At 48.7% G+C, this 63,875-nt stretch overlaps 2 protein-coding genes across 14 annotated transcripts; one reads left to right on the top strand and one right to left on the bottom strand.

The window, feature by feature from the left end:
* Positions 1 to 23,677: 23,677 nt before the first annotated feature.
* On the bottom strand, positions 23,678 to 34,889 carry Ndufv3 (NADH:ubiquinone oxidoreductase core subunit V3). 2 transcript variants are annotated; one of them, NM_030087.2, is made up of 4 exons: positions 34,743 to 34,889; positions 33,312 to 33,435; positions 26,603 to 27,694; positions 23,678 to 23,894 (listed from the first exon to the last, which is right to left on the bottom strand). In NM_030087.2, exons 1-4 carry the CDS (start codon positions 34,788 to 34,790, stop codon positions 23,752 to 23,754), a joined length of 1,407 nt encoding a protein of 468 aa, NP_084363.2. In that variant the 5' UTR covers positions 34,791 to 34,889; the 3' UTR covers positions 23,678 to 23,751. The 2 variants fall into 2 exon arrangements, with proteins under 2 accessions (NP_084363.2, NP_001077360.1); NM_001083891.1 differs by lacking the exon at positions 26,603 to 27,694.
* A 129-nt stretch (positions 34,890 to 35,018) lies between these two features.
* Wdr4 (WD repeat domain 4) lies at positions 35,019 to 60,682 on the top strand. Of its 12 annotated transcripts, none has more exons than XM_006524716.4 (13): positions 35,019 to 35,155; positions 36,007 to 36,186; positions 42,517 to 42,837; positions 44,358 to 44,426; positions 45,092 to 45,235; positions 51,338 to 51,494; positions 52,121 to 52,233; positions 53,729 to 53,789; positions 54,292 to 54,390; positions 55,131 to 55,195; positions 55,832 to 56,015; positions 56,437 to 56,506; positions 58,076 to 60,682. In XM_006524716.4, the coding sequence occupies exons 3-13, from the start codon at positions 42,620 to 42,622 to the stop codon at positions 58,264 to 58,266; spliced, it is 1,371 nt and encodes a 456-aa protein (XP_006524779.1). In that variant the 5' UTR covers positions 35,019 to 35,155; positions 36,007 to 36,186; positions 42,517 to 42,619; the 3' UTR covers positions 58,267 to 60,682. The 12 variants fall into 12 exon arrangements, with proteins under 12 accessions (XP_006524779.1, XP_006524778.1, XP_006524783.1 ...); XM_006524715.4 differs by having other exon boundaries at positions 35,935 to 36,186; XM_006524720.4 differs by having other exon boundaries at positions 35,020 to 35,155; positions 36,165 to 36,186; positions 51,277 to 51,494.
* Positions 60,683 to 63,875: the final 3,193 nt, after the last annotated feature.

Genomic DNA, 63,875 nt, shown 5'->3' with positions numbered 1-63,875 from the left:
TAAGGCAACTCTTTGGTTTTTTCGAGACAGGGTTTCTCTGTATAGCCTTGGCTGTCCTGGAACTCACTTTGTAGACCAGGCTGGGCTCGAACTCAGAAATCCGCCTGCCTCTGCCTCCCAAGTGCTGGGATTAAAGGTGTGTGCCACCACGCTCGGCCTCAGGCAACTCTTATAAGGACAACATTTAATTGGGACTGGCTTACAGGTTCAGAGGTTCAGTTCATTATCATCATAGCAGGAAGCATGGCAGCATCCAGGCAGGCATAGAGCTGTAGAAGGAGGTGGGAGTTCTACATCTTCATCTGAAGGCTGCTAGTGGAAGACTGGCTTCCAGGCAGCTAGATTGAGGGTCTGAAAGTCCACACCCACAATGACACACCTGCTCTAACAAGGTCAGACTTTCTAATAGTGCAACTCTCTGGGCTGAACATATAAAAACTGTAACAATGTCCCTGAATGCCTTGTAAGAGTCAGCACCAGAAAGTGGTCAAGTTCATTTGACAAATATAAACTCTCCAAGATTTTCTCTTTTGCTTGAAATTTTAGACTTCATTCCCCACAACCGAAGGGTTTGGTATATTATCCATGGTTGAAGTCTGACCTTGTACTTCTGGGCTCAAGTAGTCCTTACTGTATCAGCCTCCAGAGTAGCTGAGACTCCAAGTCTATACATACAGTGGGCCTGGTATTTTGCTTATTTGAAAAAAAAAAAATCGTCTGCCCTGGGATCTAGGCAGCAAGCGTTTGTAGCACAAGGACCTGAGCTCGGATCCCCAGCAAGAGTGTTCAAAACCAGATGTGGTGGCAAGTGCCTGAGACCCTAACACTGGACAGCGGGCAATGGGAGAGAGAGGTGACTGGTGGGTCCTGGGGTCTGGCTGGCCAGCCAGCCTGGCCAAAATGGGAATTCCAGGTTAAATGAGAAAATCTTACACGCATTCACGACCGGCCAGGAAAGACGCAGCAAACCAGAATCTTCTGCGGCAAAACTTTATTGCTTACATCTTCAGGAGCAAGCGTGCAAAATCCCCCATTGCTTACATCTTTAGGAGCCAGAGCGCCAGAGCGCCAGAGCGCCAGAGCGCAGAGCAAGAGCTCTATTGTTTACCTCTTTACGAGCAAGAGAGCAAGCCCCCAAAGCCCCAAGCCCCAAAAACGAAAGCGAAACCCCCTCCCTCTTAAGGAGAGTTATCCTTCGCCTAGGACGTATCACTCCCTGATTGGCTGCAGCCCATGGCCGAGTTGTGGTCACGGGGAAGGCAGAGTACATGGGGTGGAGAACTACTCTTGGCACATGCACAGATTATTTCCTGATCTACAACTCCAGGGTGGACAATAAGACCTTGTAGGCTGCAAGAGCCTGCCTCTGTCATACTGGCCACAAAATCTGAGAAGGACTCCTAAGGTCCCTGGACGATCTTTGTTAGTTGTCTAGTGGCTTCACCTGCTCGGGAGAGCGCCTTTTAGGCCCTAATAGCCTTTTCATCTGATTCAGAACTACTAAGAACTGGCTCCTTGAGCTCACCTAGTGATGAGTATAGGCTCCTTCTCTTAGAGACCTCCGCTAATTGATCTTTTTTCTTTTCTTTTTCCTTCTCCTTCCTTCTAATCTCTCCCCAGGTATTCTTACCTGACCTTAACTTTTCCTCGGGTTCAAGACCCGTGGAAAGGCCTGTATACTTATTTTGTGTACCATATTTCCTCTTTGTTCCTACTCTCTCTCCCCGCTTTACTTCTGATAGATTGCCCTGAATTTCATCCAGAATTTTCAGCCCTGCCTTAACCACTTGATAACATGTGAAAAGGAACAAAAGGGCTCCTAACACTAGAAAAAGTTCAAGGCCAAACATACCTTGTAAAGCTATTTCCCACTTTACTTCTGATAGACTGTCTTGAATTTCGTTAGAAAGTTCAAGGCCAGGCGTACCTTGTAAAGCTATTTCCCACTTTACTTCTGATAGACTGTCTTGAATTTCGTTAGAAAGTTCAAGACCAGACTTACCTTGTAAAGCTATACTTACGGGTACCCTGTTCCCCAGCTGAAGAGTTCTGAATTTACGCAGTTGAATCCTTCTCAACAGTCTGTGATGCGGGAACACTTTATTACCACCGTTCCCCAGCTGAAGAGTTTTGAATTCACGCAGTTGAATCCTTCTCAACAGTCTGTTTTACGGGAACACTAACTCTTACCCGCAGTTCTGGTTCCGGAATGAAGAATCTTCCTTGCGCCGGTGATGGTTAACTCTCGTCTCGAGTTTTTTTGTCCCGGGTTTTTTTTTGTCCCGGGTTCTTTTTTCCCGGATTTTCTCGTCCCGGATTTCGGCACCAACTCTTACACGCATTCTCGCGACCGGCCAGGAAAGACGCAGCAAACCAGAATCTTCTGTGGCAAAACTTTATTGCTTACATCTTCAGGAGCAAGAGTGCAAGCCCCAAACCCCCAGCCCCCTGCTTACATCTTTAGGAGCCAGAGCGCCAGAGCGCCAGAGCGCCAGAGCGCCAGAACGCAGATTATTTGTTTACCACTTAGAACACAGCTGTCAGCGCCATCTTGTAACGGCGAATGTGGGGGCGGCTTCCCACAAGAAAACACTGTTTCAGCAAAGAAGCAAAACCAAAATGATGATTAAAAGAGAAAAATACCAAAGGCCCAACCTCTGGCCGTTCCAGCCACCTGCATGAGTGAGTGCATCTGGACAGACAGACTGACCAGCACACATGCACGTAGACGCTCGATATTCAAGTCTTTTTTTTTTTTTTCTGCCTTGTGTGTCTGGGTTGTGGACATTGTGTTGAAATATTGAGGACATTGAAGTCAATGCCACGTGTCTTCTACTGATCTCCTCCTTAGATTTTGGGACAAGGTCTCTCACTGATCCTGTGTTGCAGGATTTTCCCTGTCCAATTAGATTAGGGCAGTGGGAAGCCTGTGATTGGACAGGGAAAAAGGAGGCAGAGCTAGAAGTTGCAGCGACAAGGAGTGTCTCCAGATAGCAGGGAGAAAGGAAGATGGCAGGGGACGTGAATCAGTGTGGCTGTGACCAGCCACAGGTTGTTATAATATCACAAAGGTTGGAATATTGGGATAATTTGTCTAATCTAGGTGGGTTATTTATTTATTTATTTAGAGACTGGGTTTCTCTGTATAGCCCTGGCTGTCCTGGAACTCACTCTGTAGACCAGGCTGGCCTCAAACTCAGAAATCCACCTACTTCTGCCTCCCAAGTGTTGGGATTAAAGGTGTGTACCACCACTGCCCAGCAGTGGGCAGCTTTTATCACTATCAATTGTTTCTAAAATTATTGTATTGGCATCTTGTAAACTGTGATTTTATTGACACATAAATCTGATTGGAAAAAAAAAGAGCTTTAATTCTATTAGCTAATTGGGTGTTTTGATGGCTGACTGTGGGGTCCGAGGGGCCTTGCATGATAGCGAGAGGAGGTGGGGGTGGGGCGCTGGAGAGTTGGTGGGCAGAGAGACCATCAAGTTGAGTTCACCTGGTAGGAGCCCTGTGGCCAGAGGGGTCAGAGAGTTGGCGGGCTGAAAGAAGCAGGAGCATGGAGAGTTAGCAGGATCATTTTTAAATATTTCCCACAACAACCTGGGCTGGACTGTCTGGCCAGCAAGCTCTCGGATCTATCTGTGTCCACTTCACCAGCACTGGCGAGACAGATGTGGTGTGTGTGTGACCACCCCTGGCTTGCACGTGGGTTCTAGGGATCCAGACTCAGACCCACGTGCTTGCCCAACAAGCACTTTAACTACTGAGTCTTCTTCCTAGTCCCCAGTTCTCAAGCCTTGAATAACTGAAGTGTGCCAGTCAGGCGGTCGTTCTTTCAAATACAAAGAGTATTCCGTAAAAAGAAATCCAGTAAGTCTGGGCATGTGGCTTGGCACCTGGTGTGCACAGAAGTCCTGGGTTCTGATTCTAGCACTGAAAAAGGGAGAAAGGAAAAAGATGAGAGAGGGGGGGTGGAAATAAGGAAGGAGAGAAGAATGGGGGAAAGAACAGGAGGGAGAGAAGAAAGGAGGGAGAAGAAATAAGATGGGGGAATGGAGAAAAAGATGGAAAAAAAACTGAGCAGTAAAACAGAAAAATAAGGAGCTGGCAATAATTTGACTCTTCTGTCTCAGCCTCTTATTTGCAATCACAGCAAACGTGTGCTGTTGACAGACAATGCCACTGGCAGAGGGCTTTGCCCATTGACAAGCTGTCAGAAAGGATGTGAGCTGTTTGTGCGGCATTGTGTTCAGGTGATGCCCACATTATCAGACTTGGGTAAAGCAGCCAACGCTCTGTGATGTGGCTGGGTCGCAGTCAGTTGGCTTCAGGCATTAAACGAATCGACAGGGCACAGGATGGAAGGAATTATGCCTCCCGGTGGCCTTGGTCAAGAGGTAGCCTAAACTCAACCTGGCAGCTGCTTGCCCTGGGTGTTTGTTGTTGCAAAACAATCTCCCAAACTGGGCTTGGCTTGTAGAGCACAGGTAGAAGCCACCGGGGATGACTGGCTTCTGACCTAGGGCTTGGCCCCAGGGTTGAACAGGGCTCTCTCTGAAGTCTCTCAGAAGTTCTTCCAAGAACTGCACAGTTAGACTTCCCCTGAACCCCACTAACAGGGAAGATGAACTCAGTGCCAAGAAGGTAAGAGCCTGGAACCAAGTTCCAGAAGTAGGGGTTGTGTTCTCTGATGCTTCGGGATGGTAAGCCTTCACTTCGGCACGGTTAGGACTGTGGAGAGCTTTTGGGGCCACCTTTAGGAATTTGGCAAGAGTTTGACATTGGGCTAGAACTAGGAAATAGGCTTAGGATGAATAAGGCTGAGGAATGTGTATCTTGACGGGTCTTGTTAAGACCCCGAATGCAATACTTGTGGGACCTTTGTCTGTGCTTTGTTTGTTCCTTAACTAGTTTGTTTATGCCTTAGGACTGACTTTATTCGTTGCAGGGGCTTAGGATGGTGTAAAAGCAAACTGGAGAAAAATAAAGCTGCTTCAGCCTCAGCCCTGGCAGGAGTCCTGTTACAGTGTTGTCTAACTGTCTTTTTCTTTTCAATCCTCGATCCCTCCCTTGAGACCCAGTTGACTGACTGAGCTGTCTTGGTCATAGGACAGCCAGGCATGAGGGGCAGCAAGGGAGAGACTTGATCATGCACTTACACAGTGCAGGACTTCACATTGCAAGGAAGCCTTTGTTCTGGCATACCTGTCACCTGCTCATCATAGCTTGTCACCACCTCCCCCGGAGCCCAGAGACCTTTGTGCCAAGCCTCTGTGAGTCCTTCAGGCCAATTCATCTCTGTACAAATCCCTGGGCCTGCCCTCCCACTTTGTGCGATCTCCCCTAGGCCCTTTTTTCCTTGCCCTTGTAAGGAAGTTTCAGCCATCTGACCCGCCTCTGACCTTTGTAATGTGTATGGCTCCTGTGCACGTTAATAAATAATGTCTACCCTTCTCTCGCTGTTCTGTCTGCTGTCAGTTTCAGCACGATTGACTTGCAAACCACAGAGGGAAAGCCTGAGCTTCGCTCTACCAGCAGACCTCACACAGCAGCCCCAAGCTCCTTAAAATAAACCTGTCTTCGAGCTGGAGAGATGGCTCAGCAGTTAAGAGCACTGACCGCTCTTCCAGAGGTCCTGAGTTCAATTTCTAGCAACTACATGGTGGTTCACAACCATCTGTAATGGGATCTGATGCGTGTCTGAAGATAGCTCATACATATAGATATATAGATACATAATTTTAAAAAATCAGCCTGTCTTCATGTAAGGACAGGAGGGTGGGTGAATGGATGGATGATATTTGGTTGGGTGGATTGATGTGTGTGTGTGTGGTTGGATGGTGTCTTAAGGTACTGCTTAGTTAGTTACTGCTGTGAACAGACACCATGACCAAAGCAAATCTTATTAAAAAAAAAAAAAAACCCAACATTTAATTGGGGCTGGCTTACAGGTTCAGAGGTTCAGTCTATCATCATCAAGGTGGGAGCACAGTAACATCCAGGCATGTATGATAGGGAAGGAGCTGAGAGTGCTACAATTCATTTCAAAGGCAAACAGAAGACTGACTTCCAGGTAGCTAGAATGAGGGTTTTAAGCCCATGCCCACAGTGACACACCTTCTCCAACAACGCCAGATCTCCTAACAGTGCCACTCCCTGGGCCAAGATGGGTAGATGGATGAATGGATGTATTAATAATAAGATGGATATGAAGATGGATAAACAGTGATGTGTGTGTGTGTATGTATGTCTGTGTGTATATGTGTGTGTATGTTTGTATATTAGTATTATGTGTGTAATATGTATGTATGTTTGTGTATGTGTGTATACATATAATTGTGGATAGATAGATAGATAGATAGATAGATAGATAGATAGATAGACGTCTCCAACCCGCAAAGTATGCCACTCTAAGCCCTTCCTCACCTCTGTTTGGATGCTCATACGCTTCACTGACGTATCACACTATGTACACTGTCAACAATGTGACAGTATCAAGGACAATTCTGAATGGCTGTGGTCCCAGCTGGCCACTCACAGCTTGCTCTTCCTGGAGGGAAGGTGTAGGAAGGGCCAGCCACAAGAAAGGTGCTTCCTATCTCAGACAGCAATGTCACCAAAGCACTTGCCCTTATGCTCATATGACAGCAGAAGTCAGACACTGATCCTAGGAAGGGATCTGACCTTCTCAGCCTGGTAGAGGGTTGAAGAGCTTGCAAGGAGAGGAAAGGGGGGGGGGGGACACAGAGGCCAACTGGCTGTGGCTGGTCTCCTTGCCCACCAGCTGGTCACAAAGGCCTTTGCAGTAACTCAAGTGGCTGCCTTTGGCACAGCTGGAGAGGCTTAATATGAATGGCTGGCGTGGGAAGAGGGAGACAGAGCCTACACCCTGTCTTCCCTGGACATGCAGAGTTAATCCACCAAAAGAAGTGTGGAGCTAAAAGAAAATCCTTCCTTTGTCGCCCACCCGATTGCTCCTAGCTGGGCTTCTCAGGAAGCCAGAGTGAAGGCTTGCCTTCTGATGCCCCGGAGCCATTCTAGTACAAGGTTTCTGCTTCCAAGCACAGAGCCAGTGAAGACAAAGAAGGTGGCTTTGGGTGTGGAGCCCCTCGAGGCCCACAGTGCTGCTTCTCTGGCTTCCTGTCTAGGAGATGCCTAGGAGGGTGGGCTACCCTCATCCTTGGCCCCCTTCCTGTATTATCTATATACACATTGAGGCTTCTGTGTGTGTGTGTTTGTGTGCATGTGTGCAGCCAGCACGGGTGGCTACTTAATGACTGGAGCTAACACCTCCCAGAGTGTACTTGGAAGTCTGAAGCAGAAGCCTCCAGGTAGAGGACAAGTTCAAGGCCCACTCCCAGGTGCCCCCATCCCCACAAGTACTCTTCATGATCAACCCTGCAGGAAGGGAAAATGAGTCTCTCCCCGCTTCCTTTTCAAGTGTTTGCTTTGGACCCTGTTTAAAAAAAAAAAAGCAAATTAATAACAGGGAAGCTTGCAGAAGGGTAATAGTGTGTGAAGAGGGAATTCAGGAATGAGGGAGACCAGCAGTGGCTTAAATGGGTTCTCTAAAGCCAATGGAAGGCAGACAGTGGCCAGCTTTTAAGAGTTGTGCAGATTTAAGTCTGTAGAGGGTGAGACAGGGAGAGGGAGACTTCCTGGACAAAATGACTCTACACTCCCATCCCTCCCCCTAGAGTGTCTCTGGTATCTACTAGTTTCAAAATGGTCAGCTTGTACTCATGAGGTATGTTTGGAGTGATGTATGATGGTGTCCTATAAAGGACTGTGTTCTCACACCGTTCCCTATGACGAAGGACCACAAAGTCCTTTCTGTTGGTGGGTTTGTTTTCGAGACAGGGTCTAACTATGTAGTCTACCAGCTGTCCTGGAACTCGATTATAAACCAGGCTGGTCCCAAACTCAGAGATCTGCCTCCTGAGGGTTGGGATTAAAGGGATGAGCCACTGCGTCTGGCTTTAGGACCAAGACTAAGTCTTATGCAATAAAGATCTTTAAAAGACTTAACAGCTGGATGGAAATAATGCATAATTAGCTTAGCACCTGTTAAGCATGTGTAGGTTTCCAAAGCCCTTCAAGTAGCATTTGTTACTTAGTTAAAAGTTCTCCGGAAGCTTCTGCTTGGGTCAGTTAACAGGACAAGTTCGAATTCTTCATCTGAATTACTGGCGATGAGGGCAGGCCAAAGAGTCCTGTGTAATCAGTTTCCATGGTTTCCATGGCTTGCTTGCTTATTTTTGTGTAGAGGAGGTATTTTATCATTTTCTTTTTCATTGGAAAGCTGGCCGTAGTGTTGCACACTTGGAACCCTAGCTTTTTGGAGCCAGAAGGCAGGAGGATTGAGAGTTGGAGGCCAGCCTGGGCTACAGAGTGAGCGTTTGCCTGGAAACAAAACCAAAACTAAATAAAAACAGGGCTGTGTGCCTGCAGCACTTAGGGCAGTGGTTTGTTCTCAACTTTCCTAATGCTGTGCCTTAGGGTTTTACTGCTGTGAACAGACACCATGACCAAGACAACTCTTTTTTTTTTTCTTAAGGATTTTATTTATTTATTATATGTAAGTACACTGTAATTGTTTTTCATTTGACACACCAGAAGAGGGCATCTGATCTCATTACAGATGGTTGTGAGCCACTATGTGGTTGCTGGGATTTGAACTCAGGACCTCTGGAAGAGCAGTCAGTGCTCTTAACCACTGAGCCATCTCTTCTGCCCCAAGGCAACTCTTTTTTTTTTTTTTTTGTTTTGTTTTGTTTTCGAGACAGGGTTTCTCTGTGTAGCCCTGGCTGTCCTGGAACTCACTCTGTAGACCAGGCTGGCCTCGAACTCAGAAATCCACCAGCCTCTGCCTCCCAAGTGCTGGGATTAAAGGGTGCACCACCACCGCCAGGCTCCAAGGCAACTCTTATAAGGACAACATTTGATTGGGACTGGCTTACAGGTTCAGAGGTTCAGTCCATTATCTCCAAGGTGGGAACATGGCAGCATCCAGGCAGGCCCAGTGCAGGAGGAGCTGAGAGTTCTACATGTTCATATTGAAGGCTGCTAGCAGAATACTGACTTCCAGGCAGCTAGGATGAGTGTCTTATAGCCCACACCCACAGTGACACAACTACTCCAACAGAGCCACAACTTCTAATAGTGCCACTCCCTGGACTGATCATATGCAAACCATCACATGCTGCAAACCTTTAATACAGTTCCTCATGTTGTGGTGGACCCCCCCACCATAAAATTATTTCCTTGCTACTCCCGAAGTGTAATTTTGCTACTGTTATGAATTGTAATGTAAATATCATTATTTTCTGATAGTCTTAGGTGACCCCTGTAAAAGGATGTTTGACCCCAAATGAGTCTAGACTCACAGGTTGAGAACCACTGCTGCCCCTTTAAAAGGCTATAACGTGAGCTGGAGAGATGCCTCAGAGGTTAAGAGCACTGACTGCTCTTGCAGAGGTCCCCGAGTTCAATTCCAAGCCATCACATGGTGGCTCACCACCATTTGTAATGGGATCTGACGTCCCCTTCTGGTGTGTCTGAAGACAGCTACAGTGTACTCACACTTGATGTTAGCCAAAAGGCCGAGAAGCGATTGTATTCACATATATAAAATTAAAGAAATAAAAATAAAATAAAATTTAAAAGGCTGTAATGGGGAAGAACCTGTAGGAACTAAGCTCTACCTCCGGGTTCATCTTTTTGGACATCCCCTTATGATGTGGGACTGCACAGGAGTATGCCCCTCTGCAAGTGTAGGTGAGTCTCCCCTACACAAATCCCGAAAGCTCCCTTCTTCCTCTCGTCCGTGCTCCGACCTGTCTCCACTCCTCTTCTTCTGTGCTCATGGCTGACTCCCCTTCCCCCAGGGGAGCCCATCAGCCAGGGTCCCAGAACTGCAGGATACTTGGCACGCTTTCTTTTTCTCAGTTTCAGAAGTATGTCTTCCTCTCTCTTCCTGGTCATTGGGTCGTGGCACAGATCTGTGGTTCCTCATGGTAGAGCATTGGACTTGGTGCCTCTATTCTCTAGAAGATTCCCCGTGTCTGCAGGGGCAGAAGGCTGGTGGGATCACGAGGTCTTTTCCTCTCTCGGGCCATATCATAGATTCAAGGCATGCTTACAGTACGATAGAAAGCACAGGGGTTTCAAAGACACCGAGGATAACATTCACTATTATACACCCCTCCAAAGTACAGGCAAGGGGTTGTTGCTAACCATCTTTACATTTATTTATTTGTTTGTTTGTTCCTTTGTTTGTTTAGTTAGTTTGTTTGTTTGTTAGGGTTCATGTTGCGTGTGTGGAAATCAAAGAACAACCCCAGCACTTGGGAGGCAGAGGCAGGCGGATTTCTGAGTTCGAGGCCAGCCTGGTCTACAAAGTGAGTTCCAGGACAGCCAGGGCTATACAGAGAGACCTTGTCTCAAAAAACCAAAAAAAATTTTTTAAGATTTTTTTTAGATGTTTTGCCTACATGTATGTATACGTGCCACATGTGTTCCTGATGCCCTTTGAGGTCAGGGGCTGGATCCCCTAGAACTGGAATTACAAATGGTTGGGAACCTTCATATGGGTTCTGGGAACTGAACCCAGGTCCTCCGTAAGAGCAGGAAGTGCTTGTAACTGCTGAGCCATCTTTCCAGTGCCAGTTCATGATTTTGAAACTATGGAGACACGTAATTTCAAAGTGCACAACCAGTCTCTCACGGTCCAGGCCACTCACCACACGTGTCACAAGGTGTGTGTTTTGACAGTCAGTGTCCCATGAGTCTGGATCCTCTCACTGGTGTGTGAATCCCCGCACCCAGCAAGTCTGTCTCGGTGTTCAAGGTGGTAGGACTTAGCCAGCTTCCTCAGGAGCCTCTTTTTATTCAGTGTCTGTACCTGCCTGGGAGCCGTTGGTTTATACATTTTAAAAAAAAAAGGTATTCTTTATCATTTGTTGGGCTAGAAATGTAATACACATAGATCTCCAGAAATAAATCATCAGCTAGGAGGCAACATATCCTTGATGTATTTTGAGTTTACAGCCTTGAGCAGCAATGGGCCCAGATGGGGTTCCCATTCCTCATGTCAAAAGCAAATCCCCTGCATAGCAGCCCCAGCTTGAAAGCTTTAGTCTCCTTCTTCACAGTCGTTTGCTCCCGAGGGTTCTAATCTATTTTCTGTCTCCTTGTCAACATTGCCTCCAGCGAACGAGCGATGTGTGATGCAATCCTTTTAGGCTCACGGAAGAAGAATGCAAGGTCTTATTTATACTGCAGCCTTCTCTGAGGACTGGAACTCACCCTGAGAGGGCTGTGAAGTGAGTGTGTTTTTTACTTAATATGTTAGGTGGGGCCAGGTGTGGTTAAAGTTAGTTTTTCCTTAGGATTTTGGATATTTCTGCAGGCATGAACCTAGAGAGAAGGATATGATAATCCTATGTGATGAGCATGTGACTGCAAAATTAAGGTCTGGGGGACCCAGCTTAACTGTAGGACACGTACTTAACATTTAAGAGGGCCTCCATTCAATCCTAATCACATATGTATGTCCCTTAATTCACACTCTGTCCCCATCACAACCCATATTCTTCCCTCCCTCGTAGAAAAGGGAAATGTGTCCCTGAGGCATGCAGGATTGTCCCATGATTGGCAGCATGGACTCAGAAGTACCAATAGGGTATCAGGCACCCTGGGCAGTGTCTGCGTCATCCTGTTGCCCCGGAGACTGTCTCAAAGTGTAGTGCTGACATACCTCCCTCTGGGTCTCTGAATGACTGCCATAGTAGAGACCACTGACACTGACAATAATAGTGTGTTCCTGTGGTTTCAGAAAACAGGGGATGACCCCAACTTTCATATATATATATATATATATATATATATATATATATGGTTTGGGGGAGTGGCAGTATCGGAGGTGTGGCCTTGTTGGAATAGGTATGTCACTGTGGGTGTGGTCTTTAAGACCCTAGACCTAGCTGCTTGGGAGTCAGTATCCTGCTAGCAGCCTTCAGATGAACATGTAGAACTCTCAGCTCGCCTGGATACTGCTCCCACCTTAATGATAATGGACTGAACCTCTGAATCTGTAAGCCAGCCTCAATTAAATGCTGTCCTTTATAAGACTTGCCTTGGTCATGGTGTCTGTTCACAGCAATAAAACCCTAACTAAGATATATATATATATATATATATATATATATATATATATATATATACACACACACATATATATATCCCCATATATATACATATATATGTACATGTGCTCATGTACAGGCATGTATATATATGTGTGTGTGTGTGTGTATATACATACATATATACATATATATGGGTGATCCATGTATATATATACACACATATACATATATATGTATTATGTGAGCCTGTGTGTGTGCATGGATCATCCATGTGCACCTGTGATAAAGTCAGACCCAGACCTCCCACTTGATGCTCTTCCTCTCATGGACACTGAGTATGGCACTGTCCCCTGTCAACAGAGGGGGGACGTGCCTGGAGTTCCATCCAAATAAGAGGCTGAAACAGGAGATCACATGAACCCTAGAGTTTAAGACCCTGAAACCAAACCAAAACGAATGAAAAGAATTGTCTGTCCCCTTGAAGCCGGTGAGACCTAGAGAAAACTGTTTCTGTTTAGCTGACAGACCCAGGCTCTGACTATAAGACAATCATGACTGTAAAGTGCCCTTTGTCCAGTTCCTCTACCAAATCCAGGGCCAGGCCCATGAGAGAGGCCTCTAAGCTGCTCTAAGGCTTGTGGAACCCTACCCTGTTGCTAAACTACTGGTAATCGAGGGTCTCTATAGCAGTTGCAGTTCCTACGTTGGGCAGCTCACAATCACCTGTAACTCCAGCTGCAGGGGGCTGACATGATACCCTGTTTTGGCCTCCACAATATATATAATTACAAACCGAAACAATATCCTTGGCTAGCGTGATGATGCACATCTCTAATCCCAGCATTCAGGAGGCAGAGGCAGTTGGATCTCTTTTAGTTCAAGGCCAGCCTACACTATATAGTGACTTCCATATCAGCCTGGGCCATGTAGAGAGACCTTGTCTCAAACATACCCCTCCCAAACATAAGGAAGAAAGGAAAAGCCTTTATCAGCAAAACAGCCTGGATTGCCTCAGCGTGAGGATCCTGCAGCTCGGGATCCTCTTTAGAAAGCAGAGCGACAGAGCCTTCCTGGCCGGCTGGCCAGCCTTTAGTAGTTTGTCATTGTTGTCTCTGCTGACAGTGAATGATTCTCTCAATGGGAATATCACAAGAACCTCTGTCGCTGCCAGACTCCTTTGGTACAAAAGTCCTCTGACTGGAAGCCAGCACCATTAGCTGGGGAGGAACAGCTGCGAGGGCCACACATCTGTGAGTCATTTGAACATTTTATGACTAACGAAAAGTATCCATTACCCAGACTTATGCATTATATATGAGCCCAGTGCCTCCACTGTTCATAATGCCAACAGGCCCTTTTGTTTTAGGCTCCCTTTTTCTCCCCTAATGACATACTAACTCCAGCAATAAATCCAAAAAATCAAAAACTTTAAGTCTCTGGCAACACTACACAAAATTCCCTATTCTGCTGTGGAATTCTAAACAACCACAATAGCAACATTAATAAAGACAGTATTCAATGCAAACATGCAGGGAGACCCCTGGAAGGCCAAAAGTTTATGTGTTTTACGGAAAATAACTGAAAGATTAATGCAATAGAGTGTCACAGGATGCCAAAAAAACAAGCCTTAAGTACATGAGGGCGGGGGGGGGGGGTCCTCCCTAAGATGCCTTCTGCATGTAGATGACCTTGGTTTGCAAGAGGGTTTCTGGCTAAACAATGAGGATCTTTTAAAGGGCTCAGTACCACAGTTAAAAGGGAGGAAAGCTGGAATCTGAGCTGGGAGAAGCCGGCCACCTGAAGAGTCTGCAGCTGAGCAGGGGCTTGCCCCACAGTACAGGGTACCCTGTGTAGTGAGGTACACAGGACAGCCCCTCCCTATCCCCGGGTATCTCAGATAACCTCAGATCCCTGGGAGCAGCTTCTCCTCTCCCTTCCTCCCTTTCCTTCATTTCTTCCTTCCTCCCTTCCCATGAACTCTTTCCCCCCCCCTCCCCCCAGGCAGGGTTTCTCTGTATAGCTATGGCTGTCCTGGAACTCACTTTGTAGACCAGGCTGGCCTCGAACTCAGAAATCCACCTGCCTCTGCCTCCTGAGTGCTGGGATTAAAGGCGAGCACCACCACGCCCGGCCCCATGAACTCTTTAAATACTCTCCTCCTGGAAATAGCTTTGATGGCACGAAGCCTTGTTCCTGGTGTGGGGATGAACTTCTGATGGCAGTAGCAGAGGTGGCAGAGACACTTGGTGACTTTTAGGGAAGACAGTGCTTTCTCCTGGCTGGCTCATTTCTGAGGAGAGGTATGGAAAACTCTGGCATTTTGAAATAATGCCCAGGCTATGGGAAGCCCCATGGCAGAGTGGCAGAGTGCTGGGGTAATGTGCCCAGCCTTGGCACACACACTTGCACTTGGGTGCTGGAATACACACACACATACACACACACACACACACACACACACACACACACACACACACACACATACCTCTAAAACAAACAAAACAATGAGTCTGACGACAGACTCCTGCAATCCTAGCACTTGGGGAAGTCAGCTGGATTGAAGGCTGGAGAGCGAGCTCACAACCTAGGCTACATTTAAACTAAAAGGAAAGAAAGCACAGCCCCTGGTCCAGGGCTCTGGGGAATAGAGAGCCTCAGACATTGCCTGCTCCTCCCGCTGGGCTTCCAGTCTGTTGCTGTTCCTGATTTCAAAGCCAGGGTTTGAGCCTAGAAAGATAGCAAATGCTTACAAAGATGGTGGGATGTGTGTCTCAGAGCGTTGGACCCACTAGCTGCGACCAGACTGTCATCATATGGAGGCTGCTCTGAAGCTCTGGGAGGTCACTGCTTAGGTCACCTTATTCTAGTCTTGACCAACCGGCAGAGCACTAAGCTAAGAGAACCCCAGCTCCAGAGAATGGCTTTCCATGTTGCTCATTTGTATATTGTCCAAGACATATACTTTGGATGCACAGGTTGCTGAAGGGGGATGCTGGGACATGATTCAGTAGTCCGTGTTTGTTCACACTTAGGAAATCTGAACCTGATTTTTTGTTTGTTTGTCTGTTTGTTTGTTTTCCAGACAGGGTTTCTCTGTGTAGCCCTGGCTGTCCTGGAACTCACTTTGTAGACCAGGCTGGCCTCGAATACAGAAATTCGCCTGCCTCTGCCTCCCGAGTGCTGGGATTACAGGCGTGCACCACCACCACCCGGCTCTCTGAGACATAGTTAAACACAGCATATTTTGGTGAAAAGTATTCTTGCGATGATTAACTCAACCACGAACGCCCAACAAAGCATACATCAATCTCCTTGAGTAACAGAGCAAGCTAAATATAAATCAGACATGACTACATTGAAACTCAAATCCACAGAGATGGGTTCTATAGATTCAAACAAACAAACAAACAAATTTATGATAGAGTTCCAGAGGAGGATCTGGGCCGGGAAGTCTCCAGCCACACAGATACTGCAAAGGTCACCAGGCTAGGAAATACATCTGCTTCATCCTTCTGAGCAGGAAACTGGTTTTGCATTCCTTCTCTTGAAGGGAGAACCCTGTTTGCTTAGCCTTCCAGGTGTCCCTAGAGTATGTCTGTGAGCACAAAGATCTCTGAACATCCTGTGTCATGGGAGGAACAAAGGCTGGCTCCCTTGGTTTGTCTTGCCTGTCCCAGTCATTGCTAGGTTCAGGATTCAGGACTAGAAACAAGATAATTCCAACCACTTTTGATACAAAGGTTTCATTTGTTTGTTAAGCAAACAAAATAAAACAAACAAATAAACTAGCATCTCACTATGTATCTTTGGCTGACTGGGAAGGAACTCCTTATGAAACCAGGCCGGCCTTGAACTCACAGCAGATCCGGCCTTGAACTCACAGCAGATCCGCCTGCCTCTGCCTCCCAAGTGCTGGGATTAAAGGTGTAGGCCACCCCACCTGGACTGAACAGAGTTTTTGTATTGTTTTGTTCTTTTTTGTTTGTTTGTTTTTTGTTTTGTTTTGGTTTTTTTTGAGGCAGGGTCTTGCTGTGAAGCCCAGGTTTGCCTGGAACTCAGAACCCTTCCTCCCCAGCCTCCTGAGCCCGGGAGTCAAGGTCTGCATCGCTATGCCTGGCTTGGAAACATTATTGGAAACTGGCACTCCAGAGATCCTCTTTCCAGGGCATCCGTGTCTATGCCCTCTACAAACAAAGAGCAACTGGGAACAACACTCACTTTCTCCTTTGTGTCCCAGAATCAGAGTATTAGGTTGTGCCGGAGGTAGGTATCCTGCGTTCTTGTTTTGAGAATTTTCTTTCTCAATGACAAATCTAAGTTTCATTCCACCAAAGTTGAGCCTTGGGAACCAGTGAGTTTATTAGGCTTATTTAGCATTGATGGGGAGTATGGGTAAAAGTATGGGTGACCTTAAAGTAGCCACACTGGAAGGTCTGTACCCAGCGTGGATGGTAACACTCCCAAGGCTGTGTGGATAGAAACCCTTCCCCTCATTCTTCCAAATCTATGTGCTCTAGCCCCTCCATGAAACCCTGGAGACCACACTCGATCAGGACAGAATCACATACAGCTGGTTGCAGGGAATGGCTGGACACTCAGGTGAGGGTCCCATGACTCTCCCTGCTCCCTCCTCCTATGAGGGAATGTCACCAGTCAACATGCCTAGCTGTGATGATCTTTTGCAAGCAAACACAGCTGAACTCATGAAGGTGGGATCTGTCTGGCTCAGAAGATAATCCTGTGCAACAGAGCTCTCTAGAACAGCAGTCCCTGAAAGGCAAAGCCACTGCTGCCCACTGGACAAAACACCAAGACTGGATATATATATGTATATATATATGTGTGTGTGTGTGTGTGTGTGTATGTAAAATACATATGCACATGCACATACATATACACATACACACATACACACATATGCATATACATGCACATGCACATATGTGTGTGTATGTAAAATACATATGCACATGCACATACATATACACATACACACATACACACATATGCATATACATACACACGCAAATATGTGTGTGTGTGTGTGTATGTGTGTATGTGTGTATGTGTGTGTGTGTGTGTGTGTGTGTGTCCTAGCCACTGCCTTGTCACAAGCTCCCTAGCTTACCTGGCACTCCCTAGAACACACAGCAAGGATATGCATGGCTCAAGCACAATGAAGCCTTTCACCAAGCCACAGTGAATATTTGTGGCCATGTTTTCCTGGCCTTACATACATGTTTAAGAACAACTGTTGTAACTGACTGTGGTATCCCACATGGCCAGTGTTGGGGTGTCATGTGTTCAGGAATGCGTGCTGTAAAGGAGTAGAGATTGAGATAGATGGCCAATCTATGTGTGCCTCGCCCACCTCCCATTGAGTCGGGAAGAGGACACAGGTCACTTGCCTCCGGCCTCGGCAGAGCCCAGACAGCTCATAGACACACACTAGTGTAGATCTGGAATCACCAACACTAGCGTGCTAAGGGGACAATGGTGGAGCTGCAGGAGCTTGTTTACGGCTGTCATATGGGGTCTGCATCATTTTAAGGAGACAGGGACAGATGTGCCCCTACCTCCTGCTCATCCGTGTGGTACCTTTAAGTAAAAAGCAGATGTTAGGGGCTGAACAGTGGTGCCACAGACCTTGAATCCCAAATTCTAGGACGGCCAGGACCACACGGAGAAACTCTGTCTTGAAACAAACAGCAAAGGAGCAGATGTTAGTGATAGTGCTTTATGGCTTTCCAACTCTCAGGGAAAACTTATTTTTTGTTGTTGTTGATAATGATTTATGCTAAAGATAAAGGAGCACTGCAGCCGGGCGTGGTGGCGCACGCCTTTAATCCCAGCACTCAGGAGGCAGAGGCAGGTGGATTTCTGAGTTCGAGGCCAGCCTGGTCTACAGAGTGAGTTCCAGGACAGCCAGGGCTACACAGAGAAACCCTGTCTCAAAAAAAAAAAAAAAAAAAAAAAAAAAAAAAAGAAAAAGAAAAAGCAAAAGAAAAAGAGAAGAAAAGGGAGCACTGCAAGCCCACATTTCTCATTTTATTTTATTATTTTATCATCTTATTTCATTATACTGGATTGCGTGAGGCCATTTTCAAACAACTAAAGAGAACTGTATTGAATGAATCAAGGTGGTCTCAGAAAGACAAAAATCCTATGTTTTCTCTCATTTGTGGATCCTAGATATTGTACAGATTTATAAGAGCATGTATGTACAGATGACATGAAAACTGAATCAAAACATTCTAGGGAACAAAAGAGACTAATGGGAGGGGGAGAAGGGAGGGGAGGGAGAGGGAAGGGGAGGAGAGGAGGGGGAAGGGGCAGGGAAGAAGGGGGAAGGGGAGGAGAAAGGAGGAGGGGATGGAGGAAGAGGAGGAGCAGGGGAGGGGGAGGAGAGGAGGGGAGGGGAGGGGGAAAAGAAGACAGGGGAGGGGGAGAAGAAAGGAGAGGGGAAGGGGGGAAGGGAAGGGGAAGGGAGGGGAAGAGAAGAGAGAGGAGGAGGGAAGGGAAGAGTAGGAGGGGTGAGGGGAAGGGAGAGGAGGGGACAGGAGAGGAGGGAGGAGAACGGGGGATAATAGGCTAGAGGAACATGCTTTTTCCACACAGATTTTCCTCAGCCAGGTCCTTCAACGTTCCACATGCACAGGCTGAATATAAAGAGGACGCACTGAGGCTTTCCTGAGAGCAATGCACTTGCCATTGCTCTTGGACCAGCCAGAGGAGGACTTCTGAGAAGCCGGTGGGGGAGGTGCGGGGCCCAGTCAGGAAATTCACAGAGCCAAGCTGTCCAATGTTCAGAAGACATTGCCAGCACACACAATGGGAGCGATCTTTCTACTCTGACTCTGTCATGTTCCCCTAGGCTGTGTGGGAGCAGCCGCTGGCTGGGAACCTGCCAAGGGAAGGGAGCTCTCTTTGTTAGCCCATATGGGCTGCTGCAACAAAATGCCGTTAGTGGTGGGGCTCATGGAAACACAGACTTATTCCTTGCCATTCTAGAGTTAGGGAGTCCAAGACCAGGGAGCAGGCAGATTTAGTATGGCAAGGGCCATTTTCCTGGTCGTTCTGTAAAGTTAAGACAGGAAGATGATGCAGGCCTGAGTTTGTGGATCACATGACTGACCAAGCACAGAGAAGGTGACTTTTTGTTCACAGTGCCTAACAAGGGGTGAGGGAAGGGAGAAACCTTGACTTTGGACATGGCTGGTAGCTCTGCCTCGTCAAGCCTGAAGGATGTCAAACCTGACTAAAGTCACGAGGCTCTCTGGGATGGGTGTGACCAGAGCATCGGAATGGGTGTGGAAAGATCCTGGTAGACATGGAATGCTCCCACTGGGCATGTGAGTGCTCGCACTGGGCATGTGAGGGTGTTCCTACTGGGTGAATGTGTGCTCACACAGGGCACAGGAGTACTCCCACTGTGTTGAGTACTCCCACTGAGTGTGTGAATGCTCCCACTGGGTGTGTGAGTTCTCCAAACAGGTACATGGGCAGTGCAGCTTATGAAAAAGAGGCTTTGGAGATTAGCTTAGAGGTCAGCTCCTGTCCCTGCTGAGCTCTGAGCGTCAGTCAAGCTCTTGGTTGTTGTCAAGCTGAGGTATCGGATCCAGTAGTTGAGACAGGTGTTTGGTGAAGTACGATGTGGTCCTCTCAGGGAAGGTGGATTTTCCTCCAAATTCATGTCCCAGTGAAGCATAGACCACTCTGGTGTAGCCTCCCCCAACCTGAAGTGGGCTGGTACAAATCTTGTCGCCACTGAGGTGCAGCTTTCTGACTCGGCTGGCTCCTTTTTGAAGTGACAACTGCCCTGCTCTTCTGCTACCTGCCGAGAGGCTGAACCTGTCTTCCTGAGAGATTGCTGAATAAGCAACCAGCCTGGCGACAGAGTGCTGACAGAATGGCTCTGATAGAACCTAGTGGGGAAACCCCCCCTCCATTCCCGATTCGGCGTGCACTCAAAAAAATCACGAAGGACCATCTTGATGTAATTACATGAGGTCGTTTAATTACGGAGCTCCGGACCGACATGCATCCCACACAGGAGATAACGGGTGTCGGCCACGAGGCTCGAAAGCTAGGGGTTTTTATGGGGTAAGGGGCTTAGGGGTATGGAATTCAGCACAGCAACACACTATTGGCTTATTCAAACATCAGCAGAAAAATTACATGTACGTGCAGGGTGTCAGAGTTCTGTGAGTTGTTGATTCAGTTCAGATAGCCCTGTTATGTCTTCACATTCCCCTTTATCTTATGGTCAAGATGTTCCCAGGAATGTTTTAACTATGGGGCATACCCAGGTTTGTTTTTCTTTTTTCTCAGCCCCAGGCAGCCTCTAGGCTCACAAACAACCAGCAATTTCTGAGTACGTTACATGACTTACAGGTCTTGAAATTTTATCTTTCTTTCAGCTCCAGGCACCAAGAGTGGACTGGTTGGGGGGGGGGGTGGGCCTTCCCCCTTATAAGCACAATCTCTAAGTAAACTCGTGGGCCTTCTTGGCCTCGTTCTTTTCTCGCCGTCTAAGTTTCTTTCAGCCCCAGCCTGCCCCCCAGGTGTACCCGGTTCATGTAGGCCGCAGGCCGGCATACAACACTCAGGTAGCCAATGGTGTTTGGAGTCATTTCAAAGTGATCTAGTACTTGATTGAATGGTGCTTGCTAACTGCATCTTCACACAGTGGCAAGGAAGAGAACTCTCTGGGGCTTCCCTTATAGGAATTGTCATGGTCTGAGCCTCCCAAAGGCTCGGCCTTTTGTGCCACCTTCCTCTGGGTTTTGTTGGTGATGTTTATGGTGTTTGTATTTTGTGGTGTGTGTGTGTGTGTGTGTGTGTGTGTGTGTGTGTTATACGTACTTGTTAGTATAGGTATTTACACGTGTGTGTGTAAGCCCAATGATGCTTATTTAATATGTACGCGCATATAATGTATATGTATGTATGTGGATATGCACATGCCATGGCCATGAATTGAAGTAAGAGGGTAACATGTGCGAATCAGTTCTATCCTATGTGGTGGGCCCTGGGGCTTGAATTCAAGTAATCAGGCTTAGCCGCAAGTGCCTCTCTGTTCACTGGGGCTCTCCCATGTCAGCATGAGCATGAGGTTGGAGAGACCATGGCCTGGACTGGCTTTCAAGATGGTGGTTGAACTATGGCTGTCTTGGGCTTCAACTTCACCACCCACTTCTTGAGCATGGCAGTATCCTGATCATTGCTGGTGCCGGCTTCATCCTTCTTCCATATCCCATTCGGCACCAAGACTAGCAGGAGCTTTAAGTGTCTTTTACTGTGTAAGTCTTCACCCAGAGGGGGGACAGAATCTCAAACCTTCACATGCTCACATGCCCTTTTTTTTTTTTTTTCCGAGACAGGGTCTCTCTGTATAGCCCTGGCTGTCCTGGAACTCACTTTGTAGACCAGGCTGGCCTCGAACTCAGAAATCCGCCTGCCTCTGCCTCCCGTGTGCCACCACCGCCTGGCTTCGTTCACATGCCCTTTCTAGACCCTTTCCACCTCTGCCACACTGCTGCCTACCACCATAGTTGGGGGAAGGGGAGTGAGAATATCAATCAAATTATAGAGTGTTTTTTTTTTTCCACTTTCAACAAAATACAGGAGTGAGTTAAGTTCTCCCAGAGGCCAGAGGTTTGGACTAGCCTCAAATTGTGTCCACAGCTTCTGACAGTCCAAATGCTAGCTAGCTCAGCACCTGGGCACATGCTAAGGCCTTGAGGACCCCTTTCTAGGATTCCCATTATCAATCTCGTGGTGGTCTGTCTTTGCCTCTTTCCCACAGACTGCTTCTTTAATCTGCCCTCTACCATCCTGCGGGTCCCTGCAAGGGTTCCCCATAGACTGTCCCCCTACCCTGCATCCGTCCCACCTCCCTACGTACCCATGAACTCCAGGAAGGTGCAGTGTCCTTATTTGGATGATGCAAGGCCACAGTACTAACAGCCAATTAGGCATTTAAACTAAGGCTCCTGCCACGTCTCTGAGGCGACAATCACTTTCCCTAGCTATTGGGAACCCTTACTCTCCACCCACACACAGCAACATTCTTTTTTTTTTGTTTTTAAAGATTTATTTATTTATTATATGTAAGTACACTGTAGCTGTCTTCAGACACACCAGAAGAGGGAGTCAGATCTTGTTACGGATGGTTGTGAGCCACCATGTGGTTGCTGGAATTTGAACTCTGGACCTTCGGAAGAGCAGTCGGGTGCTCTTACCCACTGAGCCATCTCACCAGCCCAGGAACATTCTTGAGTAAAAGATTTTCCAAATGTACTGACTGATAGTCACCTGACCCTCTGCAAAGTCCCAGGTAGAGTTCAAATGTGTGTCATGTTTGCTAGCCAATAGATTTAAAGGTCAATATGCTTACCCAATAAGCTTGAACTGTAACCTTGCTGATGTAACCTGTGCCCCTAAAAAGTATAAAAACTGTTTGTAATAGCCATTCAGGGTCACCTTCTTGTCACTCGCCTTGAGGGACTGATTGAGGTTGACCCCATGCGCCGGAAAATAAACCTCTTGCTTTTGCATAGATCTGCGTCTTGGTGTCTCATTTGGGGGCATCTCGAAGTGAAGTACCACCGACCGAGGGTGGGGGTCTTACGAGTGTACCTCCTATCCCCAGTTTCTCTCCACACACATTTTTTTTTAAACAAAAACGTGTTTAAACGTCTCAATCATTCGATTTTACCAATTAAGACTCAGGAGCCAGACGCTTAGGTAGCTAGCTCAGAGAGGCAGAGAAAGCACCCAGCTGACCATCTTCCTCTGTCCCAGAAGGCATGTCCCTTTCCCACACCAACTCAAAAAGCCTTTCAAACTGAACGACTTCCTGTGAGTTTCTCTATCTGTCCTCCTGACTTCCTTAGTCTCTATGGTACTTTTCTTACTAATCCTATGCTCACTTCCTGTCAGCTGCTTGTTTGCTCCGCCTCTTGGCCTATGGTTGACTTTATTTATTCCTGCTCCCAGTATTCAAGCAGAAAGCTCTTGGATTAAAGGTGTGTGTTAAGGCTGAGCCACAGCACAACTAAAAGCAGGTTTTCCCAGTAAATCTCAGGGTCCACAGTGTGATCAAATATCCTGCAATTTTTGTGTCATGTTTAAATCAGTGTAACGCCTTCCCCGGCTCACTGGGGCTGTGGCTCAGACCTGGCAGAAACTGCTGCCGACCAGTATGAGGCTGAGTGAGCCCGACTTTGCTTTGTTTCTCTTTTTACGGATCCCTCTGGCTGGCTGTAGACTGGCAAGTTAAGAGGGGTGTGGTACACAGCCGTCCCTAAGTGTGCTCTGAAATAGAACGTTCCCTCTGGCCTTGTTAGGGATGATGAGGTTAAACATCTCCCGGAGCTACGGACTCTAACCTGGAAGAATCTGTGACCACTTCACTGTGGCCACTGGGGGATGCCACAGAACCACGTAGACTATACGAGTAATCAGGGTGTCGCTAAGTCATTCTCTGGGAGGTGCGAGGGGAAATAACCACATAGTGAGCTTTGTGACTCTGCCTTTTATTCTCACAGGCAAGGATTCATGGGAACCAACATCGGGGTCTACCCTGAGCTGAGCTCAGTGCCGAGGTGACTCTCGTCCTGAAGACGGCTGTGGCAGCCTGAATTTGGAGAGGTCCAGGTTCAGGTCCAGGAAGGTGTATGTGTTGTAGTCATGGTGCTGCAGGTTCTTGTAGGTGGTGGTGTCAGTCGGCTCGGGCTCTGTGGAGAAAGGTGACAAGACAGCTGTCAGACACACAAATCTGTCTGGGGCGCTTAGGAAGCAGAAGTCTCCACACTACCAGTTTATAGTGTGTGAGCTTTCTAACTAGCAGACAGGAGACCTTGAGAGCCCTGCATCTTCAAGGGCAATGTAAAAGAGTCACCTGAAGTGCATGCCGAACCTTATGGCTGAGCAGAATCACAAAGCACACGGAGGCAGTGCCATTGTAAAAACGCTAACCTTTCCCGAGATTGTGGCACAGGCCTGCCAGGAGACTCTCTGCTTTTTGTTGTTGTTGTTAATAAGATGGCAGAGTCTAACCTCTCAGATAGGGGACAGGACAAGGCTGCTTCGTTTCTTATACAGGATCGGAGCACCTTGCCCGTCCTTTTTGTATTTTTAAGCCCTGGGTTCACACTGTGCATTTGGAAGGATCTGGAATTACAGATGGACACAGGAGAGAAATCACATTCTTTTGGATGTCTGTCTGTGATAGAAATAAGCATGTGCAGATATGAGAAAAACCTGAGTGTTACAATATTGGTGAAAATGGGCACACAAACCCAGAAAGAGCTGTAGCTTTGCCATTTTAACTTTTTGAAAATTGTTACCTTCCAAACCATAGGAAAAAAAATAGTAATTTCTCCTTTTATCTTAAATGAGAAAAAATTAAATCTATGTACCTAAGTAATTGAAAATCTTAAAACTCAAAGCATGGGACTAAAGCAAAAGGACGGGCTCTTCTGCAACTCAAATGCAACAAGGCAGGAGACAAGCAATGCAGCGTAGCCGCAAGGCAAGTCTGTGCGGATATCTTCCTGGATCCCTGGGAATCGTGAGGCTTCCTGCCTCAGTTCTACTCACACTGCACGACACAGAAACAAACACCCCACCAACTTAAATACATGGTTCGCTATTCCAAATCCAAAAGCTGTTTCTCTTCATTTAATTTCAAGAAAGGAAGGAAGGAAGGAAGGAAGGAAGGAAGGCAGGCAAGCAAGCAGGAAGGACAAAAGGATGGCATCTTCTCTTCCTCGGTGAGCTGACAATCTTCAGTGTGTGGAAGGTATACCTTCAAAGCCACGGAGTACACAGTTATGGCAGGGCCGGTGAAAACTGATGGGAGCTGGGTGGGTTATAAACTCTATCAATAAGAGCCCACCTGTAAGCAAGGAGCTTTGGGCATGGACACTTTGTGAGCCTCAGCTGCCAGCAAAGAGGGCTAGGGATGGAGGGGAGGCAAGTTTTTGTTTCTGCAGTGTTGGAAACTGAGCCCAGGACCTTACTCACTGGTTAAGCCCCATATTAAGCTACATCGGCAGCCCTGTGAGTTAACCTAGAAATCCCCATGCCTGTGCTTCCGTGCTAGGTTTAAGATCTCTAGTTGAGATCAGGTCTGAAAACTGGAACGGGGTCGGAAAGGCAGGTCCCGAGGTCTTAGAAGTCAGGCGTGCACTGGTACATGGTTAACTAGTGAAGGAGGAGAAATGTTAAAGGAAGAAAACATAAATGCTGTAAACATCCCGGAAGAGCGATAGTTAGCACACCATGGTGATGCAAATTAGGTGAGGAGGGGGCGTGGCTGGGAATGACTCGCAGGTGCAGGAAGGCCTCGTTAGCGGCGATGCTGCCATCTTAAGGAGGACTCGGGAACTTCGGATTTTAAATCAAAGAATTCCTGCTTTCTTTTTCTTTTCTTTTTTCTTTTTCTTTTTCTTTTTTGAGACAGGGTTTCTCTATATAGCCCTGGCTGTCCTGGAACTCGCTCTGTAGATCAGGCTAGTCTCGAACTCAGAAATCCACCTGCCTCTGCCTCCCAAGTGCTGGGATTAAAGGTGTGCGCCACCACCGCCCGGCGAGAATTGCTGTTCTTTAGGGAGCTGCTCAGAGAGGTGTCACACATGTGCAAAACCACTTAGTACGATAGGAGTATAGTACCCCTTGAAAAGCCCCTCATTGGAAACTCACAGTAGACGATTATACAGCCCATTGTGCTGGGAAAAGCCCGCAGATGCTGTCCATGGTTACCTGTCTGGTTTGTTATTGTTGTTTTTAAAAAAGATTTATGTATATGAGTACACCATTGCTCTCTTCAGACACACCAGAAGAAGGTATCAGACCCCATTGCAGATGGTTGTGAACTACCATGTGGTTGCTGGGAATTGAACTCTGGAAGATCAGTCAGTGCTTTTAACCACTGAGCCATCTCTCCAGCCTGGTTGCCTGCCTGTTAACACTCCTTCAGTTCACTAAGGTACGGGTCTAGTTCAGTCCACCCGAGGGCTATCACTGCCGTGTGACTGCTGCTCCTGACTTTTGAGAGCACCACAAGATTTGTGCTGCTTTCCACTCAGCTGAGTATTGGGCAAGTTCATGAGCTACATGCGTGGATATCCTCCAAGGTTATGCGTGGTGATTCTAGACTGTCAGTTTTCATAAATTATGCCATCTAAGAAATAGTTAAATGAGGCCAAGTGGTACATGAGAGATGCCAGCACCTGGGAGTCGGAGGCAGGGGGATCAGGATCACAACGCCAGTGTTAGCTACATAGCGAGTTTGAAAACAGCCTGCGCTACCAGAGACACTGTCCAAAAAAAGAAAAAGAAAAAAAAAATACTCCTTTCTAAATACACAGAAACTCAAGAGGGTCTTTAGGATCTATACACCCTAAAGGACAAGGAGAGTCTGAACCAAGGCAAGGTGTACCCTGTGTGTCGGCCGGGGCTTCCTGGGGTAGGACTGCATCAGTGGGTGGGGCTTCGACTGCCACCTGGAACCTCCCCTCCAGATGTGGTCTGGCACTCTCTTCAACAGTATCTTTCTCCTGAACAGGAAGTGTCTTCGAATAGCTCACTGGTTTCTGATCTTCCAAGACCTCCTGGACCTGGGAGCCTCCTTCTGGCACCTGCTTCTCTGCGCTTTCTTTTCTGAGCAGGGGAGAAGAGGTCTTCCATCCGGGCTCTGGCACTTTTGGTTCCGGATATCTAGCTCCCTTCCTGGGGGCAACGGCTGGCGGATGTTCTGCACTGGCCTCTTGTATTTGCGTTGTGGGCACTGGCCCACTAGTGGGCTGTGTGGGTACTCTGACTTTCCCGTGGCTGGGTAAGATTCCTTCAGCTTCACATGGCTTTGCGCTTTCCTTTCCTGTCTTGTCTGGTCTCGGTTTCCCCCGTTGGTGTTCTTCCTTCACGTTTTGCTCCAACATCTCACTGGACTGTGGCCTGGATGTCACGGGCTTGGACCTGGCTTCTTTGCTGTCTTCTACAGGCTTGGTCCATTTCTTCTTAGGCTGCAGGGTCTTCTCTGGGTAGGTGACATCTGTGGGTGGCTTTTGGACCTTGGCCTTCTCTTTTGCAGAAACTGTGATTTTAGGGGCTCCAGTCGTCAAGGGCCGGGAGGCCTCCGGTTTGGAAGACCCTGCCTTGCCTTTGCTTGCCACTCGGGGAGCACGGTCTGAGTCATGTTCCTCCCCATCAGAATCTGAATCTGAGGAGCTGGATGAGGAAGATGAAGATGAATCGTTTGTCACTTTCTGCACGTGCCCCTGAGCCTTTGAGTCAGAACCCCGTGCTTGGGGTGGAGGCATAACTTTCTGAGGAAACGCTACCAAAGTCTTTCTTGACAAATGCTTCGGAAGCCCTTCATCTGTGGGCAGCAGGCTGCCGCCAGGGTGCGGGCCTGCCACAGCCCCACCTGTGTTCTCCACTGATGGGTAAGAACTGGGTGGAGGTGAGTTTTTGGACAGTGCCGCTGCTGTGTGCGCGGTTAGGAGCTTGCCCCTCTCCTCTGCTCCCACATCTGGGAAACGGCATAAAGAGGAACATTTGTTATTTAAAGAACAACTCAAAGCCACAGACATTTCATTGCGTACCAGCATGTTGTGTTATAACGCTGTCAAGGTAACACAGGTTCCGGGAACCTCCCCGTGCGCCGGGACAGCATTAGGAGTGAGCAGACTTGCCTCTGAGTGCAACCTTCAAGGAGGGACTTTCTCACCAACAAGAGCCGTAACTGACTCCATTTCTCACACGCATTGCTTCCCAGAGGACATCTTAAATGACCCCACTCAGATTTACATCAGGCCAACTCTAATGCAGACGGCAGATGCTTTCCCTTGGCTACGCAGGTTTTACAGGTGTATGGTGTCTTGAAGCGCTAACACCACTGGAATATTAACAAGTTCAGGGTTTGCCCTTCCTGAGCAAAGCATCAGAAGTCTAGACAAGAGTGCCTGGTGCATCCGGTGAGACGTGAGACAAGTCAGTAGGACGGAGGGAGTGGCAATAGCTTTTCTTGTAAAGCTGCCCTAAAAAGGAAGAAAAGCCCTCAAAAATCACAGGTCACGTGGGGACTTCTTCAGCCAAGAAAACAAGTTTTACAAAACCCAAAAGTCTAAAATAATTTAATACCACATATATCACTGGAGACAGATGTTAAACTGCAGAAACAACAACAGCAGAAAGCCCAACAGAATAAATTCTAACCAAAAAAAACCCTTACATTTCATAGTCATTTATGAAAGAGCGAAATAAAAAAAAAAAATCACGGTAGAGCTAATTTCGTTGAGTCTTCTCAGTTGTCAATCTTTCTTTATTTCTTTTTTTTTTTTTTTTTCGAGACAGGGTTTCTCTGTGCAGCCCTGGCTCTCCTGGAACTCACTCTGTAGACCAGGCTGGCCTCGAACTCAGAAATCCGCCTGCCTCTGCCTCCCGAGTGCTGGGATTAAAGGCGTGCGCCACCACGCCCGGCTCGTTGTCAATCTTTCTAACCATACAGATCAGAAGGAAAACACAGGACGAGTTGTAAATGGTTAATTACCATCTGAGCCGAAGTGGGACCAAACATTCTCCAGATGAGCAGATGTACAATCCTTAAGACAGGGGTACGTGCCGGGCAGTGGTGGCGCGCGTGGTTGCTTGGAATTGAACTCATGATCTCTGGAAGATCAGTCAGTGCTCTTAACCACTGAGCCATCTCTCCAGCCTCCCCCCCCCCCCCCCCCACTGTCTACACCACCACTGGTATTTCTCTGAGCTGGACTCTTGCAAATAGGAGATAGCCTGAGGGTTGGGGTGTGGTTACCCTGGCCAGGTGCTAGCTCAGTACACACAAGGCCCTCAGCTCCAACCCAGCCCTGCATTAAAGCTGGTGTGGTGGCCCATGACTGTGATCCTGGCATTCTAGAGGGGGTAGAGGCAGGAAGGAGGCTCTTAAGTTCAAGGTCACCCTTAGCCACACAGCAAGTCTAAAGCTAGCCTGGGCTACATAAGGCTCTATCTCAAAATTAAAATGAATAAATAAAGCTCTCAGGGGCTGGCAAGATGGCTCAGTGGGTAAGAGCACTGACTGCTCTTCCAAAGGTCCGGAGTTCAAATTCCAGCAACCACATGGTGGCTCACAACCACCCGTAATGAGAGCTTACGCCCTCTTCTGGTGTGTCTGGAGACAGCTACAGTGTACTTATGTATAACAATAAATAAATCTAAAAAAAGAAAAAAAAAAACAAAAACTCTCAGATGGCTACTTTGAATATCAAAATGATGGACTGGCTCTTCCAAGATATGCTGGATCCAGGGCTTTGGGCATACCAGGCAAGCCACCACTGAGCACTACCGTAGTGCTTGGGAACTTAGAAGGTTGTAATGAGTTGCAAAGCTGTTATCAGGACTGAGTTATAGCTTAGTGATATAGTGTGTGCTGGGCATATGCAAGGTCCTTGGTTCAACAGCCTTCCCCCAACACACACACACACGCAATAAAAACTTACATTGTAGATTATTTACGTACTAAAACAGAAAGAACATTCCAGACAGGCAGACTAGTCTTTCAAGGAGACTTCACAGTATTTTGAAATGAGAAGGCCTGACAGTTCATCTTCTCATTGATTACTGGAAGAATTCCAGGAAAAGGCTAACAGAGAAGGAGCGGGTTTTGCTTTTGATGGAGGGGGGTCAGTTTCTGTCCTGCCCTCATCTTCAAGTCTCAGTTGCTACCACTAACCGGCATCCACAGTAAGTCTGAATTCACCCCCCCCCCCACCATGGTGTAGGTCATAAAAGGTAACTGTGGCCTCCAGGAAGCACTTGGTGTGTGGACACAGGATGTTGCATCTGCTCACAGCCTGGCTTTCTTTAACAAACAGCCTACCCCAGACTCCTGCAGCCTCCTCTCAGAGCACAGAAAGGGACCATGGCAGCCTACACACAACCAAGTCTACGAATACTATCTAACAGCGCTAACCGGTTCTCCCTGTGGCAGTGCCATCTCCTCTCAAGACACAACTCAAATTCCTGATTCTCTGGCTGAAAATGGAGAACACAGTCTTCAAGCTTTTGGTCAAAGAAACAAAGGCTACCGTGCAGTGGTTGGACAGGAAAGACAGCTCGGTGTGTAAGAACAGGTATTGCTCTTGCAGAGGACCTCAGTTCAGTTCCCTGCACCCACGCTGGGTGGCTCACAGTAGATTCAATGCCCGCTTCTGCCCTTTATGGGCACTGTACTCATGTATGCATAGCCACACAATGACATAGACACATACCCAAATAAATAAATAAATAAATAAAGTGTAGAAATGATAAAACAAATTGGCAACCCAATGGTTTATGAAACTAACCCAGGAAACAAAGCTCTCTCACAAAGGTACTTTAAACATGCTGGAGAAGTGATATTGCTCAGATTGATTTCTTTCTTTCTTTCTTTCTTTTTGGTTTTTCGAGACAGGGTTTCTCTGTAGCCCTGGCTGTCCTGGAACTCACTTTGTAGACCAGGCTGGCCTGGAACTCAGAAATCTGCCTGCCTCTGCCTCCCGAGTGCTGGGATTAAAGGCGTGCGCCACCACGCCCGGCTAGATCACTCAGATTTCATAGGCTTGGGATTATACATTTGTAAAAAAATAACTAAAAAATTCAGAAGAATCCAGATTCCCCCCCACACTCCCCCCCAGAAGTAAGACAGTAATACTACATGGGCCAGAATGCCAAAGTTGAAGGCAAACCTCTCTGGCATGACGTGACACTTCAGCTCCTCAATACTAAGAGGTGTGCAGGGTAATGTGTAAGACATGTTCACACCATGCTCCTTACACACACACACACACACACACACACACACACACACACCGTGGCTCTGGTTAATATGTCTAACTTCTACTTCCGGCAAAACTACACACTTTTAAACCTGGGCTGGAACCTAAATGGAGAACCAACTTTGGCTTTATAGTCTTTATAAGAGCTACCCCAAAGCAAGGTGTGATGGCCCATACTTGTAGCCCCCCTCGCCCCACCCCACAGCACGCCAGAGGATTGGAGTTCAAGCCCAACCTATACTACATGACAGAATCTGGGGAAGAAGCAAAACAAAACAAAACAAAACAAAACAAACTGACAGAAAGCAACGTGCAAACTGCTCAGCCAGTATCTTATAGACCTGTACAATGTGCTCTGGTGACAGGATTCAACAAACAGCAAGGAAACCCAGGCATGTCTCCATGAAGGGCCTGTGGGAGCATCCTGGTACCAACATGGAGTGGCAGCTTTCCTGGGGAAGGAAGCTTGTGCTAAGATATTGGAGCCTCCAGAGTAGGACAGAAAATATTGCCCCGGAGGGTGGGTCCTAACCCACTCCCAGTGGCTGGGGATTAAGAGCAGATGTAGAGAGACCCAGGGGCTCCCAAAGCCACTCTAATTGAGATGGTTTCTAATCCTTGGCACTTCAAGGGAAAACACAGGCCCATATGTGGCTAAATTTAGGAGTGTGAGCTCGTACAGAAAGTATTTTACATTAGAATATACAAGTGTAATATGCACAGAACAACTTATTATTTCTGAAGACCATATTCTACCCTGAAGTAAAATGCCATTCACAAAGTGGATGAGCATGCACTTGGAGTGTGCGTGCACACACCACAGCTTCTACAGCCCCGTAGCACCCAGGGAGGTGGCAAAGCTGCAGGCTCAGATGGCTGCAGAGGGCCAGGAGCTTCCTGGGAATCCAAGGCTAACTCCCGGGCCAGGTCACCCTTCGAAAACCTTCCCAGGATGACAGCACTTCTATCCACACAGACCCCTGTTCTTATATAGTAGGCTCTTGGGTCCTAAAACCCATGTAGTCTACAATCATGTGTCTAGAAGATAAGATTTGGGCTGGAGAGATGGCTCAGCGGTTGAGAGCACTGACTGCTCTTCCAAAGGTCCTGAGTTTGATTCCCAGCAACCTCATGGTAGCTCACAACCATCTGTAATGGGAATCCAATGCCCTCTTTGGGTGTGTCTGAAAACAGCTACAGTGTACGCATATACATAAAATAAATCTTAAAAAAAAAAAAAAAGCACCGGGTGTGGTGGCGCACGCCTTTAATCCCAGCACTCGGGAGGCAGACGCAGGTGGATTTCTGAGTTCGAGGCCAGCCTGATCTACAGAGTGAGTTCCAGGACAGCCAGGGCTACACAGAGAAACCCTGTCTCAAGAAAAAAAAAGAAAAAGAAAAACCAAAATAAATAAATAAATAAAATAAAGTCTATGCCATATATGGTACACAACTTAGTTACATTCGTAAAAATGAAGGCCTCTTTCCTTGCTTCCTTCTTCTTCTTCTTTTTTTAAAAGATTTAATTTATTTTATGTATATGATGAGTACACTGTTGCTGTCTTCAGACACACCAGAAGAGGGCATCAGATCCCACTACTGATGATTGTGAGCCATTATGTGATTGCTGGGATTTGAAGACAACTGCAATGTACTCATATACATAAAATGAATAAATAAATCTTAAAAAAAAAAAAAAACTTAAATTCAATGGACCCAATACACAAACCATAAAAAACAAGCAAGGCATAGGAAATAAAATTATCCTCAGAGGAGAAGCATTAAAAATGCACTGCATTTCATCTTGCCTGGCATGAGGCCATCCTACGCTGGCATTCAGAGAGAGGAACAAGTGACAGAAATCAAAATGATTTTGAAGAGAGCTGGACACCAGCTGGGTCCTAGCTGCGTGCAGCACAGGAGAAGTGCTCGTTCCTAATTCCCTCCCCGAGGTCATGATGGCCCCCAAATGGTGAGGGGGCACACCAGGAAAACTTCACCAGAGTCTTGGGGAGTCAGGAAAAACCAAAAACCAGGGACGGGAAGGTAGGGTGGGGTCTCCCTATTTCACGATAAATAGCGTGTGTTCCTGAGGGCCTTGGAAATGCCAGCGCCCTTCTGTTCTCCCTGCTGGGTTGGCCATTTAGGAAGCACTACTCCATATCTAGAGCTAACATAGAGTCAAAGCCTTTGTATTACCAGTGAGGTCCAATCTTCCATCTCACTGTGAGCTGAAGTCTTAGGTTATGCGTCTGGCCCACCTCACTTCATGCTACTGACTTTTCGTTCTTTGCCTCCCCCACACCCCCGAGATCATATTTAACATCTCACCTTTGAGCACACTTTGTGTCTTGGGATGTAGCTCTTTCTCCTTTGCACTCTTCTCTGACTCTGTAGACAGCCTCACTACAGAAACCAGTTCTCCCGGGAACACCCTTGCCTCCAGGAGCACAGCCTGGGGAGAGCAGACAAGCAAAGATACTCACTTCGATAACAGCCATTACAATGTATTATATATTCATATTCACATGGCACACTTATTACAATGGTCATAACATATGGGAATTATGAATGCTCTGACAAATACCCCAAAAGCTGCAAGAAAAATATACCCCAAGTTCCAGGAAAATCACTATTAGCATCTGGGTAAATGAAAACAACTTTATTTCCCTAATCTTTGCAGAAATTTCCCAAAATAGGCACTTGGAAAGTTTTTATTAAAAATAAAGACTTTGCCAGCTTCGTTATACAAAGCTTCAGGATATCTTGGAGAAGAGCCTGGTTCTATGTTCTGCAGAAACCTGGGGCTCAGGGGTTGGGAGGATGGGAGACAGATGCTTCTGAGAAAAGCTCTTGCTGTCACGTGTCCTGCAAAGCCTCAGTTAGACAGACCTGTGTTGGGGGGAGGGGGGGAGCCTGTGTTAGCATGGGGGAGGGGGGAGGGAAGTGCTGGCCTCTGGATGGCAGCCATCATGCCGGCTGTAACACTCAGGCCTGGATCCTGGATGCAAGGCCCAGTTGGCTCTCAGCCCAAGACTCCTGGGTCTTAATACAGGGCAGCCAGTTTACTCTACTGGCTATTTTGTTACTTTACAAAATACTATGTTTCTTTTTGCAAAATTATCTCCCTACAGTTAGTAAAGTTGCAGAAACACTATCTACTAGTAAATAGGATGTAGATAATTGCTTCAGAAGTGTTACAATTTGAGAAGAATCTTATTGTAATTCAGCCGGCAACCGCTAAGGTATGTGTTAGATCCTAGGATGCTTCATGCTAGGGAGGGGGTTGGGGGGTGGAGCAAAAGAACCGGAAAACTTCTATTTATACTGATGATTCTCCGTGTGTGTACAAATTATGTGTACCGATACACGCTGGAAAAAAATCGCTGGGAGCAATATACCTGAAGGAATAATTAAACAGTGCCCATTTGACGACGGGAGCCCTCTGTCACCTGTATTTTATATTGCTGTGAGCATTTCCTGCTTTGGGGCCAGTTCAATGACAGCTCTTGACAAGCAAGCGCAGGGCCCTAGGTTCCATCCACCGAACCCAACCCAAACAAAACCCAATACTAGTTTTGCAGAGAAAGCCAGGTTTCGTTTTAAAAACAGCCTCAGTGACTCGGTTTCACTCCTGCAGAGAAAACCCTTCTGTCCGGGTCAGGTGAGCACAGGCCCTAGGACCCCTCTCCGCACCGGGCCCACGGGTGCAGTTAAGGGTCAGGCTAAGGGCCCGGTATGTCCCGCCCGTTAGCCCTTTACCTTCAGCGCCCGGATCCGTCCTCCCCGCAGGAGGAGAGAGACCGCCATGGCACAAATGCCAAGAGCGGAGGTCGCACTTAGGTACGTGACCTACTTGTGCACACGCACCACCCCAGGCTCCGCCCCGCGTCCACGTTCACCAATCGCACACCATGGTGGACCCAAGCGTTTGCGCGCGCATTCTGGGAGGGCTCCTTAAGGCCACGCCCCTAACTGAGTCCACCAATTCCGGGTTCGGGAAAGCGTGGGGTCCTCCCCTGGGTAGATCCCGCTGAAAGTCCCGCCCCTCCGATTTGGGCCTGCCCACCTTGCCCTGATCTCGCCCTTAACTCTGGTCTGTAACCTACCAAAATTGCACAGCTAGAATCATGTCCTTTGCGTTTCTGGTTCGACTTGAGAGACTTCTGTGTTTGGTGAGATCTTTGTGAGTTTGTTGTTTCTTGGAGATACAACTCGGTGGTAGTGCGCTTGCCCAGTAGGGGCGTGGTCTTGAACAAACAAACCAGAAGCTGGGCATGGAGGTGCCCACCTACCATACCAGCAGTAGGGCTAGTTCAAAGACAGCCTGCTCTTTTACAGAGTAACTGTAAAGATTGTTTGTAATCAATAGATAAACTTGGGGCTAGAGAGATGGCTCAGCGATTAAGAGCACTGACAGCTCTTCCAGAGGTCATGAGCTCAAATCCCAGCAACCACATAGTGGCTCATAACCCTCTATAGTGAGATCTGATGCCCTCTTCTGGTGTCTGAAAATAGCTACAGTATACTTATATATAACAATTAAGTGTGGGGGGGGGGGAGGAGAAAGAAAAGTACCTGTCATTTGTCCCTATTATACACACACACACACACACACACACACACACACATATATATATATATACTCACACACATGCACACCCAACTTCACCAGTTGAGGACCAAGCCTTTAACACACAAAGCTTTTTGGAGAACCATATCTAAGGCACAGCTGTGTTACAGTATGTGTTATTGGAATTCCTCTTCCCACTGATTGATTGGTGGCCCCTCGCACACGTTTGCCCAGTGCACAGTAAGTATTTCACATAGATGGTTATGTCTATACCTCCAATTTTCCACCAAGGAAAATTCAATGTCAGTGAAAGGATTCAGAACAATGAAATGAATTACTGAGAAGAAAAAAAAATATTAGAGCTGTTAATGCTGTGTCCAGGCTGTCAGGGGGACAATGGCATGACGGGAGCTCCAAGGAGTGTTCAGGCTCCAGAGACAGAGTGCATTGCAGGCCTCTGAAGACTGGAGACAGCCCATGTGAGAGCATCTTCTAGATCTGAGAATGGGAAAGGTTTCTGTGACATGAGATTGCTACGGACACTGTGGGCTGAGAAGAAGCTCGATCTACCACACAAATAATTGTCCTTCTTCACCTACTCTTGTCTCCAGGGGACACTTGCATGCTTTAGAGGTGAGTAAATAATACTGAGGGGAACGGGTACCACCTGTCCTTTGTGGGACTGGAGTTGGAGCTGTAAAACCATAGGACTCAAAACCTCCACTTCTCACAGCCGACCAGTTTAGACGCTGGAGGAACTGGGAGATGCAAGAACAAATGCAAGGGAAAGACTACTCAGTGGGAGAGCTGTATGCATTTGCCCTCCGAGGGCTCATGAGCTGGAAGTTCTTGGTCTCCAGGGTGATGGTGAAGGACTAGAAGCAATAAGAGGTGGGGCTGTGGGAAGTAATCCATTATTATGGGTGTAGTAAGAGGTGGAGCCCATGGAAAGTAATTCCTCACTATGGGTACAGCTCTTGGAAGGGACTAATATAGCTACTATGGGAACCTGGTAATTCTCATAAGAAGTGTGTGATGTTTTGAGGGTGATTGCCTTGGTTGATTTGGAGGGTTTTGTTTTGTTTTGTTTTGTTTTGTTTTTAAGACAAAGTCTCCCTATGTAGCCTAGGCTGTCCTTGAACTTACTCTCCTTAGGAATCTGTCTTTCCCTCCTTCCTCTTTTGTTTCTTTGTTTCTTTTCTTTTAAAGATGTATTTATTTTATGTATGTGAGTACACTGTCCCTGTCTTCAGAAGAGAACATCAGATCCCGTTACAGATGGTTGTGAGCCACCATGTGGTTGCTGGGAATTGAACTCAGGACCTCTGGAAGAGCAGATGGTGCTCTTTACCTCTAAGCCATCTCAGCCATCTCTCCAGTCTTCTCTTCTCTTCTCTTCTCTTCTCTTCTCTTCTCTTCTCTTCTCTTCTCTTCTCTTCTCTTCTCTTCTTTCTTCTTTCTCTTCTCTTCTCTTCTCTTCTCTTCTCTTCTCTCTCTCTCTCTCCCTCTCTCTCTCTCTCTTTCAAGACAGGGTTTCTCTGTGTAGCCCTGGCTGTCCTGGAATTCTCTGTAGACCAACCATGGCCTCAAACTCAACAGAGATCCAAACGCCTCTGCCTCTCTGTGCTGGGAACAAAGATGTGCACAACCACCACTCAACCCATTATTTTCCTTACGTGCTGCTCAACCACAGCTATGTTGTTATAGCCTCAGCAAATGGACCAATACACACAGAGTGTGACCCCAAGCCAGGCTGATAGAGGAGGGGTTCTGTAGGTGGGGGGGGGTACCAAGGGGAGGAAGAGATAGAGTGTGGAGGGGACATGATTGCAATGTGGTTGTTTCCGTTGAGTTGGGCATGGCCAGTGCTACTTGGAATCAGAGCAGATGTAAGTTCCCACAGAAGGTCCTCACAAGATTTGAACCGTTAGCATTTCCTCCTAGAGGGAACATGAGGCTCTCGAGGCCTTCCTCAAGATTATATAAGAAGTAAGCAATTTATTAGGGGTGGAAGTCCTGAGTCTGGCAGCTCTTTGTGAATCCTCCATGGTGGGATGGGAATCCTTGGTGGTATGGCTGCCTTGGCGCAGAGGGCTTCCCACTATCTGCCTCCAAGTCAGTCTTGCTCCTGTAAACAGCCAAAAATAAATTCATTGGTTCCCCAAACAAAACTTGGATGTGTGAAGGAGAATTCCATTGGAAGATGCTATTGCTGTGTAGGCAGAAGCTGACTGATGGTTCAACTGCAGTGGTGTGAGGAGGTGGGAATGTTGCCACTCCAGAGCCTGATTACAGTTTAACTGGAGCTAGCTTTAGTTCCCTAAATAGCCTTATACCACTCTGTGTGGGACCTAACATACTGACAAATTGATAAAAACCTTGGAATGTATTAGCTTAACCAGACCTCCTTTTCCCCCAATCAAAGCGTTAAGAGTTGTCAGACAGTGGGGCAGTGGTGGTGCATGCCTTTAGTCCCAACATTTGGGAGGCAGAGGCAGGTGAATTTCTAAGTTCAAGGCCAGCCTGGGCTACAGAGTGAGTTCCAGGACAGCCAGAGCTACACAGAAAAACCCTATCTTGAAAGACCAAACCAAACCAAACCAAACCAAACCAAACCAAAAAGCGATAGCACTAGACAGCATCTCAGACCTACAGTTGAGATTTCTCCTCAGCACAATACTGTAACTGCCATTTAATATTTCCACCAGTGTGTTTAAGAGGTGCCTTGGACCCTGGGTTGTGAGTCCTCTTTGTTCTGTGACTATTAAAACTTCATGGAACCTCTTCCACGTTGGAACACGAAACCTGTGCTCTTAGGATATGGCCGTGCAGAATAAACTATCTCTTATTTCCTTTGAGGTGGAAGTTGTAGTTGTTTGTTTAGGTTTTTTTCAAGATAGGGTCTCTCTGTGTAGTGCTGGCTGTCCTGGAATTTGCTCTGTACATCAGGCTAGCCTCGAACTCACAGACATCCATCCACCTGCCTCTACCTCCTGAGTTTTGGGAGTAGAGGTGTACAACTGCCTGACTTATTTTTAAGGCAGTCTCACCATGCAACTCTGACTGTCCTTTGAACTCACAGAGATCTGCCTGCCTCTGCCCTTTGTGCTAAGATTGAATGTGTGTGCCACCACACCCGTTTATGATTTAGTTAGTTTTATTTTCTGTGTATGGGTGTGTTGCCCAAATGTCTGACTGCACACCATGTGTACGCAGTACCTGCCAAGCTCAAAAGAGGGTGACAGATCTCCTGGAACTGGAGTCTTAGACAGTTGTGAGCTGCCATCTGGATCCTGGGAATTGTCCCCTGATTTCTCTGAAAGAGCCGCTAATGCTCTTAACCCCTGGGCTATCTTTCTAGCCTTCAAGACTGAATTTTTTTTTAAAAAAAGATTTATTTATTTATTTATTTTATTATACCTAGGTACACTGTGAGCCACTCTTCAGGCACCTTTTCTTCTCTTTCCGGCCCCACTCACTCAGGCCCCACTTGCTCTGGCTCAAAGATTTATTTATTTAAGTATACTGTAGCTGTTTTCAGACACCCCAGAAGAGGCCATCAGATCTCATTACTGATGGTTGTGAGCCACCATGTGGTTGCTGGGATTTGAACTCAGGATTTTTGAAAGAGCAATCAGTGCTCTTAACCACTGAGCCATCTCTCTGCAAGACTGAATTTTAATGTGCATTTTAGTAGAGACATTGAAACAGAGCACACCGCCGGGCGGTGGTGGTGCACGCCTTTAATCCCAGCACTTAGGAGGCAGACTCAGGTGGATTTCTGGTTTGAGGCCAGCCTGGTCTACAGAGTGAGTTCCAGGACAGCCAGGGCTCTATAGAGAAACCCTGTCTTGGGGAAAGAAAAAAAAAAGACAAAACAAAAAACAAAACAGAGCACACCATGATAGAAATGCTGAAGAGATTCACCACAGCAGGAAGCTACCATCTCCTTTGTGGTGGAGGCTCCATGGTACCATAGAGACAGTGTGGGAAACAGGGACCACCATGGGCTTGGCCACAGCGCAGGAGCTGTTGGGGAGAACACATTGTCAGGGGATTCTACTCTCTGTCTGGGCATTCTGGCTAAACCCAGGTGGCACACAGCTGACCTGAAGCCCCAGGAGCAGCCTGCAGCGGCCCCTCCCTCTACAAGGGCTGATGGCTACATGCTAGGGATAGCTGGCAGCATCTGCTACCAAGTCCCATGAGGCAATGAGAAATAAGATGAGAATTCATGATAGAATTTGCAAGAAGTGCTGGGTGCAAGAGCAATTTACAAAAAACAGAAACTGTATCTCTATAGATGGCAGGCACAATTACAAAACATAATTTTAAAAGATCTCATGATATTAGCAAAACCCCATATATTGTAGTAAGTATATATTTAAATAGGTTGTTTTAAAGAATAATGTAAGATAACACAGAGCTAAGGGTAAAGCTATTAGAGGTAGGGCCAAGGTGGCTTTCTGCACAGTGTAAACATGCTAATTTTATTCAAAACAGTCTAATAAATTCAATTATTTCCTAATCAGTATCCCAGCAGAGGCCCGGGGGAATTGGACAATTGAATTGTAACAATTATGTAAAACTGGGGGAAAGGAACCTGAGTTAGTGGTGAGGGAGGAGGGAGAGAGGAGGGGTAGGAGGAAAAAGAGAGAAAGGGGGTGGGGACACAGGCAAAGTGTCAATTCTAAAACTGAACCTAATGCCAGAGGGATTACTTTGGAGGGCTTTGTCTCAGGAGTTTGATGATTTGGCAGCAGCACATACAGGATCCAGGGAGGAAGCCACAGCTACAAGGACTCTTAGTGTTATGGTTTAGGATTGGCTTGTTTGTTTTTTTCTTCAGAGATAAGGTTTTTCAGACAAGAAGCAATGGCTGTCCTGGAACTGAGATCTGCCTGCCTCTTCCTCCAGATGCTGGGATTAAAGGTGTGTGTCACCACAGCCGGGCTTGTTTTTATATATTTTAAAAATTTGTTTATTTTTATTTTTTAAATTGTGTGTGTGTGTGTGTGTGTGTGTGTGTGTGTGTGAATTTGTGCATGTGAATTCATGGTCATGGAGGCCAGAAGAGGGCATCAGATGCTCCGTAAGAGGAATTAGAGGAATCTGGGAAACTGTGAGCTTCCTGATGTGGGTTCAGGCGTTCTGGAAGAGCAGCACACACTCTGGACTGCTGAGCCATCTCTCTGGAGCCTTTCTCTCTTTCTTTCTTCTTCTTTCTTCTCTTCCTCCTCTTCTTCCTTCTTCTTTCTTCCTTCTTCCTCCCTCCCTCCTCTTCCTCTTCCTCCTCCTTTCTTCTTGAGACAGGGTCTCACTATGTAGCCTTGATTAGCCTGGAATTTGATATGTAAACCAGGCTGGCCTTAAACTTGGAGCCACCCAGCCTTGCTCTTTTATTTTTAATATTTTTTATTGAGAATGCCACACATACATATTTATTTTTGATAAAGTTCACCCTTCATTACTTCCCTGTCCTTGCCACCACTACTCCTTCCCGATGGTGCACTTATGTATGTGCACGTTTATGTATGCGTGTGTGTGTGTGTGTGTGTGTGTGTGTAACTCACTGAATCCATTTAGGGCTGCCAGCATATGCAAGATCATGGGTCACGTGGCTTCTCAGAAGTTGTATCCTTGAAGAAAGCTGACTTTCCCTCTCCCAGGAGCTATCAGCTGCCAGGGACTTCTCAGTTATATTTAAATGAGAGCCCATCTTTTATTTTATTTTATTTTTTGTGGGGAGGGGGTAGTTAAAGCACCACCAACTGATGCAAGGCAAACCGGGGTAGTTGTGGGTAGTTTAACACGAAGAAAGGCTTCTGGGTTCTGGATTTCCTAAGGACAGGAAGTAAGGGGTGAAAATCCATTCAAAGGGCGCATTCTTCAAAGTAATCTAGAGGGTTCTGGAAAAGGAGAGGCACCTAAGAGGGCAGATCTCAGGCCCAGTTAAGGTGTAACCTGCTTATGAGTACTAAGAAGTCTGCCCAGTGGGCTTCAGCCGTGTGACAGCCTGATGCCATCATCACATTAGCGTTTGTCTCGCGTGAGCTATTGCATACCTGGGCATGGGCCTGCCTGTCCTCAGTGTCAGCACTGTATAAGAGGGCATGGTGACAGAGGAGCTCAGTGGTGCCTTAGTATTAGGTTATTGCTTTATAGTCCTGCGAAGGGGTTCCATTTCTCATTGCTATGGCGTTGGATAAGCTCAAGACCTGACTTCTCTGATACGATTTTGTTTCACCCATGATTTAACTTAATTGCATCTGTAGGTGGTGATTTCATTTGCACGAGAGATTTTTTTTACTGTTTGTTTGTTTGTTTATAGACAGGGTTTCTTTGTCTAGCCCTGGCTATCCTGGAACTTGTTAGACCAGGCTGGCCACAAACTCAAGAGATCTGCCTGCTTCTGCCTCCCAAGTGCTGGGATTAAAGACGAGTGCTACCACCTCCCAGCTTGTACAAGTAAAATGAAGAGTCGTTCTGACTCAGTTTCAGGTAAAAATGGAGCCAATTGCTGCTTTATAAGTTAGACTCACTCAGAGAACTGCACAACCTTAAGATAGCAGTTGTACACAGCATAGTAAGTGTGACTTTGAAACAGGACACTGATCAGATCAAAGAGTTTACTTTCACTAGGGTGTGTTGGGTGGGTGGGGCAAATAAACCATCTTTTTAGGAGCTGCCTTGGAGGTTCACATCCAACCTATAAGAGACCACAATATTCTGGACGTCGTGAGTCACTGGGATGGATGGAACGAGTCTTTTGGTGATCTGGGCAGGCACACCGTTAGACTCGTTTGACAGCTGGGGGTCCAAGAGGTGTTTGTCTTAAATGAGCACATTTCCAGTGACTCGTACGCATTCATGGCTACATATTGGGCCTGGCCATCCAATTCTGATGCCACACAGCAGTTTTTTGTTGTTATTTTTTTTAAACCGGCACACAATGAGTACCAGACCCCGTCCAAGAGAAGCCACCTAACCTGACAGGCAGAAAAGTCAATCACCAAAGGCAGGTGGAGGGATCTACAGCATCAGCACCTCCGGGCACCGAAATCAAATGAGACTACGCCCTGCGCGCATGCTCCTGGACGGCACGCCGTTCGCGCGGCGCCGAGTGACATCACTGACAAGCGCCAACAGGAAGGGCGCAGCGCGTCGCACGTGTCCGGAGGCGGCGGGCGGGCCCATGGCGAGCTCTGCGGGGCTGGCACTGTGCGCCCAGACGCTGGTGGTGCGAGGAGGCAGCCGGTTCCTAGCCTTCTCCACTACGGGCAGGTAAGAGGCCCGGGCTGAGGGCAGCGGGGCCGGCGCGGCAGTGTTCTGTGTCCTCCCGGATTCCCTGTCCTCGGCGCCTCTTCACCACGGCGCAACGCCCCGTAACCTGCCCGGCGGGTCCCGGGCGCTCTCTCTGTTCAGAGTAGGGGTACTTCCGGACTCTGAGGCGCCTGCGCTGCGCTGGGAGGGCTAAGTCACGTGGGTGTCGCATTGCCCAGGCTTCTAGGGGGTCCTGGTGTTCAATTTTGGCCCGCTTGGCACCTCCCTGATGAGGGTCATATATTAGGGAACCCTAAAGGTTTTCTCACTGAGCACAAAACATGCTCTATCTTTGGTCTGCGTCTTGCAACCGGGCTCTAGTTGCTCTTAAGGGATTTTGGGTTCTTAACCCGACTCCTCCCAAAGGCAGGACGCACGCAGAACCTGAAGTGAGCATCTCCCTAAAGACCCTTCACACGACATAAAGTTTTGCTTTATGTTATTTCTGTCTTTATGTATACGTTGTGCTCGGTCAAAGGATTCTTTGAGCAAGTAGTTGATTACCACGAGCCTAGAGGATCAGTGGCAGTCCGTATCGGCTTCTTTTTTTCCCCTTCCCGTTTAGTTTTGGTACATGTGAAGATTAGGAACGTTCCTCAATTTGTGCCTTTTGGGGAATGCCATTGGCCAACAAAGTTTCAGACTTGGAAAATGACTCTTCTTTCTGCAGTTGAGTGTTTAACTGGAGAAGTCTTTGGTGCCTGCCACTTTATAGGTTGTCAGGGTACAGGGTCAGAGCAAAAGAAGGGAGCTTAAGTTCTGATTTGGAAAGTGTTTGATTCCCACATGAGTAAGAGCCTGGAGCTCACGGGGGCAGGTGAGACTTGTTTCTGAATTCTGTAAAGACAGCCTCAGCAGTTATAAATTTGGGAGGAAAGCCGAGTTGAAAAATAATACCAGAGGGCTTGAAGAACTGGCTGTTCTTCCAGAGGTCCCGAGTTCAATTCCCAGCAGCTACATGGCGATTTATAACCATGGATAATGAGATCTGGTGCCCTCTTCTGGTATGCAAGCATACATGCAGGCAGAACACACACACGCACATGCACACATATATAATAAATTAATTAAAAAATCAGAACTGGTGGGGTAATGGGGGATGGAGGTGGAGGTGGTAGGGGCAGCGGTACTGGACACCTTTGATCCTGGCACTCAGGCAGAGGCAGGTGGATATCCAAGTTCAAGGCTAGTCTGGTCTACAGAGCAAGTTCCAGGACAGCCTGTGCTATACAGAGAAACTACCACCATAACAAAAAAAAAACAGTATCAGAATATAATTTCCTTAGAATCAACAGGTTGGCGGCTGGAAGAATACTATATTGATTAAGAGTACCATGGCACACTGATTGATGTATACTACTAGGAGGTTAAGCAATGGCAGTTCTTGGCTCTTCTCTGTCATGGCTAAGACCCATAATGTAATGACGATGGAATGTTTTTGTTCCAAGAGAAAGATGTTCACTCCTGTCTCTTCCCTTTAGTGATGATGACTGTGTCTTCACATACGACTGCAGTACTGCAGAGAAGAAGGCCACGCCAGAAGATAAAGGGTGAGATGGCAGGGAAGCACTTGTGGTTTGAGCAGTGAGCCCGGGGAATAGCACACTCGCTGAAGTTCTAGGTCTGGTTACCTAGCTGTGAGGCTAGGCTTGGTTCCATTTCAGAGAGGAACATGGAAGGAACTTTAAATGGAGGCATTCAGAATATGTAGGACCTTCTCAAATACTTTTAGATTTTTTTTGTCTTGTTTTAATTTTAATTTCTTTAGTATTCATTTTTGTTGCTGGCCCTTTAAAGTAACAGTGACCATTTCAAATGAAGTGTATTGAGGGCAGGTGTGGGGAATTAACTAATTGAAAGGTACAGAGCAGCCTGTGACTGTTTTGTGTGGTGGCTTGGTCTTGGGACTCCGTTTGTTACTAATTTTATCGGTCCCTGCCTCTAGCCTTGGGTTAGTCCATGTCTGTGAGGGCTAGACCATGTGATGTCTGCGAGTCCTTCCAGCCTCTGCTGGATGTTAGCCTGTTGAGTTAGGTTTCATGCTTGGGAAATTAGAGCTGTTCTCTGAACATCCCTGGGTCCCCTGAGTCTGCCATCACACTCTGGCTGCATGAACTGACTGACCAACATCTTCCACTTCACCTGTGTTAGGATGGACAAGCCCGGCAACTCAGGCGAGGCCTAATTGTTTCCTTTTCTCTCCCTGCCCTTTCAGGGAGGACGGACAGCCCGCAGACACAGGGAGTGACTCGATTCTGGCGTCCACCTTCTCCAAGTCTGGCCGCTATTTTGCTTTAACAGATGACAGTAAGCGTCTGATTCTTTTCCGTACAAAACCATGGCAATGTCTGAGTGTCAGGTATGAAATGCTAACATTGAGTCATTAAGATGTCCTTGTACTTGCATGTCAGTAGCCATAGTGACAGTAACCGTTGTAATAAGCAGCTAACATGAAGTATCAGCTACGTGTGAGACTGACTGAAAACTAACAGCATGTGGGGGTGGGGGTGGGGGGTGGCATGGGCCCGTTCTCGCACCCGTTGGGTGGTGTGAGGGTTAAGCAGCCAGTTTTGGGCTGTTTAGCTAGGACAGCCTGTGCAGAGGCTGCAGTGCCAGCACTCAGTGACACTGTGCCACTGTGCCTTCCTGTTTTCCACGGGGCTGCAGCCTCATGCCCAGCAGGAGTGGGACTGTTAGTTAGCTCATGCTCCAAGTGTCATGTCCAAGACTGGGTAAGTGGAAGTGGGTGTTGTACGTGTGTAAGCTAGGTGATGAGGTTCATCCTTGTGTGTCTGAGGAGAAGATAAAGGACAGGCTAGGTGTTGCGTAACAGCAACTGGGCAGGAGCACAGCTGGCTATTCTGGTCCTCTCCTCCAGGAGTTCCATAAGCATTCTGCATCACTTATACAGTTTCTGAAGGCAATGTGCATGGAGGGAGATGGGCCCATGGTTACGGGGGAGGAAAATGTAGGTGGTGATGATGGTAAGGAGTAGGAGTCTGTGTCTCTGCCTTTTCTCGGTGCCGTCCTGTCCCTGTGAATGGAGGTGCGTTCACCTGTGGTGCTTAGTGCTGGGCAGATTACCAACAACCTAATACAGATGCTCTGGGTCTCCTGAATCTCTTTATTCTGTGGCACACTGAGCAGAGTCAGCCAGGGCCTCACTTACCCCTGTCCCCACCCCTACTGCTGATTTAACTGAGCTTGAGTTTATTCATCAGTTTTTCTGTTGCCCTTTCAAAATCCCTGACAGAAGCAACTCAAGGGAAGGAGGGTTTATTCTGGCTGGTCGCTCAGAGGATGTGCTTTTGGGGCAGGCATGGTCAGGATGCGTCAATTGGGAAGGAAAGGTGTGGTGGGCAGAGCTTACAGTGCTGATGGATCATCTGCAGGTCTGTTAGGGTCAGAAAGCAGGGCTGGACAGGGTCTACCAGCTAGGCCTTCTCTCTCTCTCTCTCTCTCTCTCTCTCTCTCTTTTTTTTTTTTTTTATTTTTGAGACAGGGTTTCTCTGTGTAGCCCTGGCCGTCCTGGAACTCACTCTGTAGACCAGGCTGGCCTTGAACTCAGAAATCCACCTGCCTCTGCCTCCCAAGTGCTGGGATTAAAGGCGTGCGCCACCAAGCTCGTCTAGGTTAGATCTCTTAAAGGTCCTGTAGCCTTCAGAACCACACCATTGCTGTGCATGAAGTGTTCAAGGACATAAGCCTGTGGGACATTACATACTCATCCAGTCAGGGTAGCCGTGGGCGTGACATTTGAACTACTGATGTTCAGGAACGTCAGCTGAGCTTTTTGGGTTTTTATAGTTCATCCTATTTTCTAAGAGATGAGTTTAAAAAACACTCTGGCTACTCGGTGGTGTCCTCAAGAGCACATATATCCATCTGCCCTCTGTCAGCCAGCTTAGAGAAAGGCCCGAACCATTGCCTGTCAGTGTGTATATTTTTGCGTCTTAGATGGTATTAAATGTGTACTGTTTAGAAACAGCACAGTAAGTTAACATAAGAACACGGATGCACCAGGCTTCCTCAGGCCCTCCCACAGACAGACAATTCACCAGCAAGACATCGTTGGCTTTATTTTTTGCATTTACTTATTTTTTGTGCACTGGTGTGTGTGTGTGTACACACATGTACCTACATATATATACCTATATGTGTGCTTGGGTTACTTCTCCTTCTGCCATTCGAGTCCCAGGGATAAAACTTGGGTCCTCTGGCTTGGCAGCAAGCTTTGTCCTGGAACACACTTAAGGCTGGACATAGGAGGTATGCATCTGTCATCACAGCACTCCAGCAAAGGTGGAGCTAGAGACAAGAGAACTCTGTAAGCTGCAGACAAGCTAACCTTGTGTATGCAGAGGCAAAGAATGGGAGATGCTGTTCAAACAAAATGAAAGCACGAATACTGCCTGAGAAGTTCCTCTGTCCTTCACGCATGTGCTGTAGCACGCACATGCATGTATCCATGCAAGGGAACCCACACATATGCACAGAAGGTTTTGAAGAGAATGTGATGGGGATCCTTCTAGGTTAAAGACTGACTGCAGAAGTAGGCACGAGAATCACCTGGTCACCATGACAGCACAGGCTCTAATGTGCCAGTCTGGAATGGGGTGGATGATCTGTGAGTTGTTAGTCAGGTGCTGGGGACACAGCCTCGTGCTCAGAGCATGTTCCCTGCTCGTCTGCACCCTTAGCCCTCAGTATGTGGCTCACATAAGTTTACATGGTGGTTGTGCTGTGGGCTGCCCTTGGGTGTGAGCTCAGACAGTCCTCTGACCTGTTTTTAGATCATAGCCGGCCAGCAGCGCAGCTAGGGGTCTTGACAGCTAGGATGTAGGTGTGTGGGAGACTGGGATGTAGTTGCTGTTGCTTGGGAGGCAGCAGCAGCAGTGCAGGCTGCATGCAGGTGTGGAGAGGTTGCATCTTGGGTCTGCTGTGGCTGTAGAGTGCCACTGGGCAGGCCCATGATGTGCTTGTCTGTGTCTACTGTGTCTACACTGAGTATGTGCATGGGGCCTGGTGTTTGTGTCTACATGAGTACATGCACGGGGCCTGAAGAGGCCAAAAGAGGATGTTGGAACCCCTGTAGCTGGGGTTCAGTGCTTGTGACCTACCACTTGGGGCCTCTGCAGGAGCCGCAAGCTCTTTACAGCTGAGCCATTTCTCCAGCTCCTGCACAGGTTTCTAAGTGTGCTTTCTCATCTTGCATCGTTCTCAAATCTTCAGTCTCAACTGCCAGGGAGGCAGTGTGGCTTTCTGCACACTGGACAGTTGTTTGCATTTTGTGAACTTCATTTATATCTTTAGGGGTTTTTGGTTTTTTTGTTTTTGTTTTCAATAAGAGGAGTTTCAAAAGTAAGAGTTCTTTGGAAAAATAGAAATTGAGAAAACTCCTCCTTTGGCATTTTGGGTTCATGAAGTTAGTAGGGCAAGTACAGAAAGCCCTTCCCTCTGTCTGCTGGGAAATCTGACGGCAGGGCGAGTGTGGGGTGAGCGTGAGGAAGGGAAGAGAGCAGGCAGGTCTGATCCGGACAGATGGCAGCAGGCATGTGGAGTGGGGCTGCTCAGTCCCCTCATACCGGAGGCTGCTGTATTCTATCCTCTGGAGCCACTGTGCGTCCTGGGCACGGATCTCCTTGGACTCTGAACCTGCTCCCTTGGAGGGAGACCTTTACACCCCTGTCATGCAGCCTGGCTCCAGCAGTTGCATGCATTTGAGTTTGTCCTGCATAGCATTTGGGACCCCAGGCTGCTCTGGGCCTCCCTGGCTGAGGCCTGGGTGCTATCCAGCTGCTGTCTTCAGTCTCTCTCTACTTTCCTTCTTTCTGTTCTCTCTCCTCTCTTTCTCCCCTCTCTGCCTTCTTCCCCCCTCCCTCCCACCTTCCATCCTTTTCCCCCTTATCCCCCTCCCCTCTCTTCCCTTCCTTGTTTTTTCCAAACAGGGTTTCTCTGTAACCCTGACTGTCCTGGAACTCCCTCTGTAGATCAGGCTGGACCTCAGTAAGAGAGGGCCAGGTTTAAAGGCATGGGCCACCACACCTGGCTTCTCCCCTCAGTCTTACATGGGAGAATTGTGGGTAATAGTGTATCAGTTCAAAGTGGTAGGGCCATAGAGACTACCACTTGATGGGCCAGGAACCCCTTATTTGCCTTTTGGGCCAGAAACCAGGGTTGTCGGCTAAAGATGAAGGTTTCAAGGGACAGATGAAGCCTTTAGTTTTGGTGGGTGTGTTTATGAACAAGAATCCTGTGTGTGCAGTTGGACCATTCTAGAAAGTGTTCTACAGAAAGTAACAGCACACAGGAAGAGGCTGTTTGCTCTGCACCGGGTTGGCAGAGCTATGGACAGACAGCTGTGGCAGGTGTTTTGAGACCCTTGATGCCTGGCAGGACCTCTGTGGCTCAGAAGGCTGGCGTGGGGCAGCACCATACGTAAATGGGAGCTTCAGGGCTCAGCAGTGCAACATGTTGACAGAGACTACCCTTTTCTCCCTCCACTGGAGCCCACCAGAGGGGAGCCCACTGTTCTGTGGGGCTCTTGGCTGTAAACCCTGAGACCAGAAGATTAGGGATATGTCTAATACCTCCCGTCGCGTAGTATGGGGTTCAGAGGGGCACCTGCCTACCTCAGCTCCTGGAGTGACCTCCCTGCATGCTTCCCGTCTGATGGTCTGACTTGGGCTCTAGCCCCAGGATTTACCCACAGCGGATACCTTCCTGGAGCTGCCTCTATGGCTTAGTCTGAGAGGGTGGTGGGGTATCAGGATATTTCTGCCTGGAGCTGAGTAGCAGGGTATGGCATGGGAAGACTCAGACAGGAAGCAAGTTCTGGGGCAGGGGCAGTCCTCAGGTGTCACCGTTGGTGGTTTGTCTTGACCCCAGTTAGAGTTTGTGCTTGAGTTTGGCACAGTTGCTCATTGAACCCATTTACACAGGCGTGGTTGCTAGGCGGCTCAGGCCATTTGTTTTGGTTCATTGGCCCCAGCCAGAGCCCAATTGTGTTTCTCCTGTTCCCTCAGGAGCGCCTACTCTGCAGCTGCGTAGACAGACAGACAGACAGAGAGGAGAGTAGTGCTGCAGCCAGCTCCTTCCCTTTGCTTTCTGTCTCTTGTTGAACACTACCCTCAAGCGTCAAGTTCTGTCTCAGGCCTGCATAGAGCCAGCCCACTGCTGTGGGGCTGTGGGTCCTGTCCTGCACCAGCATCCGCTCCTCAGCAATCCCATGAGGACCCATGAAGTGCTGCCCAGCCCCACTGCCCTAAAGCTATGGCCCGTGCTGAGCTACAACGGAAAGGACAGGGTTTCTGTGGTGAGGGTGTGTGCACTGCAGAGCATGGTTAGAACGATGGATGCAGAGTTACCATGGGGCCTGGGCCAAGGAGTGTTGTGGATAGGTTATGACAGATTTAAGTGGTCTCCAACACTGTGCCTGTCTCTTGTCCTGGGGATTCTGGCTGACTCGCGGCTGCTCTGTTGCCTGTAGCTCTCATTGCTCTGGGTATAAAGTTACCGACAGCCACTGTAAGGGTATGCTAGCCTGGTAGTACCCGTGGCCGTCCTGAGTCTAGGCTCAGACCTAGCGGCAGAGTCACAGATGTGGTGGGGTGAGGTGTGGGTAGGGGTGGCGGTGGGTCGAGCCATGTGGTCCTGCCGGGTGGGGGGACTCCAGGGCGGGGGTCCAGAGAGCATATATGCTTGTAGCACAGCTAGCAATTGTCTACTTCAGATGAGCAGCTAAAGGTTCTGGGGTAGGGATGGGCGTTAATAGCAAATGCTCGTGACACAGGCCTGGAACTCTCATTCTTCCTTAGCCTCTGGGGTGCTGGGATTTCTGGTGTGTGCCCGCCTGTCTTTGTTTTTATGTTTTAGTTTTTTCAAGACAGAATTTCTCTGTAACCATTGCTGTCTTGAAACTCGGCTGCCCTAAACTCAGAGATCCACTGCCTCTGCTTTCCAAATGCTGGGATTAAAGGTGTGAGTCACCACACCCTGCTGTGTCTTTCACTCTTTTGAGGGAATTCTAAAAGTAGACTAGGTTGAAGGCACTGTCCTTTTTGGCTCATTGTGTTGCTTTATGTTTGAGGCACCACCATCTGCAGTCTAAGGGGCAGGTTCTGCTCCTAACTTGCAACAGGACAGGCCAGACCCCATCAGCTCTTCCTAATTCAGAACTGTTCAGTTAAAAACACACTGACTACCCAGACCTGTGGCGCATCTCAGCCTAGTGTCACCGTTGAGATGTGACCAGCCGAGCAAGGCCATGTAGGGGAGGCCTGCTTTACAGTCACCAGCGGTGAGGGCCAGGTGTGTGCTACCCCGTTGCACCAGGTGATGTTTGTCAAAGCATTGTGAGTGTAGCTCACAATTTTAAATTGGGACCATCTCTGGCTTTAGGGTCTGAGGAGGGCCTGCGCTGACTTGGGGCACGAGGCAGCTCAGCTCTCTGACTCTGCAGGATGGTGGTGCGGAGGTGCACCGCCCTGACCTTCACAGCCTCAGAGGACCGAGTCTTGGTGGCTGACAAGTCTGGAGACGTCTACTCCTTTTCGGTGCTGGAGCCAGATGGATGTGGCAGGCTGGAGCTTGGGCACCTCTCCATGCTGCTAGACGTGGTATGTGGGAACACACAGGCACCGCTGTCTGCTTCAGTCACGGCTGGAGAGGGGCAGTCTGTGGACAGGGCCAGGTGGGAGAATCATGGGGATCCCAGATTAGGAGCCTGGAGTGGCACTGACAGGCGGGAAACTCTCATTGTGCACCTCTGGACCACAGTCTGGGCAGTGCGGGGGAGTGGTGAGAGCTACTTGGCCTGTGGTCTCCTCTCTTTCCCCTCCTAAGGTTTAACTATGACCCAGGCCTCCTACCTATAGAACTGGGACAGCCTGAGGTGGGTGGCATCAAGGGCCGTGTGCAGTGCTCAGTATGACTCTGGCTGCTGCCGTACAATGTGGGGGATGGGAGCGGTGCAGCAGGTATGGGTGGGTGGCGTTGGAGCGGGTCTTAGTGTATAGCAGTATGGCTCTGGCCTTTATTTAAGCTGAGGGGAGGGAACTGGCTCTTCTGAGGACCCTCCCACAGTAGAGCAGCTCCTTCTGCACCCTGCCAGTTCCCATGGCTCTTCCAAGCTGCACTTCAGCTCCCTGAAAAGCCTTCAGGGTGGCCTGAGAAAATCCAAACATTCTGATGGTATTTGCAAGGCTGCCCAGTGAGCGGCTCTCTCTGTCCCCTGGTGATATAGGCTGTGAGTCCTGATGACCAGTTTGTGCTTACTGCAGACCGGGATGAGAAGATCCGGGTCAGCTGGGCTGCTGCCCCGCATAGCATCGAGTCTTTCTGCCTGGGACACACTGAGTAAGTGCAACCCTGTCCCCTGTCTAGACAGGGAAGTCTGGGTCTAATAGATAAGGGTGATTGGGGCACTGGTGTTGTTGGTAGACTGTAGGGACGCCATGCTAAGAGCTACTTGGAGACTCAGAAGGCCGTATCAGGCCCTTGGCTCCCACGGGTGTGAGAGCTGCAGAAATCCAGGGCTGTGGGCTGCGTGAAGCAGTTGCTTTGAGCTTAACCTCCTGGGCTAGTGCTCCTTAGCCCATTTCTCCAGTCTCTCATTGAGAACTGCGGGCTGGGCTCTGCTGAGCCTCAGTCTGGGGCATGCACTCCTGCCGCAGGACTCTGACCCCTTGCTAGTTTGTGGAACTGCTTTTACGTGGCAGCCCTTTCTCTGCTTGCTGCTGCCTACTTCCATGGGGACTTCACCCCTCTACCCTCCACAGGACCTGAGGACAGTGACTTGAGAGGAACAGTGCCTGTTAGTTAGCTTTTGGAATTTCTGCAGTGCCAGGGATGGAACCTCTCCTGTGGCCTTTTCTATGATGGTTCAGTGTAGTGCAGCTTGTGGAGACTGGTTCCCATTCTTAGCTGTGAGAACTTGCTGTGACTTGGGCCTATGGAATGCACACAGCTTATTCCTCTTGGAGGGCCTAAGAGGACAACTAGGTCCCCTAAGAGAAGGCAGCTGTTGGTCAAAGGCCAGCTGCGGACCAGGTCTGGGTCAGGTTGGTGACTTGGTATTGGGGTAATGGGGATGAAGGGAGCCATGTGAACCAACATGGTAGGAGCCCTGGGTCTTGTGAACAATAATTGAAGTCTGTTAAGAGCTGGGAGAAGGGGCTGAAGAGATGGCTCAGTGGTTAAGAGCACTGACCGCTTTTCCAGAGGTCCTGAGTTCAATTCCCAGCACCCACATGGTGGTTCATGAGCGTCTGTAATGGGGTCTGATACACTCTTTGGCTTGCAGGCATACATGCAGACAGGGCACTCATACATTAAAACAATATAACAGGAGCTGGGAGAAGGGCAGCATTGTTGCGTTGCCTGCACTGGAGGTCATGTTCCTGGCCAGGGGGATTGCAGGGCAGGTGTAGGGTTCCTGGAGAGCCAGCTTGCTCAGGCTCACATCTGGTGGCAGAGTGGCTGCTGCTGTCCTGTGTAGTTGGGAGCCACAGAGCTAGACTGGGCTTTGTGGGTGGCTTCACAGAGGCCTCTTGGGGTCTTCTCGGAGTGTTCAGTAGTATGGCTTTGACCTGCATGTAGGCATCTCAAATGGAGGCGGGTTTATGGGGCAGAGTGAGGTAGTGAGTGTCCCCATGCAGAGCTGCATGTGACAGACAATGCTCTGGCAGAACTGGGCCCTGCCCTCTTGGTCCATGTGTAATGTTGGAGACTCACACGTGCCAGCCGTGTTCTCAGCACCCCCTGGTATGGGTGGGGTCGGCAGTGGTTTCTCTTTCTGAGCAGGGTGAGAGGCTCCCTCCCGTGTTGGGTGACCTGGCTTTGCTCCCCACAGGTTTGTGAGCCGCATCCTTGTAGTGCCCAGTCATCCTGAACTGCTGCTTTCTTCCTCTGGGGTAAGTGGTGTGCCTGCTGCTGGGTGGCCACAGCAAAAGAAAGTATCCAGACTCTTGTCCCCAACTAGGATGCCAAGTCCACCAATCTCTGTTGGTTGTGGCCACTAGAGGGAGAGTCTTTCTTTGGGGCTGTGAATGTAGTTTATGTGCCCATGTGTGTTTGCCTGCCTGGTCCCAGCACAGCATGTGGTGTAAATGGACTTTCTCAGTAGGGGGGTCTGGTCATCTTGGTTCCTTTGCCTGCTGGGCCATGGTTTGGTGTCTTGACTCGCCTGTCATCAAGGAGGCTTTCCTAGGTACTCTGGCATAATTGGTTAGCTTTCAGTACTCTGCAGAGAGTTTTCTTCATAAGGGAGCCCTAGCTGTCAGAGGGACTCTGTCTGCACCCAGCCATGTTCAGCGTCCCGTTCCCCTCCCCTCCCCTCCCCTCCCCTCCCCTCCCCTCCTTTCTTGCTTCTGGGCAGGCCTCTTGAGCATACATGTAGCCCTTCTGTCTGTACAGGATGGCACCCTGAGACTCTGGGAGTACAGAAGCGGTAGGCAGCTGCAGTGCTGTGACCTGGCCGGCCTACAGGAGCCTGGAGAGCAGCCAGGCCACAAGGTACCTGAGTGTTTGCCATCCACCTCCTCTTGCTCTCATTATGGGGACGTCATCTTTTAGAAATGTTTCCTTGCTGTAAGCAAGTTTAGGGAATACACACAGGATTCCCAGTTCTGCGGCGCCTGATGAGAAACAATTCACATCACACTTTGTGTGTACACGGGCTGGCAGAACAGGAAGGCCTCCAGGAATACTTGAATATTAAACAATGATGGCAGACAGCCTCACTGTATTTTGTCAGTGCTGGGGGCACGTCAGCATTCTCTGTGCTCATGGAGTCCCCCTGGCACCTCCTGTATACCCATGATTCCTCAGGGTGTTCCCGGATTGCTCAGCTTAAAATTGGGTGGCATGGTGCCTGCCCTCCCTCAGGCCAGCCAATGAGAGGCACGTCCTTTTTTTCCTACACCTGATATTTGGGACTTCTAGAAGCTCCTGTGTGTATCACCTTTTACCCTGGGAAGCATGGACAGTTGTTGTGTCTTTAATCATAGCCCTTCTTCCCATGTGTTCTGCATGGCTTTGGAGGCATATCACAGGCCTGCAGGGACAGCCGGGGCCATGTGTGAGGACAGGGGCATTGGCTGCTCCCTTCCTGGTGATTCCAGATTGTTTCCGTGGACTCTTGCCCCGCGTTGGCATTATGTGGGACCCACGGTACCTGTGCCCTTAGGCTCCGCTGAGAAGGGTGCTTAGGTGCCTGGGAGCAGAGCCCGGCTAAGCAGCTGCTTTCCCTGCAGGGGTTGGCCGCGTCCAGGATTGCATTCTGGGGACAGGAGAGCTATGTGGTGCTTCTGTGTGAGTGGTAAGACGGCGAGTTGGCACCCATGGGGCAGATTGAGGGGCTGGGGATAATCGAGGGGTTCCTTCTGCTGCCCCTTCTCAGTGCCAGGGCAGGTTTCTGGTGATCTGCATTCTGTCCTATGAAGCTTGGGGTTGCTCTTTGCTCTCCTTAGACGTGAGAATATTACAGGTTTGGAGAGGAGAGAACCCAGCCTTCTGTCTACACCAGTGGTTCTCAGCCTTCCTAACACCGAGACCCTTTACTATAGTTCATGTTTAGTGATCCCAACCACAGTTAATTTTGTTGCTGCTTCATAACTGCAATTTTGCTACTGTTAGGAATTGTAATGTAAATATGTTTGCTAATGGTCTCAGGTGACCCCCATGAAAGGGTCATTTCATCCCTTCAGGGGTCGTGATCCACAGGGTTGAAAAATCCTGACATATACACTTGGAATGGAGTGGCCATTTCACTCTTCGTCCTGTATTAGTTCTTACTATAAAACAAGTTACTCCAGAACTTGGACCTTAAACATGTACCATCTCCCAGGGTCTGGGTGGCTCAGGGTCTGCAGGTAGTATAGGCAGGCCTAGGGCCAGGATGTCTTGTGGGCATGCTGCTGTGGTGATGACCAGTCTCTCTCTCTCTCCTGGAAAGCGTTCCCGTGGTCTTCGTCTTCCAGCTTGATGCCAGCAGACAGCAGCTGGTGTTCAGACAGCGGCTGACTTTCCCTCACCGAGTGTGGGATGTTGTGTTTGAGGAGGCCCGGGGGCTGTGGGTTCTACAGGACTGCCGTGATGCCCCCCTGGTGCTCTGGAGGCCTGTGGGTGGTGAGTGGCAGGTGAGAGCACCCAGCAGCTCCGTGGTCTGAGCCTGGTGTCTTGGTGGGGTGTGGCAGGGTGGGGCTGGGGTTTCCCCACAGCCTTGTTCACATCCATCTAGGTCCTAAGGCTATAGCCTGAGGCAGCTTGTCTGCCCTGGCTTGGGTCCCCATGCCTGTGTATAGGAGGTTCCCACACTGCGGAAGGCAGCACTAGGACTGACATGGGTGTACTCTTCCTGTGTGCAGGCCTGTGTCAGGGCCTTGCTGGATACTGATGTGCAGGGAGCACTGCGGGAAATCTCTGCCAATCCCATAAGGCTTTGGGCGAGGTAGGACAGCATTGGGAATTCTTGGCCAGCTTCGGCTGCCTGTGCCCAAGGCTGGCCCCGCCAGGCCTCTGCTTGCTCTCTCTGAGTCCCTGCTCACTTGTCACCTGCAGGCTGCTCCAGACGGTGCTGTGTCCCCGAGACTCTGCAGCCATCTCCGTGAGAGCTGGGCCATGCTGGAAGGTGAGAGCTCTGTGAACAGGGTCTGTAATGCAGACAAGGAGTGCTACTGCTGTGCAGTGAGGAGCGGTGAGCTGGCTGGTGTGGGGCTGAGGCAGTGACTCAGTTGCTGCTTGGGGTGGCCAGCGTTGTATTCACTGGCCAGAGGTTGCCCATCCAGGCAGGACCACCCAGACCCAGTCTCTATGAAACAAACTATTACTCAGAAAAGATGTTGCAAAGCCAATTCTTAGAAGTTAGGGTTCCTAGACTTTTGGGGGTGCTCCAGCTGTGGTCTAAATGCCCTCTGAAGCCTGCAGGCTCGCCCGCTCGCTCTAGCGGGGCGATTTCTCAGTTGAGATCTCCTCTTGGAGTATGACTAGCTTGTGCTGAGCTGAAATAAAAGTGGTAGGCGGGGCAGGTGGGGAAGGTGTGTCCTCCCTGGCTGCTCACCCTGGACCCCTGGCTGCAGAGCACGTCAAAGACAACCTCTACAGAATCTCTTACCACGTGGGATGAAGCTCAGGCTGTCAGGCTTGGCACAAGTGCCTTTCCCTCCTGAGCCATCCTGCTGGCCTCCCTCTTGCTGGACTTCCTCACGCTCTGCCTGGCCGGCTCTGGGTCCTTCTGGACCTTGCTCAGTTTGGTTCTGTTGATGGTTACCTGGTGCAGACTCAGGCCAAAGCCTGTCTTCATGTCTAAGATGCTCCACACACAGATGGAGCACCACACTAGCCTGTGCATCCTGAGCCTTGGCTGCTGGCGGTCAGGGAACCACACCCACCTAAGGGTAGGGTGACCTGAGGGTCCTCTCTAGCATGCAGCGCTGATTGTCCTTGGGATGTAGCTCACTAGGGTGAGACTGGCTGAGGGGCTGTGCCAGTAGCACCTGAGCTTAACACTCAAGGACATCTACTGCAGTGTGGCATGCTCTTACCCAGAGCCACAGCCTGCCAAGGCCTTGCTCTGGGTCTGGAGTCCTGGAGTGCCTGTGGCCTCTGTAGATGACCGCCTGCCATCCACTGGTGTTGACTGACTCTGGCTATCTCAGGTTCCCCTTGGGCAGGGTTCATTCCTGCGCAGGAGATGGTTGGAGGATTCAGGCCTCACTAATACGCTCCCTCAGTTCAGGACCTGCAGCTGGCTTTGTCAGTGAATGAATGAGAAAGTGCAGACAAGATGTCAGCCAATCCCTGGTCCCTACTTCCCACCTCTACCCCTTCCCTTCAGCATTCTGTTGGAACAAGTCCCCAGGTCCAGCCCAAGTGTGGATCTCAAGGGTTGGGTCACATAAGGTTTAGGGTCTTTGAGATATCAGGGAGGTAGAATTCCCAAGGCCAGCTGGACAGTGGTGGCGCACACCTTTAATCCCAGCGCTTGAGAGGCAGAGGCAGGCAGATTTCTGAGTTCGAGGACAGCCTGGTCTACAAAGTGAGTTCCAGGACAGCCAGGGCTACACAGAGAAACCCTGTCTCGAAAAAACAAAAAAAAACAAAAAAACAAAAAAATTCCCAAGGCCATCCAGTGAGAGGAGGTAGTGCTGGGCCATGTTCCAAGTCACTCACCTGGCATCTCTTCTTGTCCTTGTCATAGGTTCTGTTGGTACAGATGACAGCTTCCGCAGCCTGTACAAGGCCACCTTTGACAACATGACCTCTTACCTGAAGAAAAAGGAAGAGAGACTGCAGCAGCAGCTGAAGAAGAAGCGGCAAAGGAGCCCCTTCCCAGGGTCCCCGGAACAGACCAAAAAGGCGTGCCCGGGCCAGTCAGCCCTTAGTTGCTGACCTTGGACATGGCCACAGCTCTCATTCCTGAGGCCCTGTGGGCAGCTCTCTCCCTCCTCCTCCCTGGTTCATCCCTAGGGAGGGAGATCACGGCAGCTCAGTCCCTACCACTAGCTCAACAGTCCCTGATCTCCAGAGTCTGCCTTTGTCACTGAGAACAGGCTCCTGCCGGGTTGCAGGGAAGGCAGGTGGTGTTAGCTTAGCTAAGAGTCTAGAGCTGTGTGGAAGCACCTTCACATTGAAGGATACACTGGCCCACAGCACCACGCATGTCTGTCGGGGCCCACAGTGTCGTCCCTGGGGAGCTCTAGGGAGACCTGCAGGACAGGACCTGCCTTCACATCATTGCCGGGGGCTCTCCAGGTGGAGCTCTGTATGGCTCTGTAGCTGCTTGCTGTTTTGAGGCAGATTCAGTTGGTGCTGTTCGCACTCCTGGGCTGGGCTGAGCAGACTGAGCAAGCTTTGGGGCTCTGAGGGTGTGACCTTGCCAGGCCAGCCTTGTTTTACAGGGAATGATGGTGACCTCGTGGTTCTGTTGCTCTGAACTCTGCATACACTGCAGAACAGAAGGAAATGAACAGAAATCACAGCATCAATAAAGACAAACTTTGCATAGCTTTCTGGAATGTTCAGCAGCAGCCTCCATAGCTGATCTTAAGACATTCAATGTGTGTATGCTCTTCAAATGACATGGCTCTTGGTGGTTAGAGAGGGGTGTTGTCCAGCTCTGTCTATTCTCGTGCTATTTCCCAGACGAGCTGCAGCAGAGACCGTCTTGGGTTGGGGAGATGAGACCCGAGTTTAGGTACCACCCAAACATACAGAACAAAGGAAGGCCATAGCCTAGCATAACTGTAACCCTAATACTGGAGCTGCAGACTGAGGCAGCCTAGCCTAAACAGTGACATTTTGGGCTCTGTGAGATCCTGTCTCAAGATGAACAGTCGAGGAAGATGCCCAGTGTCATCGTCTGGCCTCCACACGCAGTAGAAATAGTCTTGTGGCCACAAGCAGCTATCAGTCGAATGGGTGGTGTTCACGGAGCAGGGTGCTCACCTCTGTCTAGGAGCTAATGTCACGTGTTCTGGATGCTGGGATGTGTGGTCGGTCCCTGGAGACATGGATGTGCCAACTGGGCTGTGGGCTGGGTCCTAACTAGTCGGAGATAAATGAGAGAAGTCTGAGGGCCCAGGAATACAGCTTTGCTGAGCCAGTGCTGCATTCGCTCAGTCCTCTGGTCATGCGTAGCCTGCGAGCCAGGTAGAGCCCATGCTTGCAAAGCACCAGTCCTCACAGGGCCGTCATGGCCGGATGGTCAGTGCAAGGAGCTGAGAGACTCGAGGGGTATCTGAAGTCCCTGGTGTCTGCCTTGTAGGCTCTGAGACAGCCACACAGACAGTGATGGGGAGTCCTTGTGTCAAAGGAGAGATGGTGGCCTTCATGGTGGGGTTATTCCTAAGGTCCTGGTGAGTCACAGAGCCAAACAGCATAGTGAGCAGCAGGCAGGCCCACCCCAACAATCCCAGTCCTGTCTCCACTTTTCTCAAGCCCCAGTGTTCATGATTGTCCTATGCCACAGTGACATCTGTGCATGTCCCAGGGTCCACTTACTTGTGTGAGTGTAGCCAGTGGAAGCACTAAGGGTGGGGTAGAGGAGGGTGTTGGGCCTCCATGTCCTACCATCTGGCTCTGGCTTTCCTGGCCCTGGGGCCTGCAGTGGCTCCTGGTCCCTTAGGCATAGCTTCGGAGCCTGTTAATTGGTCCCACTTTCAGGGGCCTTAATGCCTGTAGGTTGGGTACATAGCATTATGCTTACAGGACCCTGCTAGCTAGTAGGCTAGTCCACATGCCTACACTTCATGTGGTTCCAGAAATTTCTTCCATATTAGGGTGTGTGGAGTCCCATTTTTATTGGGACTACACTTTTATTTAAGGGGATTTGTGTCTTACCTGGTTTTAGGCCAGTCTGACCTGGGCAGTTCATGCTATGATTTCAGCTTGTGTCAGGATGCCTCCACCTCCAGCAGCAGCTCCCCACTTCCACTGGGATGCCCAGTTGCCAGGGTCGTTCCCAAAAGGCTGCCCACCAGTCTCTGATAAGACACCAAGGCAATTTATATGAGAGAGATTGACTGGCCTTGCAGTTCCAGAGGGTTGGGGGCCATGCTGGTGGAAGGGAGGCTGGAGCCCCAGTTGAGAGCTCCCATCTTCCACAAGCAGGAGGCAGGCCGGACACACTGGCAATGACACATCAACAAGGCCCTAAGTCCTAATCCTTCTAAACATCTCCAACACTGGGGACCGTTCCCATCCAGATCAGTGCACACAGCTCTCTCCTTTGTCAGTTTAGTTAGTTTGGCCCCTGTACTCCCCTAAACCCCCTGCCTCATTAAACTTGTATCTTCATTCCTCATTACCACGTTGTCTCTGTGTCTTGCTTTGAGAGAGATTCCTTGCGCTCTGCCCCACCTCTCACTGATTCAATCCATCTGGTGGTGGTCAAAGTTTTGTCTCAGTATGATGGGAGGTCGTGTGGCACACAGCTGAAGTGCATACAAAATGACATGCTACAGTGTCACCACTTGTATTCACATGTGAAGGTGCCCTCGGGAACAGGGCATTTGTTGCTGGGACTCCACACTCCCCTGTACTCGCCTACCAACACTGGTGGGCAGACTGGCCTCTGCCTACGCTCCTGAGCTCGGGTGCTTTTGCTGATCTCTGAGATGTACACATTGCATGTGGCTTAAGTGGTCCAGCTATGAAGATACTAGTTTGCTCTACCCACAGGCACTGGATGGTTTAAAAGTGTTGGCCCGCTGTTGTGAGCATTTGAGTTCCACAGGGAAGCATTTCTGTAGGGTACAGAGGTATCCCTCAATGTCTGTAGGAGATTCTAGCACTTCCAGGATAGCAAGACCCCATCTTCTGCAGATATGCAAGTCCCTTGAATAAGTGGATATTGTAGTAGACTTTCCACGTGCCCTCTCCAACCCCCTGGACTCCATTTGGTGCAGTGTGAGAATTCTCCCTCCAATCCTAGATCTTGAAGATTTTCTCAAAATTTTCCAAAACGCTCCTGGTTTTGTTTCACCTTTTTTGTTTGTTTTTCCTTTTTTTCTTTCTTTCTTTCTCCCCCCCCCCCCCCCCCCGAGACAGGGTTTCTCTGTATAGCCCTGGCTGTCCTGGAACTCACTTTGTAGACCAGGCTGGCCTCGAACTTAGAAATCTGCCTGCCTCTTGTTTGTTTTTCAAGACAGGATTTCTCTGTATAACAAACCAGGCTAGCCTCAAACCCCCAAAGATCTGCCTCCCAAGGCTAGAATTAAAACCATCTGCATCACCACACCTGGCTTTTATTCCAGTTTTAAGTTCACAGTCTACTCTGATCAGATGTGTAGCTCTGAGCTCCTGTCTTGACAGCCCATTTAATTGCTTCTGTTCGTGTACTGGCTAGTTTTGTGTCAACTTGACACAGCTGGAGTTATCACAGAGAAAGGAGCTTCAGTTGAGGAAATGCCTCCATGAGATCCAACTGTAAGGCATTTTCTCAATTAGTGTTCAAGGGGGAGAGGCCCCTTGTGGGTGGAACCATCTCTGAGCTGGTTGTCTTGGTTCTATAAGAGCAAGCCAGGGGAAGCAAACCAGTAAAGAACATCCCTCCATGGCCTCTGCATCAGCTCCTGCTTCCTGACCTGCTTGAGTTCCAGTCCTGACTTCCTTGGTGATGAACAGCAGTATGGGAGTGTAAGCCGAATAAACCATTTCCTCCCCAACTTGCTTCTTGGTCATGGTGTTTGTGCAGGAATAGAAGCCCTGACTAAGACAGTTCGTTTCTTGGATACAGTTCCAGATTGTGAGTTTACAGTCTTTTTCCTTCCCCTAGGCTTTACTGCCTTGCTTCTGGCCTGCTATGTACTGTCAGCTCTCAGAGTCTCATCCCTCAGCTCCTTAGCACCCTCCCTGCTTTGCTTTGTTATCCTGGAGATGGACCCCACCCCACAAAGGTTTTCTTCTTTGCTTGCAGCCACGGAGCTCAGATCTGCCACTAGAGGGAGCAAGAGTCACACCAAGGATGACGGGGCTCTGGCTTCTAAGTGCTGCCTTTTCTGGGCTTCTGTCTGCTTGCCTGCAGTGACTGCCAGAGCTCTTAGTTGAAGGGATTCCAATGTGGGTCTTGGTTGTCAGCTCTTTGACAGTCCCACCATCCCATGTGACATGGCCACTTCCAGCACACAGGATGCTCAGGGTCCTCAGCATCTAGGCTCAGGACTTCTTTGTGCCTGTCACCTACCCTGTGATGGTGGGTATACACTGAGAATAGGGTGTCCTGCTGCTTTGTTTGTTTTTCGAGACAGGGTTTCTCTGTGTAACTCTGGCTGTCCTGGAACTCATTTTGTAGACCAGGCTGGCCTCGAACTCAGAGATCCGCCTATCTCGGCCTCTCAAGCTGGATTAAAGGTGTGTACTACCACTGCCTGGCTTGAAGCTTTTCCTTGATCATTTGTTTTCTGTGGTTTAATCTCTGTGTGTATGGTGTGTGTGTGTGTGTGTGTGTGTGTGTGTGTGTGTGTCTATTTGGGGTTTCCTGATTATTGTTGAAGGTAACATTTTTGTCAAGCATGGGACATCCCCAGCTCCTATCTATTTCTGTAGCTCTGACTCTGGCTGAGTTTGCCAGTGTGGCTGGCTTGCTTTGGTGACTTCCAAGCCTCTGCTCCTGGCTTACCTTCAGGTTTCCTTTTCTGCTGTGCCTCAGGTTGGGTAGATTTCAGTTGACTGGCCTGCCCTTGTGGCATCTAAAACACCGCTGCTCAAGGTGAAGGCTTTCTGTCTTTCAGTTTTGACCTAAGCCTTCCATTTCTCCAGCAATCGTAATGTAAAGCTTTAAATTCATCGTGTGCACTGGGATGTGCGAGGACTTCCGCTTGTTCCATCATCTGTGTCATCTCTACATCTTTTCCTGGGGATTGGTTGTGAGGGAGAGGGAGAAAGGGGAGAGACAGGGAGGGAGTATGTGTGTATTTGTGGGTGTACATACCTTAAAAGTTTCTGATTGTTTCTGTGTATGTGTGTGAGTGTGTTCCATTGTGTGATGGAGCTTTCTAGAGACATGCTTCTCCAAAATGGAGAGGTTTTGTGTAGCAATTTCCTGAAGATAAAACATTCTGTCTTAGAGGAAGCTTGCTTACAACACCAGATGTTCTCTCTCTCTCTCTCTCCATGTGTATGTGTGTTTCTGTGTATCTATATATGTGTATGTGTGTGTTTCTGTGTGTCTATTTGTGTGTGTATGTATGTGTTTTTGTGTGTTATATGTGAGTGTTTCTGTGTGTTTATATATATATATATGTGTGTGTGTGTGTGTGTGTGTGTGTGTGTGTATGGGTACTTCTGTGTGTCTCTATTTAGGTGTGTGTGTGTTTGCAGGGATACTCCTTAAGGAAGTAAGCAATGTTTCAGGAAGTCCCTGAAACTGACCAGATATACTAGGCCTCTACCTTTCCCAGCATATAACTTATAAGGACTAACTGTGCAGTGGTGGCGCACACCTTTAATCCCAGCACTTAAGAGGCAGAAGCAGCTTGATCTCTAAGTATGAGGGTAGC

Source organism: Mus musculus, chromosome 17, assembly GCF_000001635.26.
Source record: "Mus musculus strain C57BL/6J chromosome 17, GRCm38.p6 C57BL/6J".
Taxonomy (NCBI): domain Eukaryota; kingdom Metazoa; phylum Chordata; class Mammalia; order Rodentia; family Muridae; genus Mus; species Mus musculus.
The sequence above is the reverse complement of the archived record's forward strand: the minus strand, read 5'-3'. Positions and strand labels throughout refer to the sequence as shown.

What these genes read in the sequence shown, in the direction of transcription:
- Ndufv3 (NM_030087.2), bottom strand. Translation starts at nt 34,790, where the DNA reads ATGGCGGTCTCTCTCCTCCTGCGGGGAGGACGGATCCGGGCGCTGAAG. An exon ending in GACGGATCCGGGCGCTGAAG is followed by an intron (nt 33,436 to 34,742) that starts GTAAAGGGCTAA and finishes TGCTCTCCCCAG; the next exon opens with GCTGTGCTCCTGGAGGCAAG. An exon ending in GACACAAAGTGTGCTCAAAG is followed by an intron (nt 27,695 to 33,311) that starts GTGAGATGTTAA and finishes GCCGTTTCCCAG; the next exon opens with ATGTGGGAGCAGAGGAGAGG.
- Wdr4 (XM_006524716.4), top strand. Translation starts at nt 42,620, where the DNA reads ATGAGACTACGCCCTGCGCGCATGCTCCTGGACGGCACGCCGTTCGCG. An exon ending in GCCTTCTCCACTACGGGCAG is followed by an intron (nt 42,838 to 44,357) that starts GTAAGAGGCCCG and finishes TCTTCCCTTTAG; the next exon opens with TGATGATGACTGTGTCTTCA. An exon ending in GAGCTGGGCCATGCTGGAAG is followed by an intron (nt 56,507 to 58,075) that starts GTGAGAGCTCTG and finishes TCCTTGTCATAG; the next exon opens with GTTCTGTTGGTACAGATGAC.